At 38.1% G+C, this 71149-nt stretch overlaps 6 protein-coding genes across 8 annotated transcripts; 4 read left to right on the plus strand and 2 right to left on the minus strand.

The window, feature by feature from the left end:
• Positions 1–3604: 3604 nt before the first annotated feature.
• LOC121984218 (LIM domain-containing protein WLIM2b-like) lies at positions 3605–10229 on the plus strand. The gene is made up of 5 exons (XM_042537043.1): positions 3605–3954; positions 5610–5709; positions 5791–5822; positions 5944–6033; positions 9830–10229. The coding sequence occupies exons 1-5, from the start codon at positions 3814–3816 to the stop codon at positions 10037–10039; spliced, it is 573 nt and encodes a 190-aa protein (XP_042392977.1). The 5' UTR covers positions 3605–3813; the 3' UTR covers positions 10040–10229.
• A 928-nt stretch (positions 10230–11157) lies between these two features.
• Positions 11158–15181, plus strand: LOC121984219 (protein SSUH2 homolog). Of its 2 annotated transcripts, none has more exons than XM_042537045.1 (7): positions 11158–11292; positions 11386–11598; positions 12067–12163; positions 12728–13059; positions 13747–13888; positions 13977–14102; positions 14668–15181. In XM_042537045.1, the coding sequence occupies exons 1-7, from the start codon at positions 11265–11267 to the stop codon at positions 15047–15049; spliced, it is 1320 nt and encodes a 439-aa protein (XP_042392979.1). In that variant the 5' UTR covers positions 11158–11264; the 3' UTR covers positions 15050–15181. The 2 variants fall into 2 exon arrangements, with proteins under 2 accessions (XP_042392979.1, XP_042392980.1); XM_042537046.1 differs by having other exon boundaries at positions 12073–12163.
• Positions 15182–16563: 1382 nt separating this feature from the next.
• LOC121984222 (mitochondrial import inner membrane translocase subunit TIM10-like) lies at positions 16564–21648 on the plus strand. Its single transcript, XM_042537049.1, has 6 exons — positions 16564–16653; positions 16983–17051; positions 18933–18985; positions 20474–20512; positions 20743–20812; positions 21302–21648. Exons 2-6 carry the CDS (start codon positions 17010–17012, stop codon positions 21350–21352), a joined length of 255 nt encoding a protein of 84 aa, XP_042392983.1. The 5' UTR covers positions 16564–16653; positions 16983–17009; the 3' UTR covers positions 21353–21648.
• Positions 21649–22646: 998 nt separating this feature from the next.
• On the minus strand, positions 22647–25258 carry LOC121984220 (rop guanine nucleotide exchange factor 7-like). Of its 2 annotated transcripts, XM_042537048.1 has the most exons (7): positions 24856–25257; positions 24652–24768; positions 24429–24583; positions 24280–24354; positions 23921–24211; positions 23342–23689; positions 22647–23247 (listed from the first exon to the last, which is right to left on the minus strand). In XM_042537048.1, the coding sequence occupies exons 1-7, from the start codon at positions 25013–25015 to the stop codon at positions 22873–22875; spliced, it is 1521 nt and encodes a 506-aa protein (XP_042392982.1). In that variant the 5' UTR covers positions 25016–25257; the 3' UTR covers positions 22647–22872. The 2 variants fall into 2 exon arrangements, with proteins under 2 accessions (XP_042392982.1, XP_042392981.1); XM_042537047.1 differs by having other exon boundaries at positions 24652–25258.
• A 1693-nt stretch (positions 25259–26951) lies between these two features.
• Positions 26952–31115, plus strand: LOC121987280 (ras-related protein Rab2BV-like). Its single transcript, XM_042541155.1, has 2 exons — positions 26952–27315; positions 30355–31115. Exons 1-2 carry the CDS (start codon positions 27151–27153, stop codon positions 30835–30837), a joined length of 648 nt encoding a protein of 215 aa, XP_042397089.1. The 5' UTR covers positions 26952–27150; the 3' UTR covers positions 30838–31115.
• A 17723-nt stretch (positions 31116–48838) lies between these two features.
• On the minus strand, positions 48839–50761 carry LOC121984223 (aldehyde oxidase GLOX-like). The gene has a single exon (XM_042537050.1). The coding sequence runs from the start codon at positions 50544–50546 to the stop codon at positions 48891–48893; it is 1656 nt and encodes a 551-aa protein (XP_042392984.1). The 5' UTR covers positions 50547–50761; the 3' UTR covers positions 48839–48890.
• Between the last annotated feature and the right edge of the window lie 20388 nt (positions 50762–71149).

Consider the following 71149-nt stretch of genomic DNA (forward strand, 5'->3'; position numbering starts at 1 on the left):
TCGGTCTGTGGACCGATCAGGAGCTTCTGATCGGTCGTGGCGACCGATCGGAGACGATGTCGCGGAAGGAAGAGCTTCAAAGCCAAGAGTTGGGATCGGTGCGTGGACCGATCCTGATCGTCACGACCGATCGAGTGCGCGAATGTTTACGTACCGATCGATGCGGGGACCGATCGGCGAACTGATCGGTCCACAGGACCGATCGAGGTGTAGCCGCAACGGCTAGTTTCTTCTGTTTCTTCTTCGCGGTATAAAGGGCGAGGGCATCTTCGTACGCTTCTTCCTCTTCTCTTACTGAGCTGCATTACGGTGCTTGAGCTTTGTTGAGCTCTTCTTCGCAAGCTTCACGTGAGCTTCTTCCTTCGGCTGGGACTCCGACTGAGCTACTGCTGTGGTTGGCGTCTGAGAAGCTGTTGCTTCTTCAACAGTCGACAAGAAGGCAAGGGTTGTTTACATTTGCTGTGTATTTACTTCTTGCTTCTCTTGTATTTGTACTCCTTATCTTGCTGTTGCAAGAAGTAGTTGTGGCGAGGTTTCTCCACCCATAAGGAACTCATATTTAGCCGGTTCTCCGGGGACTCATCCACCGACGGATTGGTAGGCTTCGTCCACCTTACGGACACGCCGAGGAGTAGGAGTTCATCTCCGAACCTCGTTACATCGGTTTGTTTTTCTTCTCCTTAGTTTCTTCCTTGTATTTCCGCTGCGACTAACCCTAACTGTAGGAAGAACGCGAGAATTTGGGGCGGCTATTCACACCCCCCCCTCTCTAGCCGAGTACGAACGATCCCAACACAAACGACTCGTGATAAGGACAGCGACAAATCCGTTGATGACTGAGGTTTTGCCAAAAAAAACCCAAGAGGATGAATAGATTCACCATAATGATCTATCTAGTCCGCAGCAAACGGTTCGCGGTAAGGACAACACCAAATCCGTTGATGGCTAGGGCTTTGCCAAAAAGCCTAAGAGGGTTCATAGATCCACCATAAGGATCTATCTAGTTTGCAGCAAACGGCTCGTGGTAAGGACACAATAAATCCGTTGATAGCTGACCACTTGCTAAAAGTGGGGCGACGATCTATAGCGAGATGACAATCATAGATTCAGTCCATGCTTTTGATGCTCTGCTTACTGTTTGTGCTTTTGATGCTCCATTTGCTATCAGTGCTCTTCATGGTTGAGTAATGCATGTAATGGTGTTTGTGTGATGTTGTGTGTGTGATTAGAGATTGATTTGACTTTGTTTTTGCTTGTGGATTGTCCCACGTGAAGCTTGATGGTGAGAGGGAAGTTGAGTGCATGATGATGTAAGTGAATATAGTGATGAAAAAAAAAGTTGACCTCAATCATAGAGGATAAACTCCTAACTATCATGTATGATCTGACATTTGGTTTGAGAGTTTTTATCTCTCAAATCAATTTTATATAAATGTATCTATTTCCGTGAAAGTGCAAGTGGCTGCTTGCCTAGTGGTTAATATCTCAGATTTTTCATCCCACGGGAGAAAAATATCGTATAGTACTAGCTAATATTCAAATCATGGATGCTTGGGTAGTTTACTGTGATAATTTAGGTGTCTAGGCATTGAGCTAAACTAATTCTAGAGAAGAACAACTTTCTCTTATTCGTCCATTGAGTGAATCCGGTAGCACAAATGGGTTCATGCTTAGCATCCAATGTTTCATATTTTCCATTTTACTAGAGGAAAATGTCTTGCAATGCAATGTAACTGAGATTCAAACGGTGGATGCTCGAAAGTTTACTAAATGCTTTTACCGCACTAGAATAATACAACTGACATAATCTAAACTATGTGGCAAAAAGGTGATTCGCTCGCCCCAGTACCCCTACTAACCTGTTCCTAGGTCAATACGGAGAAGGTAAATCAAAGATGATTATTAGCCATTAGTGCAAGCGGCCAAGACATGAAAAAAGGCATGCTTGGACGTGCCGAATATCGACCATAAAATCTCATATGAAAATATTTCATGTCTTAACCATCGTACCGCACCCTCTCAGGGACTAAATAATAATAAGAATAGCCGAAAACTATGATTATGAAAATTACATGATCGATATTGGTGGCAGAACTCATAATAAAATAACAGTAATTAAAAGTTGTAAGAGGAATTGATTCTTAATTAATTATCTTGTGAAATTTTCCATAAACAAGGCTACAACTCATTTAATAATCACCAATACTGTTACGGGTGATTGATATTATTTGACCAAAAACATAATTAATATTAATTATATGACCGAAACGTGAATTGATGACTAAGAGAAACTTAATGACCAAAAATTGCAGCTACGAAGAGAATGAAGCAACATTTAGAAGCATTAACCCACTCCGAGGATGTATCAACAAATCTATAACTAACATATAAAGTACCATCAATGAGACGTCAACTTAATTGATCGATATCTTATACCATTGATCTTACAATTTGTACCATAGTGGAATTAAGTAAAGATTAGCAGCAAGTAAATCTATGATTATTAGAGAATAATCACCTGCCAAATTTGATTAAACCAAAAAAAACCTTTCTAGTTTTTCATGCTTCAAATTTAAAACTCATGTGTATATATATACAACATACGACTTGCCTCCCACTTCTCAATGCACTCAATAGTTTTAGTATTCGAAACATCGGGTGTCCTTCCTTGTATCTTGATTAGCCAAATAGTATTTCCTTTAAGGGGCCCAAATGTTTCACACAAATCACGGTATATTTTTCTATTTTTTTTATAATTTAAATATCTAATTATTCAAATTGATTAATTATGGAGGCAATGTGCTATATAGAATCACAGTCTCTTTCTATATTTTTAAGAATACTTAAAGTTTTATTAAGAGAAGTTTTAAAAAATATCAATTAAATTTTTTACTAGATAAACTAAAATTACACTTTGCCTTTCATAATTTTTAAAATTCTAATTTAGTATTATGCTTTCATTTTAACCCATACTTTTCATTTTTCTTCATTGACTCCTCGAATACTAAACTCTGAAACTATAACATTGATTTAGATCAGTTCAAAGTGTATAAATTTTATACATAAATCTTATAAAAAATTTTTGGCCTTACTAACAAATTACTGTGCATGATCTATTCAAAAATTAATTGAAATTTTATAAATAAAACAAAAGATTATTTACTTAAAAATATAATTAATTATGAATATTTATTTGTAAAGAGGAACAAATTTAAATCATGACATATCAAATTGAATTTATTATATTTAGAAAACTTTAAATAATAATTTGATCCTTAAAATTTTATTAATATAGTATTTTTCAAAGACACAAAACCTCCGTGAGAAGAAAATGCCATTCCAGCTTGTCCGCGGCCTGTCTCCGCGATCTCGTCTTCTGGAACGACGCCAGCCAATCAAATTCGTTGCATTTCTCCCCGTTTGTTCTCAATCACAGTTCATTTAGTTTGCCTCCCAAATGCCAGGAAATGAGACTGCGCTTAACGGGTGAGCCCAAGTTTAGCTACGTGCCCGACTCCTAGTGGCCCTTCGTCTCCATTTACCAACAGGGCGATATAGCGGATCTCAGGTAAAGCCTGCGCGTCTACTTAATTCATTGTCTTCAGTCCTCTCACCCACGTCTCCATCCCCGCTGCTATCGCTTCCCCCGTCCCTTTCTTTTCCCTGTCCTTTCTCTTTCTTTCGTGTTTATCGACTCCGGCTGCGGGGGACAGCGGTGAGATCCCGATTTGGGCTTCGATTCCTTGCGGGATCGATCGGCCGGCGTCGGAGTCGGGGACGGAGGCGTTATATTGGTGAGGACAGAGGCGAGATATGTCTTTCAATTTCACTGGCACGCAGCAGAAATGCAAGGTCTGCGATAAGACTGTCTACCTGATGGATCAGCTGACCGCCGATGGCGTCGTCTTCCACAAGTCCTGCTTCAAGTGCAAGCACTGCAAAGGAACCCTCACGGTGCCGTCGCTCGTCTCCGTTTGTTTTATTTTATTTAGCTTTTTCTCCTCTGGGATTTGAGTTCATCTTCAGAATAACGTAACGTTTCTTGTATGATAGCCCGCGTAGAAGTAACGAGTTTGACTAAGCTAACCTCGTCTGATTTGACTCAATAATTGGGAAAATGTGGACTCATGATCAAAGATAGATGCCGCGAGTTTGTACTCGAGCTAGTTCTGCATCGATACTATTTGATATTCGGTTTTTATTTCAGACTGAAAGCGAAACAGTTTGACCTCCAAATCTGTTACAGTGCTACTAAATGTAATTCAAAGACATGTTTACTCTCTAAAACTTTTGCTACGAATTCTTGGTCATACGAATTAGTTTCCTTTCTAAATCTATTGCAACATTTTTTTTTTTTAATTTTTTGATCTATTTTCTTATATGGAGCAAAAACTTGTTAGGGTTAATCTGATCTGGTAGAGTTTCCAGGTGCAGGAACAATATGACAAGACTTGAGATACGAACCAAATCTAGAACTATTATTTATGGACAGCATAGAACAACCAAGATAAATGTTCAAGTTAGAACTCAGAGTCCGCGCTGTGAATATTTAACAGCAAGGAGAAATTGCTGAATGCTGAGTGATACATTAATAGTATAGGGATAAAATGGAACTCCTAAGTCAGAAGATAGGCCGTGACACACATCTGTTTCCAGTTTATGTTGATAATGAAAGACATTTTGCATAATTGCTTTATCTACACTTTGGCCCCTTTGCCATTGTAAGTGTTGCCGCTGTATGGGAAGCTTACAAAGCTTCGTCTCCACTGGTTTACAATGCCCTTAGTTATGAGACAGTATTGTAGTGTTTGCTAATCATGTTTTTCAAGATGGGAATTCCCATGCTAAATTGGGTAAAATTTCTGTGATCCTTTTTATTTAGGGAATGCATGGAAACTGCAGAAGTAATGATTATTAAGTGGAATAGCTTGTCTGCTGTTTATTTTGCTCTATCTTTCTGCTTTAGTTCTTTAAGATAAAATAGATTGATCCATGATCCATCAATGCATTAATACAAACACTACAATATGATTATGTTACATAACTACAAATAAAATTCATATCTTGTAAGCAACCTTCAGGATACATTTTAGGATAGTCAGACATTTGAACATCAAGGTGATACGATCTGCAGAAGTTTCACTGCGAGTTGGGTTTGGATCTTATTTAATTCTTTTCCTTATCTCAGGATGTATTCCACGTCCCCAATCATAAGAGACGACTTTAATAAATAAAAATTTAGGCACTGGTCTTTGTCATTCAATTTTACTTCTGGATCTCAAATCCATAGTTAGATGACTTATTGGTCACTGGTTAATGTCAAACTGTTCTGCAAAATTTGATTATCACTTATATTTACTTAACCAAGAAATTCTTAATTTTGTTTTTTTTTCCTTTTCCTTATAACCTACAATATTAGTCTAATTGATGGTGTGATTAATTGCTTGATGAGCAAAGATATGTCGCTTCTATGTGATAAAAAAAATTTAAAAAATAAGCAAATATATATTTATAAATATATACAGTATAATTTGAAATTATTATATTTACTTGAAAATTTGGAACTGAAAAAACAGTTACTTTTCTAATTACTTGTGCTAACCTTTCAGCTGAGTACATATTCATCGATGGAAGGTGTTCTGTATTGCAAGCCTCACTTTGAACAGCTCTTCAAGGAATCTGGCAACTTCAACAAGAATTTTCTGTCACGTGAGGGTTCATAATCAGTTAGAGCTAATCTGATAATACTTGCATATATACCTGAATTTTTGCTTGTTTTTCTGTTTTCAGCTGCAAAATCAGCTGATAAAGCTCCAGAACTGGTTAGTGAAATGTTCCTAATTACTAATTTCTAAACAAAAATTCAAGTCGCTTATCCAGCTTGTTCATAGTCTAACCATTTTTGAATCACTATATAATGTGCCTATCGTATCTGTCATTCAGACTAGATCTCCCAGTAAAGCTGCCAGTATGTTCTCTGGGACACAAGAGAAATGTGCTACATGCCGGAAAACTGCATATCCTCTTGAGAAGGTTGAACCAAATTATACTTATTCCATTAGTTTTGCTTGTCTTATAGTCGAGTGTCACATTTAGTCTGAATTTAACAAGCTTTGCTAGTTTATTCAAATTTCAAATTATGATTGATGACCATTTTTTTATTCAAGCAAATTACCTTTAACAATATGAGATTCTAACACCATGATTTTCCATTAAATATGTTACTAATATTTTCATGCTACAACAACTACCAAATGAAGTTAGATGTCCCAACTATTTAAGGTTTGTGTGATCTTATTCCACCATTGAATTTGACATGTAAGGGTTTTTTTTGAACAAATATTAATTGTGTGGTCATATTTCTTGGTTTCTATTGCTAACTTCAAATGTTCAACATAATCTTAACTGCTTAACTATTATTGTGCTTAATTACCTGTGGTATCTTTATTACTTTCTCCTTGTTCAACAATAAATTCAAGATATATACTTGAAAGACCTATTTCGTCACTACATCAAAATCCCTTATATATTCATTTTGATTTCATCTTTATTGAAATTCCAGTCATTTATTACATTTAGTTGTTAATTTTGAAATCTTTATTTCCAAAATCTTGATTTCAAAATTCAAGTTCATATTTATTCTAACTTATTATAATTTAGCATAATATCATATGCAAATAAAATACAACATGGAGGCTAATGTTAAATACACGATAAGGTCCCTTGTTAGATGTAAAGGTATGAGCACAAATTTATTATTAATTGATGCTAAAAATCAAAAGGGCACTCTTTAGTTTTAAAATCATCTAAAGGATGCTCCTGCTTTTTTTTTTTTGTATTATTTTTTTGATAATTGTAAAAAGGTGCTCTATTACCACTAATATGTCCATTATATCCCTCTTTTTATTGATATGTCCATTATACCCTCTTTATCTTGATTTATTGAAACGTGAACAATTTCATTAAAAAAAGTTCATTTTTATTAGAATTCATTATAATTTTTTTTTAAAATTCTAGATATGCTACAATAGAATACTCACACCTTAGTTAAGGATAATTGCAATTTACACATTATATTCCTAAACAATAAAGGGATCAAGTTCAATGAAATTATTCAATTTTGCTAATTTAAAGTGAAAAAGCCTGCCATGGTCGGATCCAAGCCCAGATGAGAAAAGGTGAGGGTTGCGTTAGGTTGTTAGCCAAACATTGAATTCAGGTAAATGTTCAATAAATGAAACCATCAAATTATTGTGCTAATGTTAGGTTGTTCCTTGGAAGGAATGCGTTGTAGGGTCTAATCGTAACACCTCATCAAGGATTGTTACATCGAGAACTCAGGTATAGTGTTAAATATGTAAGGGTTTACGTTGTAGGGTCCGAATATAACATATCAACAAGGATCACTACACATGAGAACTTGAGTGTAGTGTTAAATATGCAAGAGTTCTTACACACTATAGGTTTGATAAGAACAAATATTATAGGAAAACTAATGTTCTAAGATCTGGAATATGGAATATAGGAACACTCACCAATAAAGCAATAGAGGTAGTAGATACGATAATTATGAGAAACAAATATTATTTTGTGTGTACAAGAGACAATATGGGTATGAGAGAAGGCAGAGATGATAGAAAACTCGGTTTTTAAGTTATGATACAGAGGAGGAAGTAAAATAAAAAATGAAGTAGGTATTGTTGTAAATAGTTCGTTAAGGGATAAAGTTGTAGGAGGAGTTAGAAAGGGGATATGATTATTCTCAAGATACTAGTAGCAAAAGAAACTATTAACGTAATTAACATATATGCACCTCAAGTAGGATTATATGAATACACCAAATCTAAGTTTTGGGACGACCTATATGAGGTAGTACAAAACATGCCGTTAAATGAAATGATTTTAATAGATCTAAATGGGTATGTAGGAGTGAAAAATGAGGAACATGAAAAGTTGCATGGGGGTTATGGGTTTGGAATAAGAAATGAAGAAGAAAAAAATTATATTAGATTTTATGATAGTATATGATCCTATACTAGTTAATATATTTTTTTTAAAAAAAGAGAAGAGCAGTGACCACGTTTAAAAATGAGAATAATAATTACAAATTGACTTTCTTACGGTTAGAAAAATGGATTGAAAAATTTATAAAAATTACAAGGTCATCTCTAGAAAAACTTAACTATCCAATATATGTTAGTACTTAGTAGTGTTGGATATATGCTTTAAGTATGATATCAATAAATAAAAAATATTTATGACTCGAAGGATTAAGTGGTGGAAGTTAAAGGATGGGAAACAAAATATATTAAGTAAAGGATAGGAGTTAAGAGAAATATATGACTCAAATACGACATTGATAGATGATATTAAAATTGAAAATAGTAGTCAAGAGTATATTCGGTGAGTCAAAGGGACGTGTACCACAAAATAAAGAATCTTGGTGGTGGAATAAGAAAATACAAGAGAAAGTGGAAAAAAACCGAATAGCCTATCAGACATTATATACTTGTAAGAATGAGTAAAACTTTTAAAAAATATACAGTAGCTAAAAAAAAGGCTAAAAAGTAGTGAATGAAGAAAAAAATGAAACTTTTGAATGCTTATATTATAAATTAAATACAAAAAAGGGAAAAAAACATTTACAGGATAGGTAAAACGAGAGAAAAGAAGGTAAAATATTTTATCCAACTAAGATGTATTAAAGATAAATGCAATATAATACTAGCAAATGATGAGAAAATAAAAGGTTTAAGTTAACTTAGCTAATTTAAGAACAAGCTTTAATGGGATGCAAAATGGAAAAATAGTTGGACTAGATGATATTCTAATAGATGTATGGAAGTGCCTAGAGAAATAAAGTATTGAATGACTTACAAAGTTATTTAACTTGATACTAAAAATAAAAAAAAACTGATTAATGGAGGGTAAGGATTCTAATTCTCTTATTTTGGGAGTTAAATTTTGGGATATTTAACTAACTTACAAAGAAGAGGTACAAAATTGTATAAATTATAGAGATATTAAACCAATAAGTTATACTATGAAACTTTAGGAAAGAGTAATAGAAAAAGATTAAGTAAGGAGATCATGTTGATCAAAAATTAATTTGGATTTATTTCTGGAAGGTCGATAATAGAAGTTATACATCTTCTTAGATAACTAATTGATAAATATTGGAAACAAAAATAAGATTTACATATGATATTTGTTGATCTAGAAAAAACTTATGATAGAGTGCCAAGAGAAATTATATGGAGAATTCTTGAAAAGAGAATTATTGCCGTAGCATATATTGAACTCATAAGAATATGTATGAAGATGTAACGATAAAAGTAAAGACTTCAGATGGATTAACCGAAGTATTTCCATAAAAATAAGGTTACATTAAGCATTAGATTTAAGTCTCTGTCTTTTACACTAATCATGGAAGAATTCATTGGATATATGTAAGACGTGGTATCATGGTATATACTATTTGTAGATGACATTGTTTTGTTAGATGAGACACATGAAGGAGTAAATATTAAACTCGAATCTTTGCGGAAAACAAGGGAAGTGAGAGGTTTTAGACTTAGTAAAGACAGAATATATAGAATTTAAGTTTAGCAACGTTAAACGTAATGAGATAATTGTTAAGATAGAAGATGATGAGTTGTTTAGAACCAAAAATTTTAAGTATTTAGGATGTTTTTTTTTGCATAGGACAATTTAAGTTTAACATTGTGTTAAACGTATTTTTCATCTAATACTTTTTTTTCTTCTATGATAAAACCTTTATCTTCTCATATTTAATATGCTCTGGGTGGTTGTGGTGTAATTTCATCAGGTAACTGTTGAAGGACAGGCATTCCACAAGTCCTGTTTCAAGTGTTCTCATGGAGGTTGCTCGATCACCCCGTCCAACTATGCAGCCCTTGAAGGGATCCTCTACTGCAAGCATCATTTCTCCCAACTTTTCAAGGAGAAGGGGAGTTATAACCATCTTATCAAGTCTGCCTCAATGAAGCGCAGCCCAGCAACTGCCCCAGATATTTAGTATCAGTTAGATGTTGCGGCTATTTATACTGCAATAGAGTTTTTATCTCATGTTTAGTATCTGTTAAGATACTTACAGCCATGTTGTTGTCCATTGTTGTTGTAGCTCTTTTGTTCTGTCGACTCTGTAGCAAAACTTGACCCAGAGAAGCAAGTCCTATGTTTTAATCAAATGATATTTTACTCGGAAACTTTCTCATTTTGCGTGCTTAATATTTGCTCTAATTTTCCCATGTCTTTCTTTATGGTATGATTTAATCTGTCATTCTGTTGTTTTTGGTTTTTTGAATTTTTAATTCAAATATTAAGTTTTTATCTTAAATTTTATATTTTAAATAAAAAAACTATTTATGAGTTAATCTATCTTTTTAAAAAATTTAGATATTAAAATAAATAAATAAAATTTATCCTTAAAATATTAAAATATTTAGAAAAGAAAAAAAAGAATGAAAAGGTGAAAAAGAGAAGAAAATAAATTTTTTAAAATAGTTGATATAATGTATAATGAAAAATAATAGAAAATAACTATTTAAATTTATTTTAAATTTTAAAGATATTATAAAAAAAAATGATAAGGATATTGTAACTATCAAATTATCCACTACGGAGTAATTCCATTTTTTTTTTCTTTGCACAAGTAAGTTGAAGGATATGTTATAATTCTAATCAACATTTAAATAGCTTTAGTTAATATTTGAATAATTTTGGCTAAAATTATTATAATAAGTTAATAACAATATTAGACCTATGGAATGAAAGAAAAGATAATTAAAAAAAATGGAATGACTTTTTTAAAAATATTCTTTAATACTCTTAATGCAATTTCTCCTATGGACCCCGTCGCGGTAGCTGGTAGGTCCCCAACGGAAAATCATGCACTCATGCTCCTACTTAGCCACTAAGAAAAAGAAAAATTAGAAAACTCTCAAACGGAAAATGTTAAAAACTCGCTCCCAAATAATCCACGCCCCAACACCACCTACGATCTTCTATCGTCCTATTTGGCGGCATATGCAAATGCCACGTTAACCCTGAAGGTAGTTTCGGCTCTGTGCTCCAAATTGTGCGTATTACGGGCTGGAAATTGTGGGCCTCCGACTCGACGAGACAATTTCATGGACGACGACGAACTATAAATACCATCACTCAGGTGGTCAATTTCCTTCGACTTCAACTCGATCTTCCCCCTCCGCGCTTTGCTTAGCAGATACTCTTCGATTTCATCAATGGAGCAGCAATCTCTGCTTGCATCAGGTACAACTCTATCTCATCTGCCCTCCCTATCAAAGATCCATTTTTTTGTTTGTTTTTTCACCTTCAGTAATCAACGATGTCTGTGTCGGAAAGGCGAAGCGGAAGGGAAGGGAGAGGAGTCTTGGAGGTCGTACCAGTTCGTAGGGAGGAGTCCCTCCCTACACGTACCTCCCTCGTCCGTCGCCGCTGGAGAGGTGTTGAGCGTCGACGAGATTCGTGCCGCCTCCGTCCTCTCTTCTGATCATTATTACCCGCCTTCAATCCATGGTGCTCTGGTGGGATCGCCCGAACCTGATGATCCCCAAGGTACTTGCTTTACAGTTTTGGCTGTAGGGGTTGTTTACTTTCTTGTGCCCGTTGATTTCAAAAAATTGTACTGAAATCCCTTCCTCGATTAGAATTTTTGTCAATGCTATCTACGAATTAGGGCTTGTGGTTCTCTTTTGAAAGTACTTAACATTCAGGTAGCTTTCCCCCTTTCTTATTAAGCAATGCAACTCCAAAAAGAAGGCCTTTTAAAAGAAAAGCCTCCAAAGAGAAGGAAGATTCTTTGATCCATAGACTTGTAGTCTGCAAATTTTGTTGACCGCACTCTTATTTCAATTGAATTTTGGTTTCTTACACCAGTTGACCCTTTGTTTTTTTTTAAATGCAGCATGCCCAATTTCTAGATTTACACTACATTAAGCCTATGTTTTTTGGCTTGATGTAAAGTCTTTTTCTCATTTATCCTAATATTGAGAGATCTATTTAATATAACTAGTCTTTCCTTAGGTGCAGTTATCACAACTCAAGCTCTTGTACCTCAGGTTGTACCTCAGGGAGGGTACGACGGGTACTCTGGTGGTTACAGCTCAAAAGAACTTGGGAGGTCAGTTCAGCAGCTTTTCTTTTAGATCTTCCAGAATGTTTAAGTCATGTTCGTTTGTTCAATTTTCTATTTTTCTAATTCTCATGTGGTACTTGATAGGGGAAAAACAATATCTCCTCCTGTTCTGTTTTCTTTTGAAATTTTTTCTAACTGAAAACGTCAATTTTTCTGCTCCTTTACATCCCAAAATTAAGTAAAATCTTTCATTGATCTTCTCAAACGTTTTTCTCCAACAGAATTGCTTATTCTCTTCGGATTTTTCATCTTTCAATATGTTAGTGTCCATGTATGAAGTTCAGAACACAATAATATTGCTGAAGAATTTATACCTTTGTCCTTAACGTTCCCAAACCTAATCTAATAGCAGAATATCACTACTAGTTATTTGGAAATTTTTTCTCATATAAGTTATGTCATTTTGGGTCTCATCTATTTGTTGTCCGTTCAATATACAGTATAAGATTTTTGACAAGACCAACTTATGGCCTGTTCCCAGTCATAGATAGTAATGTCTATAATGTGCTAGCAAGAGATGATATTCTGACTGCCTAATTCATTTTACAGACAAATTCTGGATGAAGTGGAAGTGCGACAGTTACTTATTGATCATGTTGGGCATAGCTGTTGTTGGGGAAACCAACCTGCCCGAAAGTGGAAAATATCCTCTATTGATGACTGTAATGTATATGTTGGGACTCTAGAAACTTTTATAGAGGAGAGAGAAACTATTGAACAAAAAGAGCCATACTTGGGAGGCAAAGTTGACGGTAAAGAGGAAGGCCAGGAAACTGGGGTTTGGGAACTGGATTTGAGGTCTGAATTTCCAATTCTTTTTGTGCCACATAAAGAAACCAGAGTTAATATGCCCCATTCTGAAGCTGTTGAGAAATGCTGTGGTAAGTTCTAATGAAATGTCAGTTGTGCCTTATGATTTTCTTTAAAGTCAATGGTTATACTGGGAACAAAACCCGCAAATGTGCATTTTTGAAATTCAAACACTAGTCCACCAGTTTTTGATTAGTTATTAGCCAGTAGATCTTTGCAAACTGAAAATGCATTTTGTTAATTCCTTTACATATAGATTATCCTTGAGCACTTTCTTTTGCTTCCAAGTCTTCAACCTTTTCTTACCAATACATGCTTTGTACCAAATTTTCTTTGTAAATTATACCTTGACATTCAAGTGATTTGCTTTACTCTGTACATACTATGTATTTCATCTTATGGTTAGAGCTTAGATGTACCTCTTTTTATATATGGTAATGCATGTTCAAATGACCTCCGATCTTCCACCAGACTTCAAAGAACAATTAAAGTGTAGGGAAACTGCTACTTTTCTAATTCTAGTCACTTGCCAAACTAGTGGGTGGTAGACTCTTTACCTAAAAGCATTATGATAAACTCTTCAAAAGTCATATCAGACTACAAAACTTAGTTAATACCCTCTTGATAGTAGCTTTTGTTAAAATAATTCTTTGATTTCTAGTTCCATTCTGTTTACTTGATATGATTTGCATTATCTCTGTCATATGAATTACCATAGTATTCTTATTTGCTTAAATTTGCATTGTTGAAACTGGAAGAGTGTGATGGTCGAGGACAAATTCCCTGCCCTACTTGCAATGCTGTTCAAAAAAGTGGTTTTTATCTAGAAAATAAGATGACTGAATGCCCCTCTTGTTACGGAAGGGGACTAATTGCTCATAAAGATGGATCTGATACAATGTAAGCCTGCTGAGCATTCTTCCTTTTGAGTATCTATTAATTTTTTTTTATAGCCTTTGAGTACTTACTATTATGAAGATCATGACAGATGTACGAAATGCTCTGGTAAGGGAAAATTACCGTGTGGAACATGTTGTTCACGTGGGCTTGTAGAATGCCAGCTATGTGCTGGACAAGGTTCTCTCATCACACACAACATTGCACTGGTCAAATGGTATGTTTACAACTGATGTTAATTTGTTTGAATGCTTATATATGTGTCTTTATTTTATTTATTGTCAAGTTTAAGCTTGCTCAAGAATTTATAAATATCATTGTACCTCCCTAATGGATCTATGGCGCTTCAGAATGAACTAGGAAGATGCTTGGACGTCTTATTTAGCACAAGCCTTAATGAGCCATTGAAGTTTGGTTTTTTATTTATTGTTTTTCTTTAAAAGAAATTGTTGCTAAAAGTAGTTATTTAGAAAATAAACCCTGGTTGGTAAATCTTGCACTACCTGCCTCTACAATATGAGAGAGTTGCCTTCAGATCTATGGAGTTGGGGACTTGCACTTTTAGATTTGCTGCGTTAATTGTTAAAGAGATAAAAGTTGCTAGATTTCCTATAAGTTCTTTCTTCTCAATAAAAGAGTAATCACCTTCTTGAAGTCGGCTTTCACATTTGTTCTTCATACTGTTTCCTCGAAGTTGGCTTTTCGAGGATGCCCCAGATGTCATGCTCCAAGAATGCGCCAGAATTAACCAATTCACCATACATTGGTTGTATCATATGCAGGAGGACACTGTCCAATCGGAAAATTAGTGCCACCAGCGCTGCAGCATCAGTACCAGGCGAGGTGTTCCATAGAGCCAGGGGGGTTCAGCTGTGCAACATCCACGCATACCAATGCACCCCTGCCTTCTTTGCTGATTCGTATCAGTTGAATAGGTTCTCCTCTGAAGTCGTTGCCAATCGGTCTCCTGTTCCTCCCTCGGCGAGGGTCATCTGCGAGAGGCACATTATCTCCGTCGTACCCGTCACTCGTGTTACAATGGCCGACCGCAATTGGTCCTTCAGCTTCTACATAATTGGGTACAGCAGGGAGGTTTTCATAAGGGACTACCCTACGAAGTTCTGCTGGGGACTGTGTTGCTGCTTTGACTGGCTGAAAGGTTAGAGTTTCTGAAGCAGAACTTGAAAGGAAATATAAATCGAGAGATACAAATTATGTATGTGATACGAAGAGTCTAGATTGAAGTTGTTTGTATCCAAAGTATTTCCAATATAATAATTGTCTGTTTGCATTTTATTTGTATAGTTATTTTTGAGTTTTAAAATAATTTCACATTTAAATTTTAAAAACCTATGCATACTCCAAATTAGTGTACCACATAATCCAAGTTATCGAATACCTTGCAAAATTACTAAATTAAGTATCCAATTTCATTTTTCCCATTCACATTCGCCAACTAATCAATTGTTATAGTGCAGTAATCATTTGGATATTGTTCCTCAGTACATTGATCATGCCCTTGCGGGTTAGTTGAGATGGTAAGTGGTAAGGTTGATGCCACATAAGGTTTATAGGTTGATTCTCGGGGTTGGCGGGGTATAAATCCTTGTAACCCATGTAAATCTCACCCCACCTGTCACTTGCCTTCTTAGTTACTGTAATTTACTGCATTCGTGTTGATTTTGGGGTGGACTGCGGGGATGTTGGGAGCGATCGTATTCACCTTTGATCATGAAAATTACTCTTAAAAAATAAGAACAACTATTGTAACACAGGACCGGGTTCATGTTAAAAAAACTCAAAAAATGAATTTGATTATGCTAAAAAAAAATTACCATTCTCAATGTAACATATCAAAATTATATAAGAGGACATGAATAAAATCAGAAGAACTAGTCAAATATCTAAGATTTAATTTTACATTATTTTAAGTCCTCTAGTTTCATCAGTCGATTTTTATCGAAATTGACTAATGAACTTAAAAAGTTTTGAATGATATTAAGTCATGTTCTATAAGTTTATTTAGTTATCTTGATTATATCCATATGTATCATATTAAGATTAATAATTTTTTAAATATGAATTAAAATTTTTAATCGATTGTTATAGGTAACTGTACTAATGAATAATATCTGAATCAATTGTAGCAATCGGTTCGAGAAAAGATAAAAATGGAATTGAGTAATTTGAAAAATTGAATAATGCTAAATGTCTAGAATATGATAAGCCAAAATACACTTTATAAATTATTATAAAAGATAGTTTAGCAATATCATTTCTATATATTAATTATATACATTTATTATAATTCAATTGTGGCCAGCTTCTAGCGAGATAGATTTATCGTTAAAAATGATCCGTGTGATTTAGATATTTGATAATTTTGACGAGGTAACGTTGTTATTATGTGACCAAAAGATCACGAATTCAAATTTTGGAAACAATTTTTTGTAAAAAAGTAAATAAGATTATGTTTTTTTTGGAACCCCATATGACAGAGTTTGTACATCATACTGTCCTTTATAATTTTGACGAAGGAGTTTAGTAAAGGGCCCTTTATTGTTTAAAATAACTTGGTTAATGATTAGACGGTAAAGTGATAATAAATCGAAAAGGGGCATTTTGGTAATAAAGGTAAAGAACGTGGGCGTTTACGAAATTTTAGCTGCCCTAGAAGGCTAGAATTACTTGGGGGACGCCTTCCAAGCTACTACCGACTCTCTCGGCGCTTCTGCCCGCTCCTTCCTACGCCAGTCATTTCTTCTTTTGTAAGTCTACTTCGATCTTTGTTTTTTCTTCTCGAGAGTAAAACGTTGCAATGGCATGAGCAGCAGCGACTCCTCTTTGTTTGATCGTCGTTAAGAGTATCTAAATATGCTCTTTAAGCTCAATCAGACTCGTCTTATTTGCTTGAAGTTTGGTTCTAAGGGCTATAGTGTATTTGGTTCTCGTATTCTGTTTCAATTGGTTTTATTTTGTCCATTTTATTTATTTGGGGTCCATTTCATGCTTTATTAATTTATTTTTCTTGGCGATTTGTCGTTCATTTACCTCATCAAGATTAAAGCTTAAAATTCTTTGGTGATCTTTCTCTCAGGAGTCAGGATCTTCAACAAGTTTCTCAATGGCCGCCAACAATGTCGCAGATAATATTGGAAAGGAGCAGGTATGGAAACGGTGCTTTGTAGATTACTGAGAACCCTCCTCATTTTCTTCAGTGGAACGAATAGATAACAGTAAGAATCTAGAGAACCGTGGTGGAAACAATTTTTTTGTGCTCTTAGTATATATACACTCTTCTGAATACGTTATCTTTGTTTTCTGCAAATTATTTTAAGGTCAGTTTCATTGTCTAGTATTATCTAGTATAGGTTTACTGTAAAACATTTTTTTTCCTTATGGGGAATCTACCGCATTGTTTGGTTTTATCATTATATTATTAATATTAAGTGTTTTTACCATTACAAAACAAACGAGTATTTTGATTTATTCAAAATTGTAATGTGGTTTATTAGTAGCTGACTGTTCTAAAATAGAATGAATCTTTCGTTATATCTCTAATTAAATAACTCTCCTCATTAATTCTGATAAGGTGGGATAGGACAAATTCAATATAGTATTCATAGTATTTAATTAATTAGTAATTATAGAATATTTCTTTTATTTTGTTATAATAGGATGAAACTTGGGGCTTGTTTCTTTCTATAACAGAAACATAACCTTGTCACTTCAATTTGGTGCAAGCAGTTTTTTTATACGTTCTTAGCTGTTCCTTGACCTTATCTTGAGGTTATGCTTATGAAGCATCCTGCGTTATGTAACATTAAGAAAAGGTAGAACTTTACAGAACAATGTGATACTAGCCAATTCTGATTCCTATATGTATGATGATGCACATGAAAAATTCACTCAAGATAGACTTTGATAGGCATATCCATGAAGGATTAAGTCTCCATAAGGTGGGCTAATATGAGATTAATAACAACACATAACAATTTTACCATTAAGGAATTAAACCTCAATTAAGTGATCTAATACTTTAAGTATGGAGGGGTTTAGGTTATTGGATGTGGATTCAATATGTAGATCCAATAACCAGTTCATTAACATTAATGGGATGTTAATGGGTTATGGACTTTAAGTGAATAGTCTCGGGATGGGCCAAGGTATATAAGGAAGTAGGTCAAACTTGATTTGGACATCTTGACTTTGGGTTCTTCTTCTTCTTCCTCCTCCTCTCTTTCCCGTTGAGAAGGCACTCTGGTTGTTGCCCATTCTTGTAGAAGACTTCCGCTATGCTTGCAGGAATTCATATGGCGACAAGTAAGAAGCAATGATTTTAGCGATGGATTCAGGTTAGCCATTAGTTTGCCATTGCATTCAATTTCAGTTTTGCCTTATTCGATTTAGGTAGCTAGATCCTTTAAATGATGCATCATATGGTTTTGTTTCGATGTATCGCTATTGCTTTCAATTCAGGCTTTTGTTTATGGCTATTAGAGAAAGCCAATAAATTGTAGAAAATCTTTATATTCCAAACAATAATTCAGCGGAACAAATAAATAATTTCTTTCTCTTTCTGCAATTAAATGAGCATACAAACCAATCAATATCGAGTTAAGTAACAGAAATATTTGCTGTCAGATCTCGTGCCTTCACTTGAGAAAAAACAAAAAAAAAAACCTTAATTTTCTTTTCCACTTCTCTCTTTTTGTCCGCCTCTCTCTTTTGCCATTTCTCTTTTTTTTTCTCATCTATTTTCTTTAGGGCTTTATGTATATATATAAGATACGCTGCCTTAATTTATTTTAGTTTTTAAACAGTGGGTCCCTCCACCTTCTCGTGGAAGGGACCACACCAATAATGCTCATATTATGTTCAACATTTCTTCATTAATCATCTTTTACCGTTATAATAAATGCGCAGATACCATGTTTTTACCTTGTATTTGCATCTTCCAATTATACATTTGTACGTTTTGGTATCATGTCTAATTTTGCTTTTTCTCAAGTGACTTGCTGTGCCAACCTGACCTAAAAATGTGCAGATACTTGAAATTGCAAAGAGCGAAATTGAGCTGAAAGTGGATCTTTTCAACAGGTATTACCTTCTGATACAAATATTTGCATCAAGATGCTATTGTTAAAGCTCCCATGGCCTTGCAAGTTTCATCTATGGGTCTCTGAAAACAGAATTATGCCTAAGTATGCTGCCAATTTATTCACACTTTTATGTTCTTTTGTTTCCCTTCTTTCTTCATTGGGCATAAGGCTTTTCTCTAGTGCCATGCTTCTTTTTTTGTCCCTATTATTCGTGACTCCGCAACGCAAGTTGGAAGGTTAGTTTGCATATGAATAAGATCCTATTGTTCATGAGTCTGCAACCCATGTTGGAAGGTTTGCTTGCATACACATTAGATCCTATTATTGTTCATGAGTATCCAGCCCAAGTTGAAAGGCTTGTTGGCATACACATAAGCTGAGCTGATTCTTTGCTTAGATGACTTGATACATGTTTGCTTTTGCTGGAAACAATCTGATTCCTGTTCTACTGCTTCTTCTGTTAGCTTTGGAAGGTCTTCCAGATCTTGAATTTGTCTCAGATTTTCCAAACAGTTCCATTTGCTTCTCAGCAAATTTGCGGATTGCAGTGTAAAATCATTCATCATACGGATCCCTCTAGGATCTGGAGCATCCCCTTCATCAATCCAACAGCTTTGTTGGGCTTATGATGGGGCCTGAAGAGTGTCTGCTGGTATTGGGTAGGTGGCAATTGGGACCAGCAACATCCCTAGCAAGGCCCAAGGATATACCAATTTAATCATCCTTTTGTTTTAATCACATAGTACTTACTATATTTCTTGAAGAGCTTATGTGGCTTACAAATTCCTTTTCCCCCTCTCAAGGTATTTTGGCTTGAGGCAAATACATATTTATCCTTCAAAACTCTGAAGTATCGTATTTTTTCTTTAGCATAAACTTATATTCCATATTTATCTTCTAGCTCTGGATCCAGAATAATCTTTGCTAACCTGAACTGATGAAAAATCATGGTCACGGGTGTTAGATTAATTTATACCTAAAATGCTTTTATTGTTCTTTTGGTATTTGGTTAATTTGATCTATTTTCACCTCTTTTTTGGATTAGACTTGTTTTAATTATGTTTCTTTGTAGAGTGCCTGTATGTCACCTCAAAACATTGAACAAATATAATAGATCAAAGATAAAATCTAGTAGAAAATATCGGCCAATTTCAAAATTTAGAGACACTTGTGTAATGTTTAAATGCTAAATGACATTTTTGTCAATTATGATATTAAGGAGGAAACTCTCTGTCATATATACACAAGCCTCATCATTGTCATCAAATCATTTTTTTCCCCTACTGCTTGGGTTCAGCTTAACTTTTACAATGATATTTTTGTTAATTTGAAAGGGTAATAAGACTGCAATCATATGTATATATGTACGTGCAAGTAAAATGTTGCTAAGGATTCATCAATAAAGTAATCAATTGATTCAAGTTTATATAATATTTTGCTTTGCAAAAAAAACCATCTGAGTAATCTTTCTTTATTTATGAAACAGACTGACAAACGTATGTTTTGACAAGTGTATTGAGAAAAGGTATGTTATACCTGTCACTAATTATGCTGCCTGCTAGTACTTTTTGTTATGCAGACAAGCTTTTCAAATTTCATCCATTTCAAATAATGATATTATCATCTTGTACCTCTTTTTTCTTCCCGTTCCCTACAGACAAGTACCAGTTTACTTGATGAGAATTGTTTTGCGCCACAAATTAGAATTGTTGTTTTTCTGAGGAAGTAACTAAAGTGATGATATCTTTATGTCAGGTATAAGGAATCTGAGCTAAACATGGGTGAAAACAATTGCATTGACCGTTGTGTTGCAAAATATTGGCAGGCAAGATACTATAGTTATTCATTCTATGCAATGCTTTATATGCAAGCAGCCTTGATGCATACACTTTGCTTAAATAAAAAAAGAAATAGATACATCAAAAATAAATAAAAGTACCTTTAATATATGAATTCATTAGTTAAACTACAGCCAGTGCAATAGAAGGAAAGAAAAGAAACATATTGCAGTTTCTCAGTTAGAATCTGTATTTAGTAGCTGCTGAATGAACAACAAAAGTTATTTATTTTATGCTGAAGCACAACGAAAAGGAATTCAATCGATGCATGATTTTGAAAGGTTAAACTTCAATTTGTTGGACAGTTAGTTCGCTAAATTCATACCTCAGTGTAATTTTCATAGTTGTTTTCCTTTGGAAGAAAGAAAATCAACTTAAGTTTTCTTAGCTGTTGTTTAAGTTTCTGTGTATCAACAACTTCTCTGAAGATTTTATGAAGATAGTAAATGTTAGTCTTTAATATCCTTGTATTTCAGGTGACAAATTTAATTGGGCAACTACTTGGTCCGAGCCAGCCTTCCATGTGAAACATCTTATCTGATTGAGACTGAAATACTATCTGGGTAGGCAACGCACTCAATTTTTGGTGCTAAAACATGTATTGTTTTGCGACATTTTGCTTAACGTCACTTATTTCTTTTCATTGCTTCTATTATAGTTCAGAAGGCCGAATATTGTTTAGTTTCGTATTAAACTATATCACATAAACATGATGATTCATGGTCGTTAACTGGCTGTTGAATGTAATTTTGACATGGCACATGTTGCTCAAGCGCCCTAATTGAGATGTTATACAAGGGAGATGAAACAAAATGATACAATGCAAATCATTGCGGAATGCAATGGAAGCTACCTCTTTATTGTGCCACAGTTTGATAGTAACTTTGTTCCTTTTGAACTCTATCAAGTTGCTGAGCAATGACTAGCTAATATTAGAAGAGGGATTTCCTGGATTGATCAAAGTGTTTTGGGTCCAAAAAACGAAAATCAGAGTTTTGTGGGGCAGTAACGGAGAGGCATATGAACACTCAGGTTTGGAGACCTGTGCCGATGCCAGTTGAAGAGTGTGAAACTATTATCCAAATAAGGCAGTTTATTGATATATAACTTTGGGGATGAAGGCTCATTTCATGTAGAAATTTCTTGATTCAAGCAATTTTTACATGAAGAGTCTTTGTTTAAGTTATCTTTGTAACGAGTTGGCTCATATCTTCACAACTATGAAACCCCCAAGTTGTGCGCTTGTGTTTTGACAATTCAGTTTTTGATTTTTTTTTTTCATCTAGTCTTGCTGTAGTTGTTTCATCTCAGATAATGTGCTTGAGGTAGAAAAACACCTTGGAATACTTACAGTTTGTTAGAAATAAGAGAGTTTGCAGACAAAGTGAGGTGAAATTTCATCTATTGTCTATCAGATTTGAGAGAATTTTGTATTAAGTATGAGCAAGAGCGTGTTCATATTTTTCTGTGCCTTTTATATCAAGTAGGCTGGAATTTCTCAGTGGAATATGCTTTAGATCAATGCCATGCTATGCCATTCATGTTGTCTTATGGATTTTGTCGTGCTGGAGAAAATTGCATTCTTCTTCACAGATTGTGGATTCATAATGAGGGTCTGATCTCGGCATTCTAGATCTGATCAATCCCGATCTGTAATGGACGATTTGGGATAGAAAATTCAAACATCTTTCTTGTAGTGATTCATGTTGTTTACCATTTCTCAATAATATAGGTGCCTGCCATTAAATCGTTTTGTCATCAATAAAAGAAAATTAGACTGCCAGTTTTCTTAGCAAACTTGATTTGATGTAATGACTGGATTGCAACTAAGTTAAACTTTATCTAGCACAATGTTTGCAGTGCCATACAAGTTTGATCAAGCATTCAAGGAGGCACACTATGGCTAGTAATCTTAAGCCATTCGCTCAAACAAGTTAAACTCCCACTAATAGTGAAACACACAAATTTGTAACTTTGCATTCACCACTTATAATCCATCAACACATTTTACTCGGCCTCAGATAACTTGAGCTTCAGCTTTCATGCACTAAATTTCTGCACACTGAACAACATTACCAGAGTTCTTTCCCTTGACCTGGGCACTCAAATAACTCGTCAAGATTTTCTTCATGCCTAATCCGTGATTGTGGGACTTACCGTTTAAGATGGCGAATCTCTCTTCTCTCGCCGGATTAGTTACAGCTACAGGGGAGAAATTCTGTGTGGAGTAAGCAGTCACACGAGCAGTGTCTAAGCTAGGCACTGTGTGCAGAAATGATGGTCGCTTTGGCTCGACAAAACTAATCTTCAAATGCTTGCTAAGGTCATCTACACGAAGCAATTCATCGATACGAGCAATGATGTTGAACGCAAGGCTCTCTAGTACTCTAGAATATCCTTCGAGAATGGATTTTCCGATATCCTATTTATTTTTCAGATACAAAAGGCAGCATTATCAACGGTCTGAGTTTGGAATCAGCATTCATATATGTAATGGTATTGTAAGGCACACAAACCTTGTTGAATTGGATTTTGCAGACATCCAAGTTAGTTTGTGTTAGACCAGGGAACCTTTGCTTCAAGCACAGCAAGATGTTCTCAGCTCTATCTGCAAATGCTGCCCTTTTTTTGGCATCGACGACCATGTCCCTCACGAGGCCCCAAGATGTTCTGGCGGTGCTATTTTGGTGGCTACTTGCTGATTTTTGACTACGCCAAACATATATGGAAGCTTCAATGTGGTTTGAGATTTCAAGAGCTTGGTGTTCAGAGGACAGATCGAGACAATCCAGAAGGCGATTCGGTGAGAATTGTTCTGAAGTAAGATAACGGTATAACAACTCGCCCATGCTTGCTCTTAGATTCTGTATTCGAGGTGATGATATGGTCAATTCAAAATTTGTTGAGATAAAATTGAGCTTTTAGATAAAGACATTCGAACTCAAGTTGCATTTTGATACCATGTAGAAAATTCTATTGAGTAACCATGATCTCGAACTTAAGCTGTTATGACAAACTAATTCAAAACATACAATGTAGCAATCGATGTGATGCAATGAGTCGTGTAAATAAAGAATGAAGAGAAGAAAACACACCTTAGGAAGTGAATCAATGTAAGAGTCAGGAACTTCCATTTCTGCCAAAGTATTGCTATTGATTGCAACTGAAGCCTTCAAAATCTGGTTTGCACAATCTCTCTTGTGTTGCAGATGCTTTCTCGCGCTCTCTCTCAGTCCATTGAGTGGGACACGAGGCACGGGAAGCCACCATTTCTCATTGTGTTGGTGAATCTTTTTTCTGAAAGATGCCAAACTATCAGAATCTGATCCCATTATCCCCTGATCAACGTACCAAAATTCTGGATCACTGAAGCTATCTAGTATTTCCTGCAAAAATCGAGTTATCGGCGTGTTTAAGCTGAAATGAGCGATTACACAGTCAAACTGGATCTCACAAGAAGCATATTGTCCAGTTTCCTGAGCGCTGGCAGATTGATGCATAAATCTGGCCTTGGCTTACAAGTCATGACCTGTGTATTTGAAACAGTTAACTAATGAGACGATATCAACAGGTTTTGAGATAGATCATTTATGACTGGCACACCTCATGCTTGCTTCCATCAGGAGATGTTTGCGAAGACGGTATGAGTTCAACAATGTAGTCACAAACACAGATAAGCCACTCCATCTCCCTTCGCCACATCGATTTCTTCTCAGGAGGCAGAGGTTCCAACCTCCAGAGCTGCCCAAACACAGAAACTGTGTAGAACAGCATTAGGATTAGGTGAATTATATGTTCCAGATTTTGCAAGAAGTAGAACGATTACCACAGAGATTGGTGATTGCATTGGAGATGGTCAGTGCCGTGCCCACCCCTTTGCCACAGCCTGACATGTCTTCCCCTAGCAGCAATTTAGACAGCCTCTCCCTCATCAGCTCAATCTCTAAACGAATGCAAACGGCATGTAAAATAAAAGCAGCATTTCTCATTTGCACAACTCGATCGCGAGCACTCATCATCTGAAATGCACCTTTTAGCTTAGAAACTTCGTCCGGTTTCGAATCAGAATCAGACACCATCTTGCTCTCAAAGCTCGAGCAGCTTCTGCTGCTGTTCTCGTCGTCAGTCGAACAACTGAACGCCTCGCCTTCTTGACCAGCACCGCCGCAATTGTTAGTGGCATCCTCCATTGAGAGGGAAGTGATCGATCACAATTCACAAGAGGATGGCAAGAAGCATTGGTGGTCCTCGTTGCATAATTAAAGAGGGTGCAGGGTGGTTGGCGTTAGGGCTCTAAAGTGCTCCGTTGGGCCCTCCTCGCGTCCTGCTTCTTCTGAGAAGGTGACCATTTCTGCAACGATCGATGGAGAAAAGCTGAGAAATGGGAGGACGTGTGTGGGGACTCTGAGACGGCAACTTTAGAGAGGGTTGATGGTGGCCATGATACCTAAAGCTGGAACTGATACGTGAGTTGGGGAGGAAGGGGGAGGTGTACCGCCATTCTTTTCAAATTTCTTCTTTCCTTGAGGATACAATATCGATCGACGCAAAAGGTTGGGATTCAAAATTTTGAAACGAGGACGAGCGAAGCTAACGCAGGCTTTTGGTTGACTTGGAAGTGTAATGTAAGGGGTGAGTTAAACTGAATTAAACAATGGAACCGATGGAATTCGGAAGTTTAGTTTGGTCTATTTAAAAATTCAGATTTTTTAAAAAAGAAGCTCGGTTATTTTAATTTATTCGATCAATTAAATTTCTTAATTTCTAATTTGATTGTCCAATATCAATCGACTACTAAAAAAATCATTTCATTTAGTTATTAATTAAATTAATTGATATTTTATTAGTTCGATTTGTTTGATTATTATAAAGTTTGATTGATGCCGTTTATAAAAAAAAAATCAATTTATTTGTCTTCAATTTAATCTATTTGATCGGTTTAGTTATTAAACCAAAGCATGACCTCATTAGTAGAGATCGCTCGTTGATTGTAGAACAACAAAGATGAATTCTCGATTCAAAGGTCTAAAGCTGGCATGTTAGGTAGGGACCTCATTTGCTATGGATTGCTATTCCAGGTTGGCCAGTCTAAACTGAACCGGCGTCAGTAAGTCTCACTCAATTGGCTTTAAATACAACCAAATTTGAATTTCTCATTGAATAGGAACGTCTTAATTCTTTCGTTTCGTCCAACTTCTAAAACAGAAACACCTGAGATTGCACGTAGAGCTCTTTAATTTGTTTATTAAAATGCGTGAAATGCACATGATTGTTTTCCTTAAAGACTTAATTCATCCAAATTTGGTTGCCCTATTTGACTGGACCTACTCGTGTGCACCATAGAGCTTGATTAATCGTTCAAACCACTGGGCTCACAAATCTCCCCCTCCGGATCATTTAACTCACATGACTCATTTGGACTACTAGACCTGGACAACTTGTTCAAATTATTTATCTAATTCAACTCGGTCGACCTATTCAAATGGCCTAACCCAATTAATCTGCTCTGCATATTGTAATTGTTTAACTCACTCGACTTCACCCTCTCTCCCTTCCTAATCTTCTAATAAATATTAGGGTGAGCAAAAATTTGATTAAATCAAATAGATCGAATAAACTAATAAAATTTTAAAATTTAATTCAGTCTATTTAGAAATGTATTTTTTTAAAAAAAATTAGTTTATTGTTTAGATTTTAAATTTTTTTATTTGATTAAATCGAATAAATTGAATTAATTAAAATTTTGAATTAAATAAAAATTTTAGACCTTAATTTTTTAAAATAGAAATTAAATTTTATTTTAAAAAATCAGTTAGTTCATTTTTTTTAATCAAATTAATTGATATTTTATTAGTTCAATTTATTTAATTTTTTTAATTCGGTCCTTTGGATTTATTTAAAAAAATTAATTTAGTTTGATCCGATTAATTTAATTTGATTCGTTTAAATTTTAACTGAATGCAGTCTATCAATTTAGACGGATCGGATCTATTTTGATTTGGACAAAAGGAGGATGCCAACAAATATCGGGCCCAGTGGATACCGGATCCAAGACCCGGTAGCAAGGTCTCTGTCGACAGAAAAGCTATTTCCAGATTCAAATATCCACCTTTCCCGGCCGTTCTTAACTTCTTATGTCCTCCCTCTCGCCTCCCGAAAACGCCGGGATCGCGGCCATTCTTTCCACCGGATCTGGCCTCAGGCAATTTATTTCTTCCTCTTCTATTCAAATGGCGATCTCCTTTTTCTCGTTCGATTATGGTTGTGGTTTATTTTCAATAGTTTGAGATGGATTGAGTTCCTGTGACCGAGAGGAGGAGGTGAAATGGCTCACCGAGTCGATACTGAGTACGATTACCTGTTTAAGGTCGTCCTTATCGGGGATTCTGGCGTGGGGAAATCCAACATCCTCTCGAGGTTCACGCGCAACGAGTTCTGCTTGGAGTCCAAGTCCACCATCGGCGTCGAGTTCGCTACCAGGACCCTTCAGGTACTCGACGAATTGCTTGCGTTCCTTTTTGGCTTCCCTGAATCCTGTATATATAAATTTAGATACCTGCACGTCCAGCTTGCTTACTAAGATTGAGAATAAGCCTTGTGGGATCACGACTTATAGCCTCGTTGTGATTACTAAATTTTCATCTTAATGCTTGAGAAATAAGCTGCATGCCTGCATAGTATTTTTCTTAAAATAATTGTTGTTCCGTCTACTGAGTGGACCGGAAGAATAAATATGACGCTCAAAATAGTTAATGCTTAATAAAGAGAGATTCAACTTTCAAGACCTTAATCTTTCATGGAGGTAGTAGAAGTCCAAGGAATGTTCAATTTTTTAAAAAAATTGTATAAAGATCTTATGATACCTAAGGCCTTGTTTTCTTAGAGAGAGGGTAAACTGAAATAATGGATATAAATGAAAGGTAGAATGTTAGAGAAGAGGAGTGATAAAAAAAAATTATCTTTTGAGTTGTCTCCTTGAATGATATAAATTAAGAGGACGGATCACTTCTTAATAACTAGTGAGTGTCAGTTTTCTGTCCAAATGATTGTACCAAGGATGAACGCTTAAATTTATCTCATTGAGTATTTGTCTTCCCTCTTTATTCTTCAAAGGAACAATAGATAAAGAATCCACCCTTTGGCTTTTCTCTTTCTACTAACCCTTCGACCTATCTCTTTAAGAAAACTAATCACTTGAGGCTAATAAGAGACGAGATGACTCTTATTACTCCTCTTGCTCCTACAATTTCAACATCATCAGAGGTGAAGAACTCAATCTGTTATCATGTAGAAGTCTAGGAAAATTCCCATGGAATGGAGGACAATCTAGTTTGTTTGAACAACAAGAGCATACCAACAAGAACTCCTCTTGTTTGAACAACAAGAGCATACCATGGAGGACAATCTAGTTCAAATGTCTCTTACTATAATATTCTCATTCTCAGTATCATTAGAATTGAGTGGTGGACATACAGATGTCTCTTGACACATAAGCATGTACTCCAACGGGATCTCACTTACCATGTGAGTCTAACGGGAGTAAAATGTCTCTCTCTTAGCCTCAACATGGTCAAAGATAGGGGAGTGGATTTGATTCCATGTAGAAGTCCAAGCAGAAGTTCAATTCAATCTAAGGTGGCGTTTGGTTCTCTCTTAGGAATCGGAATGGAAATGGATATCATAGTATTGTGGAATGAGACTGGGTATGAGCTTGGATATTATTCTTAAAAATAATGTTTGGTTAGTTGAATATTTTCAATCGGAATGAACCTAAATTTTCTTTTTTACCATTAGAGGAAAATAAGAGAAAAAATTAGATGGGAGAGAAAGTTGAATGTGAGAGAAACATATGATGAGAGAGAATGATGAGAGAGAAAGTGTGATGGGAAAAATGAAGAGAGGGAAAGTGTGATGAGAGAAGATGAGGAGAAAGAGCATGATAGGAGAGATTGAGAAGAGAAAAAGTATGATAAAAGGGAAAGTGTGCTGAGAGAGAAAGAGTGATGAGAAAAAAATGAAGAGAGAGAAAATGTGATGAGGGAAAATGAGAGATTGAGGAGAGAGAAAGTATGATGAGAAAGTGTGATGAGAGAGAATATGTGATGGGAAAAAAAGAAGAGAGGGAAAGTGTGATGAGAGAAAATGAGGAGAGAGAGAGTGTGATGGAAGAGAATAAAGAGAGAGAAAGTGTGATGAGAGAAAATGTGGAGAGAGAGTATGGTATGAGAGATTGAGGAGAGAGAAAGTATGATGAGAAAAATGAGGAGAGAATGAAGAGAGAGAAAATGAGGAGAGAGATTGTGTGATGGGAGAGAATACATAGAGAAAATGGTAAAGAATGTGTGATGAGAGATAATGAGGAGAGAGAAAGTATGTTGAGAGAGAAAGTGTGATATAGAATGAAGAGAGAGAAAGTATGATGAGAGAGAACGAGGAGAGAGAGTGAAATGAAATAAAAATTGAACAAATATATTAAGGGTATTTTCGTCCAAAACTTAATTCTCATTCCCATTCCATCAAAACCTAAGGGAGAGGGTGAGTTTCATCTATACCCAAATTTTTTGGTTTCATTCTAAAATCTTGATTCCATTTCCATCAACCAAACACAAGGTTTGGAAATGAATCCATTCCTTCATTCCCAAACCCCTAAATCAAACGCCACCTAAATCTTAAGATAGTTGAATGAACTCTTGATATATAATCATGTCCAAGAGAATATTGCTAATACTGACCCTAGGGGGGCTGTAATGGGTCCACCCTTTAGATTATAAATTTTCAAGAGCATCTTTTTTGAGTAATTATTTAGTATATGTTGGTCTTTAATTAAGATAATGATAATTTGTCCCTCCTACTTTACCTTCCTAGGTTTACCATTGCCTACCAATCATATTGGACTAGGATTAAATAGAGAAGGTGAGTATTGACACTCTCCTCTCCTAGAATACTTAAATCTTTATTTTCATTTCCATTATTTTATATGGACTGTATGCACTACAAAAAATATGAATGATAAAAGTTGTTTTGTGCGTAGTCAGCTAGGATCATGATTTGAATCATAAAATTTAATGAATTGACTCGTGTCATAAAACATGATGTTTGTGATAGAACTGAACATAAAGGAGTAGTTTGGGGGAAAAAAATTCAGTTAATGTTTCTTCCCTCTTTCGAACAAAGTTAACATCATATAATTTCTTTCGAGGTTATCACTATAACTGCATAATGAACTTACAGTAAGATTTATGTCACGCTCACTTGAATATGCCATGTGGATGATTCATCAACTATACTTTAGCCTTACAATTGGCAATAGTCCAAGTCCAAGAAGTTTTTTATGCCTGTTATTGATTGATGTATGCATTTTGTTACTCAAATTTACTGCCATCTTACCTTTTCCAATAGCCTCATCCATTAAGCAGTATCAGGCTCATTTCAGATGATATTTTTACATAAATTTCATATTGATTCACACCTTTCTTGATTTCCTTTTTCATCTTATTCCTAAAGTGAGTTGACTTGATTTCATAAACAGCTAGAGGGAAAGACAATCAAGGCTCAGATATGGGACACAGCTGGGCAGGAAAGATACAGAGCCATCACCAGCGCTTACTACAGGGGTGCAGTTGGAGCGCTCCTGGTCTATGACATAACAAAGAAGCAAACTTTTGAAAATGTTCAAAGGTGGCTCCGCGAGCTGAGGGACCATGCTGACTCTAACATTGTGATTTTGATGGTCGGGAACAAGGCAGATTTGAGGCATCTCCGAGCAGTCACAGAAGAGGAAGCCCAGATGTTAGCTGAGAAGGAAGAACTATCTTTCCTGGAGACATCAGCTTTGGAGGCAGTTAACATCGACAAGGCATTTCAAACTATTCTAAAAGATATTTACCAGATAATTAGCAGAAAGGCACTTGCTGCTGCAGAGGCAGCAGGAACAGTTCCCGGCCAAGGCATGACCATCAATGTATCTGATCCCGGTGGAGGCTTCACAAAGAAAGGTTGCTGTTCAAATTAGCTGATTTGCCTTGTGTCCATGGTTTGCCCAGAAATGAGGATCCGCTGCACAAGGTGCTAAGGATGATCCAATAATTGTTCATTTATAGTTTTCAAATTTGCATTGAAATGCCTGTTTTGTTTCTTTTCTTCTGGAGGCTATTAGATGCAGATTTTCTTTCCATATATTTTGTTTTCACTTTTCACTGAAAAGTAAATGAGCGTGTAAAGTTCATTTGAATATTGATTCTGTAAATTTCAAGCGTTTGTATCAGTAATATCAATCTCACAGTTTTGTTATTCTTCTCTTGAATGTTTATGCGGCAAAAACTTGATGGGCTTCAACTATTGTTGAATCAATTTATGGATGATGTTTGTCAGAAAATTTGAGTAATCATAGCGGAATTGCATCAAGAGATAGTTGTTTACTCATATTTTCATCAAACTGATAAATAACATGAATCATGTGGTCCATTTCATTTCACCATTAAACAATGAAAAGAATAGAATTGTGATTGGCTTCTATATGCTCACTTGTCTGAATGCCAAATCTAAGGTAGATGGGTATGATCTCGAGATAAAGAATGGACAATTATTGGATGAAGCACATTCTTCTCTAAGTGTATACCAGAAGCATCATCGCCCCCACGAGCATAATAGATTGTCACATGAGAGCAAAGATTAAATCCTCTAGGGAATAAAATCCCTCTCACCTAAAAAGGTCACTCGATCATTGTGATTTACTCCCTTTATTTCACTGTGGGCCCGATGATGAGGGGTGCTTGGGTTGGGTGAGTCACCTGTTTGCCACATACTAGAAGCATAATCAATCATGCACAAATATGAAGGCCATAGACCATGTGAGCAAGCTTCCAACAATTTGAATCCCTCAATTTTTTTTTTCCAGTAATATAGATTTGGTTTCAAAAATACAATCAAAGTTTAATTATTTTAAAAAATATTCTTAAGATTTAAATGTTGACAAAATATTTTTATATTTTTTAATTATATTTTTAAATATCCCTTCGAATTAAGAAGATTAAAAAAAAAATAATGTTCATCGGCATCACCTCCGGTATTTGCCCTTAGTGTTCACCCTCACATTGATAATTAGCAAATTCATACATTCTTACTATCCACAAACAATCATAGACATGACTCATCTTCACGAAAATAGGTACATATATATAAAATTTGGTTTGAGAGGTAATTAAAGACTCTCAAACCGTATGTTAAAACCATACAAGCATCAAGAGTTTAATCCTCAACATCTGAGGTAAACTCCACTATCAGCCCTCTCTTGTCACAAGACCAACTCCACATGAGCACATGACACCCAATGTGGTGGACTCACATTGCACTTGCATGCAATCAAAAACTAACCACACATGACATTACACGTTCTTAAGCCCACAATTGGACATTGCATTCACACTTACATCAAGAAAAACTACAAAATCAAGCACCATGTAGTTACCAAGCCATGCGCGGATGCAAGCCAAAGCCACAAGCAAAGTTCGGATAGCAAGCAAAAGCCATGAATGCAAGCCAAATCCAAATGCAATCTTCGGACAACAAGCACAGTGAGCTCAAAAACAACAACATTACAATTGTATCTTCCGTTTCCTTCATGTTCAGTCAACATTATACCTTCAAACACCATCCAATTAGCGGCCTACAAACCTCATCAAAAATCGAATAGCACTTGCAAAGCATCCCGTCATAGATCGTCACTCCACTTTTAGCAAGTTGTCAGCTATAAACGGATTTGTCGTGTCTTTACCGCGAGCCGTTTGCTGCGGACTAGATAGATCCTTATGGTGGATCTATGAACCGTCTTAGGCTTTTTGGCAAAGCCTCAACCATCAACGGATTTAGCGCTGTCCTTACCGCGAACCGTTTGCTGCGGACTAGATAGATCATTATGGTGGATCTATTAATCCTCTTGAGATTTTTGGCAAAACCCAGCCATCAACGGATTTGGCATTGTCTTTACAGTGAGTCGTTTGCTGCGGACTAGATAGATTAATTATGGTGGATCTATTCACCATCCTCTCCCAAGCCTCACATACAAAATCAAAAGACAAATACAAAGACCTGCAACAAAAATCTATCAAACCAATCATCATGTGCCACTAACGTTAAAAATTGTCCAAGCATGCATGTGCCCCCAACGCCACTGATGTAAAATCTGCTCAAGCCTCCCTTGTGCCACCGAATTAATATTTGCTCCATTCGCCGATGAAATCCATTCGCCAATGAAATCAAACATTGAATTGCAAACCATTCTCCTTTCGCCGATGAAATTGATTCGCCGATGAAAATCATTCGCCGATGAAATCAACATCAACACTATCTGCACCATTCTTATAATTTGTTCCATCTATGCTTTTGCGAGGTGAATCACTTCAATTTCTACATAAGTCTACAAAATGATGGACATGGATTTGAATTTTGCGAAACATCCTCCCAACATTAGGAGTTATCCCCTCATATCTGCATCTATTGCAGGCTTCCCATAGAGTATAAATCATACTAGAAATGCCAAGGTAGCGAGCCTTCGTTTTGCGATTGCCTCCTTTATAATGTTGTCCGAAAACTTGCAGCAACTCCCCTACTGATCTGAAATCATGTTGAAGCTCCAACCAAGGCTTTACCTTCCTCCATAGCTCACACGTTATGGGGCATTCAAAGAACAAATGCTCATTTGACTCATCTTATTGTCGACAAAGCATACACTCCTTGTTTGGTTCATAGAGCATCCTATCCGCAGTTCGTAACTTTCCATGTACAAGTAGACAAACAATGAATCGATACTTTGGTAAAATTTCTGGCCTTCAAATCAAGGATTCCCAAGTCACTGAAGCCCCTCTCGGTCTACAGAAATGATAGGCATTTGCTATCCCTTTTTTCCTCACCGCAAACCACTCAATCAACTTCGTATTTGCTGCCCCATTTCCATTCATAGCGACTTGAATCTTGTCCCGAATTTTCACAAGTCTCTTGATAAGTGGCGAATCCGAAGCCTTAGTCTTCCATTGCCAAAAATCAACCCCTTTGACATAGTGATGATGAACCCATTTTACCCAAAGTGAGTCCGTCTTTGATTGGATTTCCCAAAGGGTTTTGCTTAAATGAGCTTCATTCCACGCACTTAGATCTCGGAAGTCATATCCACCATCATGCTTAGGGAGACAAAAAGTGTCCCATGCAATTGGAGGGAACTTAGTAGACCATACAAACATCCGGCATATTGCTGTAGTTTTTCAATAACTCCTTTAGGTATAGGAAGCAAAGAAAGCCAATAACATTCCATACCCTGTAGCACCGATCTCACCAATTCAAGCCGCCCCACATATGATAATGTGTGTTTTGGCCAAGAGTTTATCTTCTTTGTAATAGCCTCAAGTAGGGTTTAATGTGTGTTTTGACTCATCTTCACAATTTCATTGTTGCTTGTATTGTCATTGAATTTGTTATCATCCCCATCATCTCATGCAATATCGGAAAGGGCTAGGTCTTCGCTTCAGTCTCTACATTATCTTCATTCAAAGTTGCCACCATTTTAGAGTTAATACTTTTTTTCACATGTTATAGTTGTTGGTGCAATCATACCTAAGTAATTGAGTTTCAATAGATTATTTGGAAGTAATTGACAAAGTGTTTTAAGTTGGATTTTATCTTTTATTTCTAATATGTTTGACTAATGTACAAGTGTAGAAATTTGACAGATAACTACAAGTACAGTGATAACTCAATAAGTATTGAAATGTACAGTTAGAGAAGTTCAATAAGAGTTGACAGAGGTTTAAGAGGTTTTGGCAAATAGAGAAGTTGAAAAAATATCGACAAAAGTCTTAAAGGTTTTGGTAGATGGAAAAGTTTATAGGCCGGTGTTGCAAGAAATTTAAAAGATCTTAGCAAATGAAGAAGTTCAACAAATGTTGACGGAAATGCAAGAGATCTTAGCAGATGTGAAGACACAAACATGAGACTTCTAGATAGATGGATGAAGATCTAGAGACCAGACTTTATAGGAAAATGGATGAAGACCTAAAGGCAAAACTTGTAACCAGATGGATGGATGGATGAAGATACGGAGGCAAGGTTTCTAGGCAAGTTGACGAAGAAGATGATCTCCAAGTATAAAGACAAGTGAGTCTTGAGATATTATGAGGGACTTTAATCTCAAGCTTGATAGAGGTCTACTTCGTGTGTATTCAACCAAAAAACATGTGTTCTAGGTCGTAGTGGATGAATCCATTTAATCTCAAGTTAAATCAAGATCCTCAAACAAATTAAATCAACTAAAGATATTTTATAGTAATGAGTTGAGTCAAATACGTCGTTGTAAAACACCGGAAAATAGGCGAATCTTAATAAAGGTATTTTCCAGAATTTTTGGAGATTTTTTCGGGAATTTTTCGGAGCTCGTACGGACGAGTTGACGGGGATAAGAACGGGGCCCGGGAAAAGCCTGTTTAGGCTACACGATTTAAGTGAGGAAAAGTTTATTTTTATATTCTTTTTTTTCTTTTTCCTTTATTTCCTCTCATTGTCGCCGATTCCCTCACTTCTCCCTCGCGCACCCTCACTTCCCTATTTCCCAGACGCCGCCGCACCCTCTCGAGCCCTAACCGCCGGCCCCGACGGTTCTCTCCTCTGCCGACGCCGGCGACCCTCCTCTCTGCCTTTGTTCTACAGCCGGCCGAACCCCGAACCTTGTTTTCCTCTTCTTTCCGTGTGCCCTAGCGCCGCCACCCGAGAACCCGCGCCTTCTCTCGACTGGTGGCAGCGCCGAGACGAAGCCGAGCGCCGGCCACAGGTTCAGCACCAGTCTCCGGTGCCTAGTTCCTCCCTGTGTACTGCCGCTGTTGCTCTTTTGCACAGTACCGGCCAATTTCTTCTCTGCCGCCGGCGACTAGAGCCATCGCCGACCGCTCTGTGCCCTTCTACTTCTCTGCCGCCACTCTAACCGGAGCCGAGACCTTCTCACAGCAGTGCTGCCGGCCGGAAATCCTCTGTTCCCTAGCTGTGAGCATTTTCTTCCTCCTCAGAGCAGTGGTGATACGGTATTGTGACAGAAAGGTGAGGGTTTAGGTCGTGATCTAGTGTTCTGTTCTTGTTCTATAGCTACTGTTGATCATAACATTAGATCGGTACCTTTTGGTTTTTCAGATCCTTGGTACAACAGATCGGCGATATTAGAGTTGCCCTATTCCAGCAGCCACTTTTTGTAGCAATCGACAGCACCTTTCCTGCCTGTTGAATTAAGGTAAGGATTAGGGTTTTGATATTTGTGGTAGATTATTGCTAGTTGAGTTAGCAATAATTAATAACTAGGTTTGGAAGTTATGTAATGGTGTAATTGGGGTTAACAAAACTAACCCTAACTGGTTAGTGGGTTAGAAATTCATTTAGCTATTTGTTTGTAATTAAATTAGCTAAACTGTGCGATTTAACACAGGACTTTGATTCGAGACGAGCATCTCGACGTCCGAGTTGGACCATTTCGATTGGAGGCGGGTACTTTGACTTATGTCTTTTGATATGCATGATAATATGTTTAACATATAACAGTAATTGTGTTACCTGTTTATTTCGGTTGGTCACTACATGATTAGTACATGTTGTTTGTTTATTTATTCTGCACTGCATATTATCTACCTGATCACATATGCCTTAGGTAGTGACCTAACCACATGCTCTGTTATATTCTGGACCTAGGGTTTATTTGATACCCTCTTCGATTTGTGTACCTTCTATTTGATACGTCTTCTTGTGGTACACACTTTGTACCTATTTATATGGATCATGCCATGTTATTCATGAGATTGCCATGTTCAGTATCATGCATCATGATTGCATGCTGTGCGATTGTCGGCTCTACTTTGGTTGAGCTCATCGCCAGTTACATGTACTGCACACATCACCCATGGATTTGTATATCTGGCTGGTGTGTGGCGGTTCTGCTGTTTCGCTCCGTTGGTCAGGGCCGGCAGTCAGTCCCGCTCTGTTTGGCTCCGTTGGCATTTAGGGTAGCAGCGTAGCCGGCAGATGGTGGACTTTGTTTGGCTCCGTTGGTCGGGATCGTGGTAGCCGGCAGAGATATCCTCCCGTCCATCGTGTACCGGAGATGAGAGCATTGAGCTCCCCATTTATGATTTGGGGTCACAGGACGGGAGTACTCCGACATCCCGTTTACTCTGTCATTGCACAGGAGCATTGATTTCGAGTATGGGGTTGACATATGCATTTATTGCATTTTATTTGCTTGTGATTGCTGCACTTATACTGCATTTGTTTGGATGCATTGATTGACATGCATACGGATTATGACTCACTCGATTCGCGACTGCTACCTTTATACTTTGATCCGTCAAGATGCTTATCTTCGATTTCATTTGATTGCATTTATCCTCCTCATATTCAGGAGACTGCATGATTAGTGTTGTCTATTATTTGTTTTATTATGCATATCGGTTGTACCTGCTGAGTGTTGGATTACTATTTTCAGGTTGAGGCTGTCCGGAGCAGTTCCAGTCGCTGGCCCCCCATCTGCACGTAGAGCTAGTTCTCTACTAGGTTGTTATTTGCTTTATTTTGGTTTTTCATCCATCAGACTATGTGTTAGTTTTGTTTTGAATTTTATTTATGGATATTGTACGGATTGTTACCGTTTGATGGACTTTTGGATGGTTTGGTTTTTATTCTACTATATGCCTGCCTGGACGGCAGAAGAGGTGAGTTCGATGGATTTGAGTTTTACGAGTGTAGTGGAGTAGGGTGGATTTCGAGTCAGAGTCCTACTATTATTGATTACTGTTATTAACTGCGTGGTTGTGATAGCCAGAGGCTGGATATCTTTATTAACTGCGTGGTTGTGACAGCCAGAGGCTGGATATCTTTATTAACTGCGTGGTGTTTGTCTTTTATTTTTGTTATCATTCCAGCCGCCTGTGGCTGAAGTATATGTGATATGTAGAAAGTTTCATATTGTCCGCCGTACAGGGGAGATGCTGCCGAAATTTCTTCGGACAGAGACTCCTCTGGGGCGTGACAATTTAGTGGTATCAGAGCCAAGTTACGATACTTGCTGTGTGTTCTGGATTTTTACGATCTTTGTTTTCGTATTATGGATACTTTGAATAATCTGATATCAGTTTATTGGGTATCAGCGCGCCAAAGTTTGGCGATATTTATTTGATTTCCGTGTGTTGGATTTTCGGGATTTATCTGATACCAATTCATTGGTATCAGAGCAGGGTGTGATACATGCGTTTGGTATTTTGGACATTTTTATACTAGCCCTAGTTGCGAGACAAATTAGTCTGGGCAGTTATTTTGGGTTGTACGGATTTTCCGTTTCGATTTTGTTATGGATTCCCGTTTTGGATTTATATGGATTTCCGGTGTTTGTTTTTCTCGTACGGAATTCCGAGGTCACTTTGGGGGCTGGACAGCGACGGAACATCTCCAGACAGCAATTAGGTATGGTGTCATTTTGGTAGTTGTTTATACTTGTAGTAATATCTGTAATATAATTTAACAGATATGAGGCGATCTACGCGTATTGCGGCGAGACGTGGTGCTGGACGAGCACGTACGAGGACCGCAGGATCTCTGGATGCACCAGAGATGCCTTCTGTTGATGAGCCTGTCAGCCAGGGACAGACTCAGCATACTGTGGTTGCGTCGGGCCTTCAGACTCCGATGGCTCCCTTAGAGGTGCCTACCTCAGCTGCACCGACAGTATCCACTGCGCCTGTATTTCCGGTACCACCAGGGATACCATTAGCATATCCGACACCAGCTCCAGCTCAGTCTATTGCGTACTCGGCACCAGCGCCACCTGGGCCTATAGTGTACCCGGCATCAGCGGCGCCTGTGCCCCCAGCACATACTGTGTACCCAGCCGCTCCTACATTAGGGATACCGGTTGCTTCACATCCGGTACCAGTGCCTACTGTACCTCCAGCTGCGGCTACCTACCCTCACCCTACCGTGCCACAGACTGCTTATGCTCCCGTTTATCCAGCAGCACCGGGAGTACCTCCTCCAGTTTATACAGCGGTGCCACCTGTAGTATCAGCTCCAGGGTTTCCGCCAGTTCCGACACACTTCATAGATCCTGTTGCGGCACGAGCCAGGATTCCGTTCTTGGCAGAGTCGATGAAGAGTTGATTCACACTCTTCCGAGGTGACCGAGATCCGAGTGTGGCTTTATCTTGGATTGAGACGATGGAGCGTACCTTTTTCTATATGGCTTGCTCCGAGTGGGAGAAAGCAGAGCTGGCTGCTTTCCACTTACGAGACGCTGCTGACACCTGGTGGCTCACCCAGCGTACTATCATCGGGGAGCAGAATATCACATGGGCCAGATTCAGACAGGCTTTTGAGAGCCGTTTCTTTCCACGGGCTTATCAGATTGCTCGTCGACAGGAGTTCCTGAGTTTGAGGCAGAATAATCGTACAGTGTCTGAGTATAATGCAGAGTTTGACAGATTGTCCAGATTTTGTCCAGAGCTCGTTGCTGAGGATAGTTCACGCATGCAGCAGTTTATACAGGGGCTGGATGGACATCTGCAAGTAAAACTTGCCGGTCTTGCTATTTCTTCCTATCTAGAGACGTTAGACAAAGCTCTATTGATTGAGGCAGCACAGCAGAGAGCGTTTCCAGACAGAAAGAGGAAACAGCCAGGTCAGACATCTGGGCAGATCCAGCAGCCTCAGACTACACCACCGCAGGTCAGACGTAGTCGGACAGATCAGGGTACATCTGGGGGATCACGTAAACCCCAGAAATCAGGGCAGTCATCTTCAGGACGTTCCCGGTTTTCCCAGCAGAACCGGAAACAACCCACTAGCGACATTCGTTGTTTCAGATGTGGGTCTAGAGATCATATCACATCAGCTTGCTCTCTGGGACAGTCAGTTTGCTTTCATTGCAAACTGCCTGGGCACCAGAGCCGAGATTGTCCGCAGAGGACCCAGCATATGACTTCCGGAGGGTCTGATCTTGGAGGACAGTCCAGTCAGTCCGGTACTTATCGAGGAGGGCGACGACTCCAACCTTCGCATGGCCAGCCGCAGAGTGCTTCACCTGCAGCAGCGGCAATTGGTATGCTTGGACAGGAGTATTCCAGTGCTTCCATAGCACCTCAGAGTTCGGTTCCGGGACTTTATTATCCGACACAGGGGCAGTATCAGATGCAGCCTCAGCCTATAGGTCAGTACCAGACTCAGTCCCAGCCAGCTGCACAGTATCAGTCGCCGTCCTCTCAGTCTTCTCTGGCGCAGTATCCAGCACAGCCTCAGTGGCATGCGATGACCAGAGAGGATGCGCAGCGAGCCGACGGATCCGTTTTCCGCGGTATGATTTCTATTTATGCCTTATCTGCAGATATACTGATAGATACTGGTAGCTCGCATTCATTTATATCTCGCACTTTTATGCGGGAGGTTGGTAGATTACCCACTCTCAGACCCCAGCGATTGACCGTCTCCCTACCGTCCGGTGATTCATTGGATGTCACCCAGGAGGTCCGAGGTTGTCCGTTAGAGTTTGGCAACCTAATACTTACGGTGGATCTTTTAGTATTAGAAATGGTCGATTTCGATATTATTCTTGGCATGGACTGTTTGTCAGCATATCATGCCACAGTTGATTGCCAGACGAGGGTGGTCACATTCCGGCCTCCGAACCAACCCTCGTGGGATTTCACTGGCATTAGAGACGACGAATTATCGATCATTTCTGTACAGGCTCGGTTATTGTCACATGGCTGTCAGGGGTTTTTATTGTTATTGATTAATGCTGACGACAGTAGCAGTTCTCAGCTCTCCGACGTTCTTGTAGTCCGGAGTATCCAGAAGGCCAGTGGAGTTCGCTATTGAGTTGATTCCGGGGACCGCACCGGCATCGAAAGCTCCTTATCGTATGGCACCAAAGGAGTTGAACGAGCTGAAGGTTCAACTCCAGGAGCTTTTAGACAGGGGATTCATTCGCCCTAGTGTTTCTCCATGGGGTTCTCCGGTGTTATTCGTCAAGAAAAAGGACGGCACCATGAGGTTATGTATTGACTACAGACAGCTGAATGCAGTGACCGTCAGAAATAAATATCCATTACCACGGATTGAAGATTTGTTTGATCAGCTCAGAGGTACATCAGTGTATTCTAAGATTGATCTGTGATCCGGATATCATCAGCTGAGGGTCAGAGACTCAGATATTCAGAAGACAGCTTTCCGTACTCGATACGGTCATTATGAGTTTTTGGTAATGCCATTTGGGCTTACCAATGCTCCAGCGGTGTTTATGGACTTGATGAACCGCATATTTCTGGAGTATCTGGATCAGTTTGTTATCGTTTTTATTGATGACATATTGGTCTACTCTCATTCCGAGGAGGAGCACGCACAACATCTTCGCATAGTCTTGGAGATTCTTCGACGACATCAGCTGTACGCGAAGTTCAGCAAGTGTGCGTTCTGGTTATCCAAAGTCGGTTTTCTGGGACACGTGGTTTCTAGTAGAGGTATTTCAGTGGATCCTCAGAAGATCGAGGCTGTAGTCAGTTCAGGAGATCCGCAGTTTTCTGGGATTGGCCGGATATTACCGACGTTTTGTCGAGGGTTTCTCGCGTATTGCTATGCCGCTGACACGCCTTACCAGGAAAGGTGTGAAGTTTACGTGGACCGAGGATTGTGAGACCAGCTTTCAGGAGCTGAAGCGGAGATTAGTGTCGGCTCCAGTTTTGGTTTTACCTTCTGGAGAGGATGGATTTGTACTTTACACCGACGCATCTCTTCAGGGTTTGGGCGCTGTTCTGATGCAGCACGGCAGAGTAGTCTCTTATGCTTCTCGTCAGTTGAAGGAGCATGAGAAGAACTACCCAGTTCATGACCTAGAGTTAGCTGCCATCATTTTTGCTCTGAAGCTATGGCGACATCATTTGTACGGTATTACATTTGAGATTCTCACTGATCATAAGAGTCTCAAATACATTTTCACTCAGAAGGAGCTTAATCTCCGACAGAGGAGATGGATGGAGTTCCTGAAGGACTACGATTGTACCATTAGCTACCACCCGGGGAAAGCTAATGTGGTTGCCGATGCGCTCAGCAGGAAGTCCAGAGGGACATTAGCTTGCCGGACTTCATCCACGGATTTGATTGAGTTTTCCGAGTTGGACCTTGAGGCGAGGATCTGAGCGGTATTCTCGTTACCATGGTTGCTCGATCGTCGATCGGGCGAAGATCCGAGAGGCTCAGGTGGTGATCGCATTGTCGCTCATTGGCGATCGATAACTTTCGGCAGCGTGACCGAGTTTACGAGACGAGGAGGGTGTTATATATTTCAGGCAGATTATGCGTACCTCGGCCTCATCCGGTCTTACAGGAGCTACTGGAGGCACACCGCTCTCGATTTGCGATCCATCCGGTGGGACCCGTATGTATCGAGACTTGAGGCGTTCCTCTGGTGGAGCGGTATGAAGAAAGACATCGCGGTTCGTAGCTAGATGTCTTGTCTGTCAGTGAATGAAGGTCGAGCACCGCGGATTACTTCAGCGGATTCCTATTCCTGAGTGGAAGTGGGATCACATTACCATGGACTTTGTGGTAGGATTGCCGAGGACACGACGAGGCCATGATGCGATTTGGGTAATCGTTGATCGATTAACCAAATCCGCGCATTTCTTAGCGATCCGGAGGACTGATCCCCTGGATCGATTGGCAGATCTGTATTGCCGAGAGATCATCAGACTACATGGTGTTCCATTGAGTATTATTTCGGATAGAGATCCACGGTTTACGTCTCGTTTCTGGCAGAGTCTGCAGCAGGCCTTGGGCACACAGCTCCGATTTAGTACAGCTTTCCATCCACAGACAGATGGACAGTCAGAGCGGACTATTCAGACTCTTGAGGACTTGCTGAGATCATGTGTTATGGATTTTGGAGGCAGTTGGGAGGACCATCTGCCGTTGGTAGAGTTTGCTTACAACAACAGCTTTCATTCGGCTATCCAGATGGCACCATTTGAAGCGTTGTATGGTAGACCTTGTCGGACACCCGTCCTCTGGGATGAGGTTGGAGAGGCTCAGATGTTAGGACCTCAGAGAGTTCAGCAGGATGCAGAGTTGGTCCGTACTATCAGACGGAGGATGTCAGAGGCGCAAGATCGCCAGAAGAGTTACGCTGATCGGAGACGCAGACCACTAGAGTTCTTTGTTGGTGACCATGTATTTCTGCGAGTTTCACCCACGAAAGGGGTGAAGAGATTTGGTATCAGAGGTAAGCTAGCTCCGCGGTATATTGACCCTTTCGAGATCTTGGAGAGGATCGGAGCAGTAGCTTACCGACTGGCATTACCACCGTCCTTGTCAGGCGTTCACGATGTATTCCACGTATCTATGCTGCGGAGATACGTGCCCGACCCGACGCATGTGTTGGCAGATATCCCAGTTCCAGTTCAGCCTGACATTACATATGAGGAGATTCCGGTACGGGTTCTCGACCGGAAAGAGCGTCAGTTGCGGAACAAGACTATCCGGCTGGTTAAAGTCGGATGGCAGCATCATTCGGACGAGGAGGCTACTTGGGAGCTCGAGGATACTATCCGAGCTCGATATCCCCATCTTTTCACTTGAGGTATGTGAGTTTATTTACCGTTCAGCATTTATTATTATATCTGTTGTTAGTACTTGCTGATGGTAGATAACGAAATTTGGGGACCAAATTTTTATTAGTGGGGGAGAATGTAAAACACCGGAAAATAGGCGAATCTTAATAAAGGTATTTTCCAGAATTTTTGGAGATTTTTTCGGGAATTTTTCGGAGCTCGTACGGACGAGTTGACGGGGATAAGAACGGGGCCCGGGAAAAGCCTGTTTAGGCTACACGATTTAAGTGAGGAAAAGTTTATTTTTATATTCTTTTTTTTTCTTTTTCCTTTATTTCCTCTCATTGTCGCCGATTCCCTCACTTCTCCCTCGCGCACCCTCACTTCCCTATTTCCCCGACGCCGCCGCACCCTCTCGAGCCCTAACCGCCGGCCCCGACGGTTCTCTCCTCTGCCGACGCCGGCGACCCTCCTCTCTGCCTTTGTTCTACAGCCGGCCGAACCCCGAACCTTGTTTTCCTCTTCTTTCCGTGTGCCCTAGTGCCGCCACCCGAGAACCCGCGCCTTCTCTCGACTGGTGGCAGCGCCGAGACGAAACCGAGCGCCGGCCACAGGTTCAACACCAGTCTCCGGTGCCTAGTTCATCCCTGTGTACTGCCGCTGTTGCTCTTTTGCACAGTACCGGCCAATTTCTTCTCTGCCGCCGGCGACTAGAGCCATCGCCGATCGCTCTGTGCCCTTCTACTTCTCTGCCGCCACTCTAACCGGAGCCGAGACCTTCTCACAGCAGTGCTGCCGGCCGGAAATCCTCTGTGCCCTAGTTGTGAGCATTTTTCTTCCTCCTCAGAGCAGTGGTGATACGGTATTGTGACAGAAAGGTAAGGGTTTAGGTCGTGATCTAGTGTTCTGTTCTTGTTCTATAGCTACTGTTGATCATAACATTAGATCGGTACCTTTTGGTTTTTCAGATCCTTGGTACAACAGATCGGCGATATTAGAGTTGCCCTATTCCAGCAGCCACTTTTTGTAGCAATCGACAGCACCTTTCCTGCCTGTTGAATTAAGGTAAGGATTAGGGTTTTGATATTTGTGGTAGATTATTGCTAGTTGAGTTAGCAATAATTAATAACTAGGTTTGGAAGTTATGTAATGGTGTAATTGGGGTTAACAAAACTAACCCTAACTGGTTAGTGGGTTAGAAATTCATTTAGCTATTTGTTTGTAATTAAATTAGCTAAACTGTGCGATTTAACACAGGACTTTGATTCGAGACGAGCATCTCGACGTCCGAGTTGGACCATTTCGATTGGAGGCGGGTACTTTGACTTATGTCTTTTGATATGCATGATAATATGTTTAACATATAACAGTAATTGTGTTACCTGTTTATTTCGGTTGGTCACTACATGATTAGTACATGTTGTTTGTTTATTTATTCTGCACTACATATTATCTACCTGATCACATATGCCTTAGGTAGTGACCTAACCACATGCTCTGTTATATTCTGGACCTAGGGTTTATTTGATACCCTCTTCGATTTGTGTACCTTCTATTTGATACGTCTTCTTGTGGTACACACTTTGTACCTATTTATATGGATCATGCCATGTTATTCATGAGATTGCCATGTTCAGTATCATGCATCATGATTGCATGCTGTGCGATTGTCGGCTCTACTTTGGTTGAGCTCATCGCCAGTTACATGTACTGCACACATCACCCATGGATTTGTATATCTGGCTGGTGTGTGGCGGTTCTGCTGTTTGGCTCCGTTGGTCAGGTGACTCAGCGTGGTAGCCGGCAGTCAGTTCCGCTCTGTTTGGCTCCGTTGGCATTTAGGGTAGCAGCGTGGTAGCCGGCAGATGGTGGACTTTGTTTGGCTCCGTTGGTCAGGAGACTCAGCGTGGTAGCCGGTAGAGATACCTCCCGTCATCGTGTACCGGAGATGAGAGCATTGAACTCCCCATTTATGATTTGGGGTCACAGGACAGGAGTACTCCGACAGATCCCGCTTACTCGGTCATTGCCAGGAGCATTGATTTCAGAGTACGGGTTGACATATGCATTTATTGCATTTTATTTGCTTGTGATTGCTGCACTTATATGCTGCATTTGTTTGGATGCATTGATTGACATGCATACAGGATTATGACTCACTCGGTCTGACGACCTGTTACCTTTATACTTTGATCCGGTCAGTACAGTTATCTTCTGATTTCATTTCAGTTGCATTTATCCTCCTCATATTCAGGAGACTGTACGCATGATTAGTGTTGTCTGTTATTTGTTTTATTATGCATATCAGTTGTACCTGCTGAGTGTTGGACTCACCCCGCCTCCATTGTTGATATTTTCAGGTTGAGGCTGTCTGGAGCAGTTCCAGTCGCTGGCCCCCCATCTGCACGTAGAGCTAGTTCTCTACTAGGTTGTTATTTGCTTTATTTTGGTTTTTCATCCATCAGACTATGTGTTAGTTTTGTTTTGAATTTTATTTATGGATATTGTACGGATTGTTACCGTTTGATGGACTTTTGGATGGTTTGGTTTTTATTCTACTATATGCCTGCCTGGACGGCAGAAGAGGTGAGTTCGATGGATTTGAGTTTTACGAGTGTAGTGGAGTAGGGTGGATTTCGAGTCAGAGTCCTACTATTATTGATTACTGTTATTAACTGCGTGGTTGTGACAGCCAGAGGCTGGATATCTTTATTAACTGCGTGGTGTTTGTCTTTTATTTTTGTTATCATTCCAGCCGCCTGTGGCTGAAGTATATGTGATATGTAGAAAGTTTCATATTGTCCGCCGTACAGGGGAGATGCTGCCGAAATTTCTTCGGACAGAGACTCCTCTGGGGCGTGACAGTCGTAGTGACTATAAGAGTTTACTAATAATAAAAAAAGAATTTTATCAAATCTTGAGTTGTTTGAAAGTAAGTTCAATCAACATGGATAGTTAAGAGGTCTTAAGTGGACTTGTAAAAATATATGTTGGATGGATAAGTTTATTATTGTAGCCAATCAAGTTGATTGAACTAGATCAAACTTGATTAAGTTACTAAGAAGATATATTTACAATCTTAGCAATTAAGTTGCCTAAATAGGATTGAGTTGACTATAATGGATTAGGTTGACTAATATAGATATGAGTCAACTGAAATAGATCAAAGTTGACTAAAAATGTAATTTGCTAGTAGATAAATTTGCAATCTTATTCAATTAAATTATTGTGATGAATTTTAGTCAATTGATCATGTATTGAATCGACTGGAGAATAGTTGTGTGAAACTATTCTAAGCTCAATTTGAAAGATATAAATAGATGGGCTAAGTGGAATTTGACAACAAGACTACAAGATCTCAAAATCCTTCTTCTTCAAGTACTCTTGTTGAAACTCCTTAAGAATTGATAATCTTAAAGCTCTTGTAAGGCTTCTTATTCTTATAAGTTTTCCTTTTGGTAGCTATTTTTTATATTAAAATGTGTGAAGTTTATTCACCTCTTGAAAAAGAATTGTTTTAGTAAAAAATTTAAAGAACTATTCACCTATCCACTGGATAGTAGCGAGTAAAATAAGAGCATTTGAACACTACATTAAATTTTTGTACTTGCATTGTCCTTATTGTATTTTCACTGCATATCTCTATCTATCTTTATGATACAAGAGTAGTCGATTTGTTTTAATTTTTTTAACTCCCCGACTATTTACCTTCTCTTCTATTCGCACTTAAAGCAACATTGCTCTAAAAGATTTGACCACTGACAAAGCCAAGGTCTTTATAATAGAAGAAAGTGCTTTAATACCTTTTTAACAAGTAACTGTTGGTCCTGAGGTAGGAAGATGAATAGTACTAAAAAGAAGTTAGAAAATTCTTTTACTATTTGAACTTAGCAGGATACGATATTAGTAAAAATAGATAACTAATATAAAAATAACAATTTAACAAAAAAGTAAAAAGACAAAAAGATTTACTTGATTACGACCATGATGGTTGTTAATCTAAGACAATGAAAAAACTTCACTAGTAAAAGCTCCTTCGATGAAGACGGAAAGTCTCTTACGCACTTTGACAAACTCAGAAATTACTAGGAAAATAAATACAATTGTTGATATTTAATTTTTAACTCCAGGGGTTTTTTTATAGCCTCCTGGAAGTTGTTACTGTTGTGCTGAAGTGGTTTGGAAGCGCCTCGGATAAGGTGGAGGCGTCTTCAGTGTGAATAAAATTTTAGTCGAACTCCAACAGTTAGCTAACAACTCTGGTCGATGGGAGGCGTCTCGATTGATCCAGGGCGCCTCCAAGGGAGGCACGAGGACGCCTCCATGATCCAGCAAGATGTCTCCTTCTTGAGGCGTGAGGGCGTCTCTATGCTTCTTTGAGATGCCTTCACTCCGAGGCTGGCAAATCTAAAGTCAATTTTAGAGTTGACTTTTTTGAACTTCTTTCATGTGGATGTATGCTCCGGTCATCCGGTGTAGAGCTCATCGGAATCCAACTCCGAATTTCTTTTCAAGTAGGCTTCCTTTCGATGTAGAGCTCATCGGAATCCAACTCCAACTTTCTCTTCAAGTAGGCTTCCTTTCGGCTTCTCGTCCCTCGAACTTTCTGTTATGCATCCTTCTCGTCTACTGATGTATTCTTTTGTAACTTTTTGTCTCTCAGATATCGAATCCGTCATATATATATATATATATATACTGGACAAATCTCTATCTTATGGTGGATCACCTACCAATTGAGCGATGTATGCCACCATACCTTTTGGAGCATTTAAAACATTTGCATCCTAAATTCTTCCTCTACTTGGGAAATGACAGAGATCATGTGCAAGGCAAGGTTCATTGGATCATATAATCTCCTAAAAAACACGGTCAATCCCACAAAAGTATATTAATGTTGATGCTCATACAAGCTTATTACTTATTGTTGAGCTAGAAACTTAATCTTTCTTAGAAGATAATAAGAATACCATTGTTTGGAGGAACAAATTATCACTTTGGATTGTCCTTGTGAGGTGGATCAATTCTTATTTGATATAGCTATTTGTGAAAGTATTTTACGATTAAGAAGCAATTTCTTTGGGTACAAATTATGTATTAATCTACTATAGTCCCTCTTTTGCCTATCTTTATGTGGATGAGAGGAAGCCAAAGCTCTATTTTTTTTTTTTGGTTGAGTATTGGTTCGAATAAGTATCAAATGAGCCCCAACTTGATGCAAAAAAACAAATTTTTGTGAAGCTAGCAATGACTATGAAAGAATAACAATAAGAATGTGCCAAAGATACAAATACAATAAAAGGTATACTTTTTAAAATTTTAATTTCATTTTTAAAATATTTTTTTAGAGAAAGCATTTAAAATGAAATATATTTTTTTAATAAATATTAAACAGAGGTGTCTTTTTAAGTAGCTAATTATTGAGTTGTTCAATTTTTTATTCAGCACGCTTCTAAAGTAACAGCTGGACCCACCGAGCCACGCTGGGCACGCCCTGGTTCACGGCGAAAGTCATGTAGTACCCTGGCGGCGCCACCCTTCCATCTGGTGGCGCCTTACACACGACTCTGTATCTATAGGGCGCCCCGCCTTCTGCCACTGCAACCGTCGACGACACGGACAGCCTTACCATTCTCTGCCCTTGCGAGAAGGAATGTGTGGCAAAGGGTGCGCTCAGCAGGTTCATCTCCATCTGCCCCACCAGAGGCAGCGCCGTCTCCACCACCACCTCGAAGTCGTCCCCGTACCACGCCTTCTCCGGAGACGACTTGATAGACGGCCGTAGACCGTCCTTGTCGGCCGCCAGGTACTCGGGTGAGAACGCTTCCAGCCGGAGCTCCGTAGGGAAGGCCCCTTCAAAGCGGTAGAAGTAGTGGGGGTTGCTCCCCGCCACTAGGACGCGGCCGTCGGCCAGGAGATTGGCCGTGGAATGGTACATCCGAGGGATTTCGGTTGGGGTCAGCACCATGAACCGCGTGCCGGTGGGTTGGTCGGGCCGGTAAACGACCGGATTCAGGCAGGGGTTAGAGCCCATTTCGTAGCCCTGCGAACCGGCCTGCGCGCCATTGATGATGAGGACTTCCCCGTTGGGCAGCATCACCATGTCCCCCATTACCCTCGGGAACGGCATCTCCTCCAGGGCCCAGGCGGCGTCAGGGTCGGTGGCCGCGATCCGGCCGCACGTGGTGGAGGCTGGCGCGTCGGTCTGCCGGTGGAGGAACGTCTCGTACTGAGCGCCACCGCATACCACCACCTCTGCCCTCGCGTAGCCGCCAGTAGCTTCGAGGGGCAGCATGACAGAAGAGCCGCCGGATGGGTAGTTCCTTGGCCCTCCGTCGAGTACCGGATACTCGCGGACCACGTCGCCGGTGTCTACGTCGTAGAGGATGGAGCGGACGTTGGCGAAAACGAAGAGGCGGCCATCGGGAAGGAGGTGGACGAAGGGGTAGAGGTTGTCCATCTGGGCATCCCTGGTGGCGTCGAGAAAGGGGAAGGGGCGCAAGGCTCGGGAAGGAGGGTAGAACTCCATGGAAGGAGCTGCGCGGCCACCAATGATGACCACGGAGCCGTCGGGAAGTATCTGGTTGGTGGCATACCACCTACCGTCGGCGAGGCGTGGCGATTCGAGTTCCATCCAGTCGCATTGGCCGTCGTCGAAGGAGCAGGGGGAGAAGGCGCGGAGCTTGCGGAGACCGTCGAGGTCGCCGCCTGACTGGAGGAGAGTGCCGTTGGGGAGAAACTGGCCGGAGGAGCACCAGGTGTCGGTGAGGATGGAGAGTGGGCGGAGGCGGCGGGTGGAGGGGTCAAAGAGGGCGGAGTGAGCAGAGCAGTCCTGGCCTCCGGCGGGGAGGAACGTGTCTGTGGAGTCGACGCGGCAGCGGCCGCGAGGGAGTAGGAGGCGGGAGGGGCCGATGTCAGTGCGGTCGAGGAGGACGACGTTGCCGAACCGGGTCACGGCGGTGTGCATGGAGGCGATGCCGGCGTTCTCCAGCACCACCTCCCACGTGCCGGGCAGCTGCTGCGCGCAGCTAAATCGGCATGCGAAGAAATGGAAGCAGATGAGCAAGAAGACGCCTTGGGCAGCTCCAGTGTTGGTCGGAGCAGCCATCGTCCGATTGAAGTGAGTAGTGCCGGGGACTGTTTAATTCTCGAACACTAATAGCGGCGTAATCAGATCAAAGACGGAATATGTAATAAATTATTGACGAAATTGAAGTGCAGAAATCGCTGTCTCGAAGCTAAAAGGTGGAATTCGATGAGGTAGATCTGTGGAAGTTAACTAATGACGGCTGACAGGAGAAAATGGAAAGGAAGAGAGGTGTGCCAATTAATGAGCTAGGTTCCATTAAGCAGGGACATTGAAAGGGAGGGGTGGCCTGCCGTTTTGGCGTTTGCAGCGGACTTTCCGATTACGTTGATGACTTGATGTCCTATCCACAAGAGATGGCCGCGAGTGAGTGTCTCACGGCGTCCAGAGCCACAGCCACAGCCACAGCCGGACCGATGACGAGGCGGCTGCTGCTGCGATGTGATAGAGATATGATCAGACGGTGAATCGCTGCGTTCGAGTTAGACCCGACCCCGGGCCGGGTCTGGCCCGGACCCGGCCCGGGCCCGTAACCGGGTCAACGGGCCGGTTGCCCGTTGACCCGGTTCGCCGGGTCGAACTGGAACCGGCCCGGCAAGTTGCCGGGCCGGTTCCGGTTCATTGGATGTAAAACCGGCGAACCGCCGGTTAACCGGCGGGTTGAACCGGCGGTTCAGCCGCAGAATTTTTTTTTTTTTTTTTTTTAAACGGCTTGAACCGCCGGTTAACCGGCGGTTCGTAGCCGTTGGGGGGGTTTTTTAGGGTTTTTTTTTCTACGGTTAGGATCATTTGACCGTTTTTTGATCAATGGCTATGATTTAGTGTCCGTTACTATCAAAACTCTATAAATAGAGAGCTTATTTCATCATTTTTCACACACATCTTCTCTACTCTTAATCTCATTTTCGTATTCTCTAATCTCTACACGCTTTCATTTTCAATTACAATGGAAGGAGGCCGCGGAGGTGCATCATCTCGAGCTCGGAAGGGAAAGCAAATAATGAATCCGCCGGAGGAGGACCCCAACATTCAATCCACAGATGATGAGATCGAGCATCTTCCGAATCCGACACCCGACACACAAGGAAATACCTCTAAGGTTTGGGAACTTCCTCCTCTAAAATCTTCTATTTTTACTAAACATTTTGAGAAGGTCACTCTTCCTCGAGAAATGTACGCAATGTTGATGTTTCGTTACAATAGTTTAAGCTAGGCATTAAATGTGATCTAACATAAGTATGGACTGAACAGATACAAACACAATTATCAAGATTTTCTTCAACTAGCGGTAGTACTGATTCCGGTTTATTTTATATTCGGATAATAAATTAAGAGAATTATTAGCTAAATTTGTTTCCGTAGAACATCTTTCTTTTAGTTTTGGATCTAAATGCACATTTGAAGATTTTGTAAAGAATCTCTTAATCCTTGTGCTAAACGTGTTCCTAGGACTACACTTACTCGTATAATTAAAAAATTAGTAAAACAAGGAAAAAGAATTTAATTGATGAATTTAGTAAATTAGATAATAAAGTTTCTTTATGTTCCGATATTTGGAGTGATCATTGGCAAACACATTCGTATATGGGTGTGACTTGCCATTGGATCGATAACTCTTGGAATCTCCAAAAAGATTATTAGCTTATAGAGTTTTGATGAATCACATAATGCTCATAATATCGCACAATTATTATGTTTAATTTTAGAAGAATATGGTTTAACTCATAAAATATTTTCAATATCATTAGATAATGCTAGTTCTAATACCGCTTGTATAGATGATCTAAAATTTGTTTGTCAACCTATTATTGGAGGTTTATTTTTTCATATTCGTTGTGTATGCCATGTTTTAAATTTATGTGTTCAAGATGGTTTAAAAATTTTAGAAAGTTATATTAAACCAATTAGAATTGTAATTTCTTATTTATGGTCTCATCCATCTATAATAAAACAATGGGGTAGGTTTTGTAAAATTAATGGAATGAGACCTAAAAAATTTCCACGTGATGTACCAACACGTTGGAATTCAGCATATCAATTATTACAAGATTCATTTCAATATAAAGAATTATTATGTTCATTTTGCACAAAACACTAATGCTAATATATATTTATTTTCACAACAATGGAATATTTGTAGTAGTATTTGTGAAATTTTAAAAGTATTTAATGATGCAACCGAACAACTTTCCGGTGTTTATTATCCCACTGCTCAATTAGTTTTAGAAAATTTTTCTAATATAGTATTAGTTTTAAATGAACATATTAATAATGAATCTTTATCTCCTTGCATCTTAGCTATGAAAACTAAATGGGAAAAATATTTTTATTTAATTCCTGAAATTTATTTAATTGCATTTGCTTTAGATCCTAGATTTAAATTAGAAGTTTTACAAGAAATGTTAACTTTATATTATGATGCTTTAATTCCAATTAAAGATTCTTCTTTCCCTGATCCAGCTAATATTATATATAATGTTAGAATTTATTTATATGATATTTATAATCAATATTATGCAAAATATGAAACACAAATTAATATTTCTGAAATTCAACAAACTACTAGTAGTAATTTAAAACTTACAAAAGCACAACTCTTATTAAAAGAACGGACAAAACGTCCACGGGGATCCTCAAGTTCCACACAGGAACTTGAGAATTATTTTACGACTTCTTTTGATTTTAATGAAGCAGATAGCGAAAACTTCAATATCTTAAAGTGGTGGTCACAGAAGGCTCAAAGCTTTCCCGTTCTCTCCGTGATCGCAAAAGAAATTTTAGCTTGTCCAGTGTCAACTGTTGCTGTGGAGCAGACGTTCAGTGCCGGCGGCAACATATTAGATGAACGACGATCAACTTTGTCTCCTGACTCATTGGAAGCCCAAGCATTACTGGACGATTGGACCAGAGCGGAGAAAAGAATCCAAGGAATGCAACTTTCAGATGACGAAGTTGAAGATTTTGATACTGAAGGAACAAATACGACAGGAACAGGAAATGGAAGTGAATGAAAATGTAAAAGGATAAAAATGTAAAAGAACTACGTGGGCTTTGATTCCCCTAAAGGGATACGTAGGCAACTTAAATAAGTGCAAGCCCTTTTTTTAATAAATTTTAATTTCTAATTTTTAATGTTTAATGTTTAATTTTTAATTTTTAATTTTTAATTTTTATTAACATATTAATCTTGAACCGTGACGAACCGTGACGAACCGTGAACCGAACCGTGAACCGGCGGTTCTGAACCGTGAACCGTAACCGTCTTGGGCGGTTAAGGTTAAGGGTCGACCTGCCTGGAACCGTCGAACCGGCGGTTCCGAACCGTCGAACCGTCGGTTCCGAACCGTGGTCAGGTCTAGTTCGAGTGCCCACGCAGTCGAAGCATCTCCCACGTGTTGGTGGTGGTCGGTTGCAGGCTTGCAGTAAAGGTGATTACGTTCTTCGTGTTCCGTCCGACGGGAAATCAATTAAAGGATGAATTTATAATCCGTATTATATAAAGGACTTATCTTGAACTTCTCATTCTACGTTTTTTGATAATTTAATTTTTTTTTATCATTTTTTTCCTTTACTTTTCTCTTATTTTTTTCTTTCTCCTATGTATACTACTTCTCTCATTTTCTTTCTTTCTTTTTAGCATACCTACTTAACATATGAATAATATTTTATAAGATTTAATTAATTTTTTTATAATATTTTAATAAAATAAATAATGGATAATATATTTAAATTTCTTACACCCTCATAAATCTATCGAAATTGAAATGGATGTAATCGGATTTCTCTAAGTCCATCAGTGAATTTCGATCAAAACCTACTGATAGACATAGAAATCTCATATTACACCCATTTTAGTTCCTGTAGATTTCTGAGATCACAAGGAGTTCGAATATGCTATCCCTTATTTATTTCGACTTTTCAAAGATGCTAACATGCAATAAGAAAGAATCATCAAAAATCTTCAGGTTGGGCCTGATATGAAATCATATCAGGTCAACGTGCAACCCCAAAAATCTACAGGAACTGAAATGCATGTAATATGAGATCTCCAGGTCCATTAGTAGATTTTGATCGAAATTTACTTATGGATCTAGAGAGCTCCGATTGTATCTATTTCAATTCCTATTGATTTCTGATATTGGAGAGAGTTCAAATATGCTATTCATTGTTTATTTCAATTTTTCAGAGATTTTAAAAATATAATAAAGAAGAATTGCTAAAAATTTCTACGTTGGACCTGATATGTAATCATATCAGACCCACATTAGACCTATTGTGATTACATATCAGACCCAATTTGTTTTGTTTTTGATGATTATATTTCCTTCTTAATACTGAGAAGCAGCTGCTTCATTTGCCAATACTTCCTTCGCTGTCAATATCAGGCCCGAAGTGAAAATTGATTTTTCACTTCCCGAGAATATTGGCAAATGAAGTAGCTCCACCAAGCATTCATTGGTCATTCATAGTGAGCAATGTTGCTTCTTACAAGCCAAACAGACTTTACAGGGACGAGGAGTTGAGTTGTTCTGCTAATTGTATGATCATGGTTCCAAATGTTACCTCTAATTTCTCAACAATTGAAGGGCAAAGAACAATGTCTGACAAAAAAAACATGAGTAGGTTGAGTACCCTAACGAAGGAGACTTCACTTCACAACTTGCAAGTTTGGCAGAGAAACACAAGCATCATAAACAAGAAATCAGATTTTTTATAATGAGAAGCATATCTTGTACATGCAGGCTGAAGATTTAACGTATCATGCCCAACGTAGAAGATTTTAGTGATTATATTTTATCACATTTTAAAATCTTTGAAAAGTTAAAATAAATAATGAATATCATATTTGAACTCCTTGTAACTTTAGAAATTCATAGGAACTAAAATGAGTATAATCTGAGTTCTCTAGATCCATCAGTGGATTTTCGTCAAAACCCACTAATGGACCTAGAGATCTCAGATTGTACCCATTTAAGTTCTTATGAATTTCTGGGGTTGTAAAGAGTTCAAATATACTATCCATTATTTATTTTGACATCTCAAAAATGTTAAAATATAATAAGGAAGAATCAATAAAAATCTTCACATTAAACCTGATATGGAATCATATCAGACCCACTGAGAAGTAGTCGCTTTATTTGCCAATACTTCCTTCGCTGTCAATATTAGGTCTAAATTAATTTTTCACTTCCCGAGAGTATTGGTAAATGAAGCAGCTCCACCAAGCATTCATTGGCTTCCCCATTCATAGTGAGCAATGTTGCTTCTTACAAGCTAGACAGACTTTGTAGGGACAAGGAGTTGAGTTGTTTTGCTAATTGTATAATCGTGGTTCCAAATGTTACCTCTAATTTCTCAACAATTGAGGGGAAAAGTACAATGTCACATAAGAAAAGGCAAGAGTAGGCCGAGTGCAATTACCCTAATAAAGGAGACTTCACTTCGCAGCCTATAAGTTTGGCATAAAAACGCAAGCATCATAAACAAGAAACCAGATTTCTTTATAATGAGAAGCGGGTCTTGTACAAGCAGGCCAAAGATTTGATGAACCAATCAATAGTAAATTCTTGGTGGAGTTGCTTCATTTGCCAATACTCTCAGGAAGGTAAAATCAATACTGAGAAGGAAATATCATCATCAAAAAGAAAATAAGTTGGACTTGATATGGAATCATATCATACCCAATGTGGACATGATATAAAATAATATCAAACCCACGTTGAGCTTGATATGATTCCATATTGGGTCTGATATGATTCCATATCAGGTCCAATTTGAAAGTTTTTTATGAATTTTTTATTACATTTTAAAACCTCTATAAAGTTGAAATAAACAATACATAGTATATTTGAAGTACTTGTAACTTCAGAAATCCACATGAATTGAAATGGATGTAATCGGAGCTCTCTAGGTCTGATTACAGTTAGATTGTCAGATTACAGTTATTTCAGTTACCCACTTATGGACCTAGAGATCTCAAATTATATTCATTTTAGTTCCTGTGAATTTCTAGGGTTGCAAGGAGTTCAAATATACTATCCATTGTTTATTTTAGTTTCTACAAATGTATTGAAATATTATAAAAAATTAACTAAATCTTATAAATGTTATCTATACGATGGCAAAAAGGTGAATACACACGGCCCCAGCGCTCCCGCCAATAATGTTATCTATATTGGCAAAAGGTGGAACCGTCACCCTAGCGGCCCCCTGGCCCCGGACCCACAAGATTCCAGAGGGAGTAAATCATGATTAATGCTGGGCAGGAAAGGTGACTGGGGGTAACAATGTTATCTATATGAAATTGTATGTATATGAGAGAGGAAAAAGAAGAGAGAGAAAAATGATAAAAAAAAGAAAAATAACAATAAAAATCAGATTGTCAGCCGGATAAAATGAAAAGTCCACTTTAAAAAAATATACTTTTTGATAAATACAAAAATAATATACACTTTTTTATAAATTTAGAAACTTAAATGCTGTTTGGTAAATTGCCTAATTGATTAAGAAGTCAGAGGATTTCTTTTCCCTCCCAAAATATGCACAATTTTTATTCTATTTATCCCCTAGGTAATAAGTCTGTCATTCTCATGCTCATTAGAGGTAGTTCGTGGTACCAGTGATGATGTCAACGTTTCAAAATGGCATCACTAATATTTTTTTATCTATGTTTTATTTATTTTTTCTAAAGGTATATTTTGATCTTCCAAAATACTTTATAAATTTAAGCCAATCTTTTATTGGCCTATGTAAAATAATTAGATTTAGCCATTTAACTAGGTTAGTCTATCCCTCCAAATCTATTTCAATAATAGTTACTTTTAATTATTCATTCATAAACTAATAATCTAAAATTTAGAATATAGAACATAGAAATCCTCATTGGTAAATCAATGGAGGTAATAGATATCATAATCAAGAAAAGAATTAGTATTTTGTGTGTACAATATGCAAAATAGGTAGGCGAGAAAATAAAGATGATAGAGAACTCGAGTTTTAGGTTATTATACATAGGTAAAAGTAAAGCAAAAATTAGAGTGAGTATTATTGTATATAGTTCATTAAAAGATGAAGTTATAAGAGTAGTTAGAAAAATAGATAGAATTATAGCACTTAAGATAATAGCGATGACAAAAAATTATGAATATAATTAGTGTATATGCACCACAAGTAGAATTAGATAAAGCTATCAAATCAAGTTTTTGGAATGACTTTGACGAAGTATTATAAAATGTTCGGCCAAATAAAATAATTTTAAAAGGAGGTGATCTAAATGGGTATGTCGGAGTGAAAAATGAGGAATATGAGAGGGTACATGGGTGTTATAGGTTTGGAAGGAGAAATGAAAAAGGGAAAACTATATTAGATTTTACGATAACATATGATCTTATATTAGTAAATATATTTTTTAAGAAAAGAGAATAACACTTAGTTATGTTCAAAAGTGGGAATAATAAATCACAAATTGACTTTCTTATGGTTAGGAAGAAGGATAGAAAAATTTGTAAAAATTGCAAGGTCATCCCTAGAGAAAACTTAATTATCCAACATAGGTTAGTAGTGTTGGATATATACTTCAAACATATTATCAATAAAAAGAAAATGTATATGACTCCTAGAATTAAATGGTGGAAGTTAAAGGATAAGAAGCAAAACATATTTAAGGAGAAGGTAGGAGTATAAGTATTAGGTGTCAAACGACTCTTAAGCGATTATACAAAATGCTTAATCGCTTAATGTCATTGTAATCGATTATCAAACCCTAATTTCTAAATCTAAGTCTAGGATTTATTTACCCAACATCTGATCAATCGTGACCTGTTGAGACTCATCTTTCCCTAGCATCCGGTCAACCTTGATCTGCTGGGACTTCTTCGCCAAGTGTTTGATCAATCCTTTGATCTACTTTTACTTTTCTTCTCGTGCCAAGTGTCCGGTCAATCCTTTGACCCACTTAAACATTTCTCCTTGTGCTAAGTCTAGTCAATCCTTTGACCCAGTTAGACTTTTCTCGTATAAAGTGTCTGATCAATCCTTTGACCCACTTGGACTTTCTAATCACCAAATGTCTGATCAATCATTGATCCATTTAAACTTTCATCTGTCTGGCTTCACTCACCAGGACTTCCTCACTACCTACCTTCACTCACTATGACTTTTCACCTGACTTCACTCACCAGGACTTTTCATCACCTAACTTCATTCGCTAGGATTTTTAATTGCTTGGCTTAACTTACCAGAGCTTTTCATACCAAGTGTCCAATCAACTCTGACCCACTTGGATTTTATCTTCTGCCAACCTTCTAATTGGGCTTGCCCTTGTCTAACCTCCAGTTAGGACTTCCCAGTCAAGTATCCGATCAACCTTGACCTACTTGACTTTTCTTCACATAAAACTAATCAAACCTTGACCAGAAGGGAATTACTTCAACAATCTCCCTAAACGGACAATTGTACCTGCAATCTTCATATATTGTCAAACATCAAAACTCAAACATCAAGACTCAAGCTTAGTCAAACTGGTCAATCTTGAGTTAGAAAAATGACACCAACAGTATCAGAGTCTGACCGTGCTTCGACATAATCTTAAAAAATATTTTATAAGTCATATTTGGTAATAATTTATTTTCTAGATTTTTTTATTTTTATTATAGATTTTTATTTTTGGAAAATTTCCTAATTTATTAGGAAATTCTATTTTTAGAAAGTTTCTTAAAAAATTTGAAAAAAATGGTTTTGGAAATACTATGAAAAAATAAATTTAGTCATAATTTATTTTCAGGATTTTTTTTTCAATGTTTATTAAGAATTTCCATTTATGGGAAAGTTTCCTAATTTGTTAGACAATACCATTTTCGAAAAAATTCTTAATAATTTAGAAAATTTCGGTTTTAGAAATATTCTGTAAAATAAATTTAGTAATACTTTTTAAATTTTTTTCTATTTTTATTACTAATTTTTATTTTTTTTAGAAAGTTTCTTAATTTGTTAGAAAATTTCATTTTTAAAAAGTTTCTTTAAAATTTAAAAATTTATTTTTTAAAAATAGTCTATAAAATAAATTTAGAAAATTCAAATTTTGAAAATATTCTAAATTTATTAATAAAAATTATAATTTTAGAAATTTTCCTAATTATTAGGAAATTTCTAATTTTAAAAATTTTCTAAAATAAATTTGAAAATTTTCAAAATTGAAAGTTTCTATTTTAATTAAGGAATTCTAATTATATATTTCTTAATTTGCTAGAAAATTTAAATTTAGGAAAATGTTTTCTAATTAATTGAATTTTCTTAATAGAGAATTACTTCTTAAGTAAAATATGTAATTAAAATTTTGAAATTTGTTTCCTAATTTAATTAAAGAAATCTTGATTTGCGAAATCATATTTTAAGACTTATTTTATTTTTGGATACTATTATGACAACTATGAAATTATTCACGTTGTACTTGCATGTCATGTAGATGTATTATATGTATATCATCATTTTGCCATGCGTGTGATTTGTTATGTCATTCATGTCATGCATGTGATGTGTTATATCATTTAATATGTCATGCATGCGATGCGACATATCATTTATGTCATGCATGTGATGTCATATAGATAGATCATATGTGTAACGACCGCACTTCTTAACCCTGACCCAAGACACGGACGTTACTCCTTTCATACTACTAAGGACATTATTGTATGTACACTGTTGGGTTTAGAGATCTACTCTGAACTTGTTTCGACTGTTAAGTCGTGTTTTGGGAGCGAAATAGAGCTAAGATGAAGTTTAGAACTGCTTGAGAATCTGAGCCGTGTGGTGATGACCGACCGTGTAGCCTTACTAAGCGTTTGGGCACGATCGTGTGTCCCACACGACCATGTAAGGCCCTCCCTGCTGGAGCAAGGCACGACCGTGTGGCTTCCACACGGCCGTGCCACCTTGGCCGTAACGAAGAGGGGCATGGCCGTGTGGCTTACACGACCGTGTCACCTCGGTTGAGTCAAAGGGGTGCACGACTGTGTCATTTTGCCCGAGGAGGAGAGGTGCATGGCCGTGTGTGACACACGACCGTGCAACCTTTCCAGAGACTAAGCCTTGCATGGCCGTGTGTGGCACACAGTCGTGCAACTTTTCCAGAGACTAAACCTTGCATGGCAGTGTGTGGCACACGACCGTGTAACTTTTCTAGAGACTAAACCTTGCATGGCCGTGTGTGGCACACTGCCGTGCAACCCTGGCCGAGAGGAAGAGGGTTGGGGTGGTGTGACTCCACACGACCATGTCACGGTCGTGTGGGGGTCACGCCCTGCACCCAAAAAGGAGTGGTTCTCCCCCTTTGCACTCCTTCTTGACTTAACACTTTATCCCACAACCTTAGGGAGAATATTTGACACTTAAACTACTACCAAACCACAAATTCATTGTACACCATTCTTAATAGTACTTTTACACTAAGCGGAGATAAGAACATATGTCCATCAGCACCAAAATCTAACATGGTCAGATACTAGCAAATTCCAAGATCGCTTCCCACTGTTCTGTCACCCCTACCATCAAACATTGCACCTGCTGCCCCTTCTTACTCTAGCTTTCCCTTATCTTTATCTGTAGTATAAGGAAATGCAACTATAAGCAAAAGCTTAGTAAGTACCATCTACTCACAAAACTACGCATAAAAGAGAACATGCCTTTTTATTGTAAAACTACTTGGAAAGAGAACAACAAACATGCACTTGAGAATAGTTCACGCTAAAACATATGCTTTGTAAATATGCACATGATATGTATTTTTAAACAGTTTTAAAATGCTAAACACCAACTTAAACCTTGCTAGTAATGTAATGGAACAAAAATCCTGACATATTATAGAGTTCACCAACACTACACTTTATAACTCAAGTTCTCCACTTAATGATGGTTTCACTTCAACAAACCAATGCACTTTGAAAACTTTATCATACATATTAGTGAACATAATAATCAACTTTCTTGGGCCCGGCAATGTACCACTTGCGCGCATCCTTAATAAAATCCGAGGTAGCTAATCCTGAACCTATTAAGGTACCACTAGGCGAACTTATGTCTAGGGGCAATCTAGGAGCCCATCCCATGGACCTTGTGTCCAGTACATGACATTTTAAAGTAAAATACTTTCTTCTACTCAGTACTTTCTTATAATTGCACTTGTTGTCATTTCGACAAACACCGTTTACCTTGTTGACAAGTATCACAAGTTGAATTTTCAATAACTTTTAATTTAGGCAGACCTCTAACTAAACTATTTTGACTCACTTTTGAAATGAGTCTAGTATAAGTGTGACTCAGTCTCTTGTGCCATAACTCAGTTTCCTCTTGTTTTGTCAATAGCCACTCTTGTGAAGAGGTAGGTAGGTCTATTGTATCAATGTTCTTTTTCCTAATTCTCTTAAGTGTGATTTCAGGATTATTAATATTCTTAATTATGCATTCATTTTTTGAAAAAGTGACTAAGTATCCTGAGTCACATAACTGGCTAATACTAAGTAGATTGAAACTAAATTGTTCAACTAATAACATTTTTCGAATATAAAAAATCAGAATTTAATTGGATATTACCTATTCCGATTACCTTAAGGGTTCCGTTGTTGCCGAACGCAACCGACCCTAGGTTCTTGAGTTTCAGTTTAGTGAATTTCAGTCTGTCTCCAGTCATGTGCCTGGAGCATCCACTATCTAGCATCCATTGATCCAATTCTTTATGTTCCTACATAAAATATTTGATTTGGGTCAATTTGACGGATTTAGAAGATAGTTTGATTGAAATTAACTTAATGTTCCATCTCACCCAATCTAGATGATCAACCATGGTATTCCTATGGGTGTTTGTGAGATGGTTTATTAAGTTAATTAGTTTAAGTTAATTAATTAGATTTTAGTTAATTATAAAGTTAATTAAGTTATTAAATTGATTGATTAGAAATTATTGAGTTAATTTATTTTAGTTTATGAGGTTGATTAATTTAATTTATTAGTTACGTCGATTAGTTAAGTTAATTAATTAGATTAAATTATTAAGTTAATTAATTAGATTTAGATAATTAATTAGATTAAATTTTAAGTTAATTAATTAAATTATTAAGTTAATTAATTAGATTAAATTATTAAGTTAATTAATTGGATTTAGTTAATTAATTAGATTAAATTTTAAGTTAATTAATTAGATTAAATTATTAAGTTAATTAATTGGATTTAGATAATTAATTAGATTAAATTTTAAGTTAATTGATTAAATTAAATTATTAAGTTCATTAAATGGATTTAGATAATTAATTAGATTAAATCATTAAGTTAATTAATTGGATTTAGATAATTAATTAGATTAAATTTTAAGTTAATTAATTAGATTAAATTATTAAGTTAATTAATTAATTGGATTAAATTATTAAGTTAAATTTGACTAAGTTTAACCTAGATCCATCTCACCCGATTCTAAGTTATCAATCAGGGAATCTTAAGTAGCTTTGTGAGATGATTATCTTAATTTAGATTATTTCTAAGGATTAATTTACATTTGAGTTAAACTTAGGTTTTCCAATTGGTTAATTAAATATACATTTCGAAGATTGACTCCCAAGCTATGGCGAGACACTAGGCCTTCTTGGGTATGAGATCATCCACCACTTCTAGACAGAGCCTTTCAAAGAAAATATATATTTAATTTACCTTTTGAAACTCCTAGGTTTAACTAAACAAGTGTAAATTACTCCTAGGTCCTTAATCTATCCTAGTCTAAACATGTTTATTACAAGAAAAAAATAAACAAGCATCAAGCAATTTTTATCTATTTATAAAGATAGTTTTTCTATTGGCCCCCCTGGATCATAGCCTCGATATGGTCTATCAAGGTAATGTACTTGATCCTTGGGGACCCAATATTGACCAAGTCCAACTTGATTGACCAAGTTGGACTTAGGTACCCATGCTTGGACTATCTTTCTATTCGGTCTATTAACAAATGATAAATAAGACCGATATTTCTTTTTAGTTTTAAATCATAGTCCGGATCGATTGTATACGACTTTCTATTTTCCAAGAATCAAGTTAAAATTCTTGGAACCTAGTGTAAATCATTCCAATGCAGTTTTCAAATCCTTAACTTGAATTTTCAGGCTGAAATTCTATTCCTCAAGTTTTTGGACTTGAGTTGAGGTTCTAGTCTGAACAGGATCAGCCAAGGATTCGGTATTAGTCACTTCTTTAAGGGATGTTACTTCCTTTAGAAGCGACTTGATCCGAACATTAGACTTCGCTAGTTTACGCATTAAGTAATTTATTAAATTATATAAATGAAATGTACTTACAGAGGGGTTCGGTCCTTTGGAAGCAGATACGGATCCGTGGCTTCTCTCGGGCTTAGCTTCCGATTCGTCCACGCTTCCGGATTCATTGATTTGGTCCCGGGCCGTCATTGCCAGGAAACTCGTCTATTCGAGTTCTTCACTGCCAGACTCTTCCAAAGAATACTCATCCTAAGTTGCTTTCAGGGCCTTCTTCATTCTTGGTTTCTTCACATCTTTCTGGTTTGGGCAGTTGGCCTTGATGTGCCCCTTTTGGTTGCATCCGTAGCACGTCACCTCGAACTTCACCTTTGGTTGAAGACCCTCTTCTTTTTGTAGAGTTTCCTCACCAGGTTGACAAGTTCGGCCGTGAGCTCATCGTCGTTGTCGTTCGAATCTGGTTCTTCTTCCGACTCCAGTTCGGTTCTGCGCCTTCTTCTTGTACCTGCAACCAAAGCTATACCCTTTTCAGCTGGACATGCATTAGTCTGCTTATGTAATTCAAATTCAGAAAAAAGTTCATCTAACTTTATTGACGAGAGATCCTTGGATACCTTGTAAGCATCTACCATGGATGCCCACAAGGTATTCCTAGGAAAGACGTTGAGTGCATACCTTATAATGTCCTTATTCTCCACCCTTTGGCCGATTGCGTGGAGTCCGTTCAATAGGTCTTGTATGCGAGCGTGCAGTTGGCTTACCGTTTCATTTTTCTATAATTTAATGTTATATAGTTTATTTAAAATGAGGTCTCTCTTGCTTACCTTTGTGTCTGATGTACCCTCGTGTAGTTCGATCAGCTTTTGTCACAACTCCTTTGCACTTGAGAAAGGTTCTACTCTGTTGAGTTCCTCCTTTGTCAGGCCACACTGGAGGGTGCAGGTCACTTTGACATTTGCTTCTACCTTCTTGATTAGGGTTGCATCCCAGTTCTCGCAAGGTATCAGTTTGTCGATGCCGTCAGTTGGAAGTTCGAGTCCAGTTTTGACGATCATCCAGACTTCAAAATGAGTCTAGAGATACGCCTCCATCCGACCCTTCCAGTAACCGAAGTCGTCTCCGGTGAAGAGTGGTGGGCGAATGGTTCTATAACCTTCTTGGAGAGCCATTGAAGATCTAGCACGAAAGGACGAAAAAGAAACATGTCCCAGGACTTGATCCTGGATTAGCAGTGCGGTTTAAAAGAAGAATATTACGCGATCTCGAGTGGTATTGCACCAACTTTATGAAAAAAAATTCGATTATGAAAAATCTGATCAGAAGGCGGCAAAAATACCGACTCCGATCGACTCCGAAAAATTGAAATCACCACGAAAAAAATACTTGATTGGTGGTTGCACCAAATCAAAGCGACCCCGCTCTGATACCAATTGTTGGATCGAGAAGCACTAGGGGGGGGGTGAATTGTGCTCGTGGCTTTCACTTGACGTAATCGAAAACTCGACGAGTAACGCAGCAGAATAATATAAAATGCATGCACACAGAAAGACCCAAGTATTTTTACTTGGTTCGGAGCCTTGGGCGACTCCTTCTCCAAGGCCCACGCTCGTTGAGCATTTACTTTGGGCAATCACTATAATATCGTGAAAGAGTACAATTATGAATAAGTAAAGCTAAAAATTAAACAATACCGACAACCGAATTAAGAAATTGAAGCTCCAGGTCGTCGAGGACTTGTAACAACACTTCTGGGTCGCCTTGTTAGCAGCACACAAGAGTCAGAACACCTGAGAATTGTTGATCCAAGGCTACTAGTCGAGACCCCTCATAAGGGGCTGTTGGAGGCGCCTCAAAGCCCCTTGAGGGTGCCTCCATTCGCTGAGTCAACCGCGCATGGATAAGCTGAGAAGTAGTTTTCGTCTATCCTCTTGAAGGCGCCTCCATACACCTTGAAGGCACCTCCAATGATGTCCGAGGCGCCTCAAGCCACCATGAGGGCGCCTCCAGCTCTCCTGCGCGCAAACTCTTCTCCTTTGCACCCGAGGCGCCTCAAGCTCCATGAGAGCACCTCAGGTACTGTTCATCCGAGGCTAATCTCGCTCCTTTGTCTCTTCAAAACATGTTAGTTCACAAACCAACCACATATCCTATAACACAAAGTTAGCACACACAATAAACATAATAATATGGAAGTTTAACAGTCACAGATTGTCTGGTTCTGACTTCGAATTTCTGATCGAAAACCTTAGGTCGAACCGACGCCTACTGTTCCCTGTTCTGGGGAACGCATCCTCACCTACTCCACTCAGGAGATCATACCTAATGCCAGTCTGATCCTCCAGACCTACTGAACTTTCTGCCTAGGGTTTCCACCCCTTAGGACCTAGGGTTACCACCCCCTAGGGTTTTCTGCCACCTAGGGTTACCACCCTTTAGAACCTAAGGTTACCCCCTCCCCCTTTGGATTTCCACCACCTAGGGTTACCACTCCCTAGGACCTAAGGTTGCCGCCCCTTAGGGTTTCCCTCCACCTAGGGTTACCACCTCCTAGGGTTTTCCACCTGCCTAATCGCAGTTAGGACTTTCCTGAAAAATCTCATTCACACATGTTAGATAACAAAATAATTTAACTTTGAATCTCTTTGCCATTATCAAAACTTGGATTCGATCGTCGGATTCTTCCTGCACCAACATTAAACACCTTATTAAATATGCATTCAATGAGTAGCTCATGCATGGAAGATCAAGGACAACATGTGGCTTAAAAACACAAGATCAATAACCAGAATTCTTGGATTACAATATAATCAAACAAAAAAACGTATGGAATCAAAACACAAGAAATCAGACCAGTCTTTGGCTATTTCTAGTTACTCTATTTCCCGTCTTAGTAAACTAAAAACAATAAATCAGACTAGTATTTGTCATCAAAACATAATTCTTCGATTATAATATAATCAACAAAAAAAGTTTTTGATGGCTAATTCTCGTCGAGTGAAAGCTTCTCTAACACTTGAGCAAAGGAAATAGACCAAATCAAAACCAAAGCCAAGGTAAATCTTCTCTAACACTGGATTCACTGAAAGAAAACGCACATCAAGTTAAATACAAATAACAAGGATAGAAATGTTTAACCTTAAATTGTAGGAAAAGCATACCTCAGAAGGAGGGAGGTCCTTTCCATTTCCATAAACAAAAACTTGTGTTTGTTACCTCAGATAATTTATACCTGCAACTATTATTTCAACAAGTGAAGTTAACTAAATACAAACAACAAAATCTTTTCTATGTTTGAATTTTGAAAAAGTATGCATTCTGAAACAATTTTTATTCTAAAAAAAAATTATCAGACTCAAAGCAATTCCAAATGACAGTATGCATTCTGGAAAAAAAAAATTAGTCAATTCTTAAAAAGAAGAAGAAGAATTATCAAAGCAATTCTAGTATAGATAGAGGGAGAGGGTTAACAAAACTGTTGAAGTCAGTGAAAATAATTATAAATAAAATGCTTATCCAATTATATATAACGAGCAGTCAAGACATTACACATACAATTACCCAATTATAAAAGAATAATATGATGCACACAACTCTAATGACAATTCATTTAAATGATAGTGGATCTGCAACAAGGTGTATTTTGATATGACTACTGATGCACGAGTATATTGAGTTAATAATTTAAAGGTTTTCTTTTTTATAGATCTGGAGTATGCAGTAATGGAGTTGGTTTAAAATAATTCCTCGGGTGCAAGTTCTACTTGTTTCTAGAAAACTTTTGCACATTACTAGTTAATTAAATATGCAAGCTCCCCCGACAAACTTGCCAAGCGAAGATACTACAACAGTATGCACCAAACCAAATAACAAACCCCTCAATACAAGAAATATACTAAGCCAATCAAATATATAAACAAAGAAAATAGATGAATACCAACCATAGATAATTACAACATCCTAGCGCATGTTATTAGTGAAGACGCTGGAATTCGGTTCTATTTAAATTTCTCTGTACAAAAATTGTACAAGTACATAACTTTTCCTAGCAACCCGCATGTTCGATCAGATATGTGTTTGATCAATCAAGCAAGTTCTTGACGGATTAAAGCACACCTTGATCGAAGTACAAGATCGCTGGCCTCTTGTATTGATATTCAAAATCGATACAAAGAAAAACTAAAAGAATTACGCAGCGGAATCAAAGAACTAGTTGTACCTTTCCTTTGTAGCTAATCTTGATCTTCTGCTGTATTCCTCTTCTCTTCTTGGATGTCGTGTGGGCGACGATCTACCAAGACAAAAACCACCCTTCTTCTTTTCTTTGTTTCCAAAACGCCGACCACCAAAAGGAGGCTCTAGGATGAGCGCTCTCTCCTCTTCTTCCTCTCCTCCAAGCCGCCGGCCCTAAGGTGGAGTTGGAAGAGATTTATGCCGTTGGCCCTAAGGTGGAGAAGGAGAACCTTGTGCCGCTAGCCTTAAGGTGGAGAAGGAGAACCTTGTGCCGCTGACCCTAAGCAAGAGAGAAGGAGAGCCTTGTGCCACCGGCCCTAAGCAAGAGAGAAGGAGAACCTTGTGCTGTCGGCCCTAAGCAAGAGAGTTGTGGAAAACTTATGTTTAGGGGGCGCCACCTCCCCTTTTATAACCCTTGCCGTCGGTTACAAAGAAAGAAAAATAATAGAATTCTATTTAGAAAAAATCTCTCATTTTATAACCGAATTCTGTTGGGGTGGATGCGAGGCTTTATATAGAGTCTACAACAGAGACCTAGAGGAGAAATTAGTTTAGGCCTCCTGATGGGCTTGGGCTTCCTGTGTTCGGCCTGAACACCCAACTCAAGTCCATCAATAATAACGCATATCACTAAAGGGTTATTATTAAACTACCGCACCAACCTCATATTACAATATGGGCTCCTTCTTATCATGAGTGCGTTAATTTCCCTGTGTTTAAGATATCGTATGTCCGTTAATTAATTGAGTTACTGACAACCCAATTAATTAACATTTTAATTCAAGAGTAGTACCACTCAACTTTATTATCATGTCAGACTAAGTCCACCTGCAGGATTTACTTGATAATCCTTATGAGATCCTCAAGGGGACATCATCAGCCTAAATAATTAGGACACAGATTCCTTCTATAATCAACAACACACCATATAAACAGTACTATTTCCCAACTCATCGGGCTTATTGATTTAACGAATAAATCTCACCCATTGATAAGTTAAAGAAATAAATATTAAGTATATGTGCTTGTTATTATATAGGGATTAAGAGGGTGCACATCCATAATAACAGAGGTTCTGTTCTTTTATGTAGTCAGTACAAATCAAACAACCTCAAACGGTCCTGCTCAATACACACATAGTGTACTAGTGTAATTTTATAGTCAAGATAGACTAATACCAAATTATACCACAACCGTTCCAATGATTTATCCCAATCCATCTTGGTTGTGAGCTACTATTTATAATTTATAAGGAACCGATAACATGATCTTCTGTATGACACCACACACCATGTTATCTACAATATAAATTAAATGGACAACTTCATGTAGTCATCTAGTTTCCTGGAACCCCTGCAATGAATTACAGACATGATCAATGGCTCCTGTATCTACACACCAGGTATCGGTAGATAACACTGCTAAACATGTTTCAACAACTGATGAATAAGATATACCTTTATTGTTCTCCTTTCTGCGAGGACAATCCACCTTCCAATGTCCAAACTGCTTGCATGTGAAGCACTTTCCCTTCGGCTTCTTCACACCTACCTGCGGCCCAATCCCTTGAGGTCAAATCACTTTCTTTGCTGAACCAACTTGTTTCTTCTTCTTCTTTCTGCCTTTCGTCTTAGAGGCAGAAACGTTTTCAGCAATGTGAACTTGAGAACTTTGACGAAATAGCCCTTCTGCCGCTTGGAGTTCTGTCAGAAGTTCCGCCAACGAATAAACCCTTTTGTTCATGTAGTAGTTCAGGCAGAACTGCTCAAAACTCTTGGGCAGCGTTTGGAGAATGATATCAACTTAGGTTTCCCCATCGATTTCAGCTCCAAGACTTCCATCTCATTCAAATGAGCCATCATCTTGAAGATATGATCCCTTAAGAGTGTCCCCTCAGTCATGGTGGTCGTCATTAAGTTTCTTATGGCCTCCTGCCTGACAACCCGATTCTGGTGTCCGAAGAGTTCCTTGACATTGAGCATCATGTCATAGGCAGTGGGTAGAGCCTGATCTGATGTTGCAACACATTTGACATAGAAGCTAAAATGCAACACCGCGCCATCTCATCTACCTTGACTCATTCCCTATGTCTCTCTATCTCCTCTTCACTAGAATCCTTATCAGGCACGCTAGGACAGACCTCAAGAAGTACGAACTTGTATTCTTCAACAGTTAAGACAATGCCCAAGTTCCGTTTCCAATCAGTATAATTTGGACCAGTAAGTTTTTTTTCTTTTAAAATAACAGCAAGAGAATTGAAAGCCATTTTGAAATCCTGAGAATCACGAAATAAAATATTTGGCCAAAACTTTAGAATTTAAAATAATATTGATTCCTCAAACAATATAATTTAAATTCACCAACACCTCAAAACACCGTGAATTTCGTATGCCACGATAGTGTGGATGTATACTAATTCAAACATTTGTAAGAGGAGGTTTTACCCATTAATTTTATTATCTTGTCAACCTAACTTTATGATAAATAAAATTAATAGTTGGTTCATCTTCGATTACACAAATAATAGTAATAACTCCGATGGGGAGGATACTATTAAATGCGCCTAAGTGTATACCATTACTTGATATTTAGTCCATTAATTAGGATTGTGCCCTTTCAGATGGAGAAGATCACACATACTTGAATAATTTCCTATAATCATCCATAGAGGAAGTTTTTGATCTAGTGATCCGTAAACAAACTCATCTGATATGGAGGAAGACACTTAAAGCCAACGCGCAAGTTTGAATGTATCACTTACAAAGCAGTAATGGAGACCGTGGAATTTATTTAAATAATCTCTCTCCTACTTAGTTATTTAAATTGAGGAATTTTAACATGCACACACATCACAACACATAAAAACAACATCACATCACATAAAAACAACATATAAAGACAATAAATATGAAAATAAAATTTCTATCTATTATGATATCATCCATCGTTGCCCTCTAATATGCCGCCAATGGATCAAGCCATCGAGTCTATTTTGCTTCCTTCTTCGTTGCGCCTCCGGTGCTCAAAATAGCTCCACGCATAGCAAGGATACTGTAACGCCCGAAAATTCTCAAAACTATTTTAGAATTATTCTATGATTTTTCTGGAATTTTTAGATATTTTTCCGGAAAAATCGGAGTATCG

This window comes from Zingiber officinale, chromosome 5B (assembly GCF_018446385.1).
Source record: "Zingiber officinale cultivar Zhangliang chromosome 5B, Zo_v1.1, whole genome shotgun sequence".
NCBI lineage: Eukaryota > Viridiplantae > Streptophyta > Magnoliopsida > Zingiberales > Zingiberaceae > Zingiber > Zingiber officinale.

Excerpts from the sequence above, each read along its gene's own strand:
- LOC121984219 (XM_042537045.1), top strand. The coding sequence starts at position 11,265 with ATGGAGCAGCAATCTCTGCTTGCATCAG. Across the intron at positions 12,164-12,727 it reads AGCTCAAAAGAACTTGGGAG|ACAAATTCTGGATGAAGTGG; the intron begins GTCAGTTCAGCA and ends TTCATTTTACAG. Across the intron at positions 14,103-14,667 it reads AACATTGCACTGGTCAAATG|GAGGACACTGTCCAATCGGA; the intron begins GTATGTTTACAA and ends TATCATATGCAG.
- LOC121987280 (XM_042541155.1), top strand. The coding sequence starts at position 27,151 with ATGGCTCACCGAGTCGATACTGAGTACGATTACCTGTTTAAGGTCGTC. Across the intron at positions 27,316-30,354 it reads TCGCTACCAGGACCCTTCAG|CTAGAGGGAAAGACAATCAA; the intron begins GTACTCGACGAA and ends TTTCATAAACAG.
- LOC121984222 (XM_042537049.1), top strand. The coding sequence starts at position 17,010 with ATGGCCGCCAACAATGTCGCAGATAATATTGGAAAGGAGCAG. Across the intron at positions 20,513-20,742 it reads GACAAGTGTATTGAGAAAAG|GTATAAGGAATCTGAGCTAA; the intron begins GTATGTTATACC and ends TCTTTATGTCAG. Across the intron at positions 20,813-21,301 it reads GTGTTGCAAAATATTGGCAG|GTGACAAATTTAATTGGGCA; the intron begins GCAAGATACTAT and ends CTTGTATTTCAG.
- LOC121984218 (XM_042537043.1), top strand. The coding sequence starts at position 3,814 with ATGTCTTTCAATTTCACTGGCACGCAGCAGAAATGCAAGGTCTGCGAT. Across the intron at positions 3,955-5,609 it reads ACTGCAAAGGAACCCTCACG|CTGAGTACATATTCATCGAT; the intron begins GTGCCGTCGCTC and ends CTAACCTTTCAG. Across the intron at positions 6,034-9,829 it reads CTGCATATCCTCTTGAGAAG|GTAACTGTTGAAGGACAGGC; the intron begins GTTGAACCAAAT and ends TAATTTCATCAG.
- LOC121984223 (XM_042537050.1), bottom strand. The coding sequence starts at position 50,546 with ATGGCTGCTCCGACCAACACTGGAGCTGCCCAAGGCGTCTTCTTGCTC.
- LOC121984220 (XM_042537047.1), bottom strand. The coding sequence starts at position 25,015 with ATGGAGGATGCCACTAACAATTGCGGCGGTGCTGGTCAAGAAGGCGAG. Across the intron at positions 24,212-24,279 it reads AACTGGACAATATGCTTCTT|GAAATACTAGATAGCTTCAG; the intron begins GTGAGATCCAGT and ends CGATTTTTGCAG. Across the intron at positions 23,690-23,920 it reads ACATTGATTCACTTCCTAAG|AATCTAAGAGCAAGCATGGG; the intron begins GTGTGTTTTCTT and ends CCTCGAATACAG.